This window comes from Salmo trutta, chromosome 1 (assembly GCF_901001165.1).
Source record: "Salmo trutta chromosome 1, fSalTru1.1, whole genome shotgun sequence".
Classification (NCBI taxonomy): Eukaryota; Metazoa; Chordata; class Actinopteri; order Salmoniformes; family Salmonidae; genus Salmo; species Salmo trutta.
The window spans coordinates 1,645,052-1,702,551 of record NC_042957.1 but is presented as its reverse complement, the minus strand read 5'-3'; the positions used below and the strand labels follow the sequence as shown (position 1 = coordinate 1,702,551).

The following is a 57,500-nucleotide window of genomic DNA, read 5'->3' as shown; positions in this document are numbered from 1 at the left end:
GATCAATGTGGAGCTATATACAGGAAGTACCAGATCAATGTGGAGCTATATACAGGAAGTACCAGATCAATGTGGAGCTATATACAGGAAGTACCAGATCAATGTGGAGCTATATACAGGGAAGTACCAGATCAATGTGGAGCTATATACAGGGAAGTACCAGATCAATGTGGAGCTAATACAGGAGTACCAGTACCAGATCAATGTGGAGCTATATACAGGGAGTACCAGATCAATGTGGAGCTATATACAGGAAGTACCAGATCAATGTGGAGCTATATACAGGAAGTACCAGATCAATGTGGAGCTATATACAGGGAGTACCAGTACCAGATCAATGTGGAGCTATATAGGGTAAGGTTATATCCTGCCTGTTTGGCCCTGTCCAGGGGGTATTGTCGGACGGGGCCACAGTGTCTCCCGTCCCCTCCTGTCTCAGCCTCCAGTATTTATGCTGCAGTAGTTTATGTGTCGGGGGGCTAGGGTCAGTCTGTTATATCTGGAGTATTCTCCTGTCTTATCCGGTGTCCTGTGTGAATTTAAGTATGCTCTCTCTAATTCTCTCTTTCTTTTTCTCTCCTTCTCTCTTTCTCTCTCTCTTTCTCTCTCTCTCTGTTTCTCTCTCTTTATCTCATTCTCTTCTCTCGGTGGACCTGAGCCCTAGGACCATGCCTCAGGACTACCTGGCATGATGACTCCTTGCTGTCCCCATTCCACCTGATGATGCTGCTGCTCCAGTTTCAACTTTTCTGCCTGCGGCTATGGAACCCTGTCCTGTTCACCGGACGTGCTACCTGTCCCGGACCTGCTGTTTGGACCCTCTCACTACCGCACCTGCTGTCTCTAACTCTGAATGATCCGCTATGAAAAGCCAACTGACATTTACTCCTGAGGTGCTGGCCTGTTGCACCCTCGACAACTACTATGATTATTATTATTTGACCCTGCTGGTCATTTATGAATGTTTGAACATCTAGGCCATGTTCTGTTATAATCTCCACCCGGCACAGCCAGAAGAGGACTGGCCACCCCTCATAGCCTGGTTCCTCTCTAGGTTTCTTCCTAGGTTCTGGCCTTTCTAGGGGAGTTTTTCCTAGCCACTGTGCTTCTTCACCTGCATTGCTTGCTGTTTGGGGTTTTAGGCTGGGTTTCTGTACAGCACTTTGAGATATCAGCTGATGTAAGAAGGGCTTTATAAAAAAAATGATTGATATACAGGAAGTACCAGATCAATGTGGAGCTATTTACAGGAAGTACCAGATCAATGTGGAGCTATATACAGGAAGTACCAGATCAATGTGGAGCTATATACAGGAAGTACCAGATCAATGTGGAGCTATTTACAGGAAGTACCAGATCAATGTGGAGCTATATACAGGGAGTACCAGATCAATGTGGAGCTATATACAGGGAGTACCAGATCAATGTGGAGCTATATACAGGGAGTACCAGATCAATGTGGAGCTATATACAGGAAGTACCAGATCAATGTGGAGCTATATACAGGGAGTACCAGTACCAGATCAATGTGGAGCTATATACAGGAAGTACCAGTACCAGATCAATGTGGAGCTATATACAGGGAGTACCAGATCAATGTGGAGCTATATACAGGGAGTACCAGATCAATGTGGAGCTATATACAGGAAGTACCAGGTCAATGTGGAGCTATATACAGGAAGTACCAGATCAATGTGGAGCTATATACAGGAAGTACCAGATCAATGTGGAGCTATATACAGGGAGTACCAGATCAATGTGGAGCTATATACAGGGAGTACCAGATCAATGTGGAGCTATATACAGGGAGTACCAGATCAATGTGGAGCTATATACAAGAAGTACCAGATCAATGTGGAGCTATATACAGGGAGTACCAGATCAATGTGGAGCTATATACAAGAAGTACCAGATCAATGTGGAGCTATATACAAGAAGTACCAGATCAATGTGGAGCTATATACAGGAAGTACCAGATCAATGTGGAGCTATATACAGGAAGTACCAGATCAATGTGGAGCTATATACAGGAAGTATCAGATCAATGTGGAACTATATATACAGGAAGTACCAGATCAATGTGGAGCTATATACAGGAAGTACCAGATCAATGTGGAACTATATATACAGGAAGTACCAGATCAATGTGGAGCTATATATACAGGAAATACCAGATCAATGTGGAGCTATATACAGGAAGTACCAGATCAATGTGGAGCTATATACAGGAAGTACCAGATCAATGTGGAACTATATACAGGAAGTACCAGATCAATGTGGAGCTATATACAGGGAGTACCAGATCAATGTGGAGCTATATACAGGGAGTACCAGATCAATGTGGAGCTATATACAGGAAGTACCAGATCAATGTGGAGCTATATACAGGAAGTACCAGATCAATGTGGAGCTATATACAGGGAGGTACCAGAGTCAATGTGGAGGCTATATACAGGGAGTACCAGATCAATGTGGAGCTATATACAGGAAGTACCAGATCAATGTGGAGCTATATACAGGAAGTACCAGATCAATGTGGAGCTATATACAGGGAGTACCAGATCACTGTGGAGCTATATACAGGGAGTACCAGTACCAGATCAATGTGGAGCTATATACAGGGCGTACCAGTACCAGGTCAATGTGGAGCTATATACAGGGAGTACCAGTACCAGGTCAATGTGGAGCTATATACAGGGAGTACCAGATCAATGTGGAGCTATATACAGGAAGTACCAGATCAATGTGGAGCTATATACAGGGAGTACCAGATCAATGTGGAGCTATATACAGGAAGTACCAGTACCAGATCAATGTGGAGCTATATACAGGGAGTACCAGATCAATGTGGAGCTATATACAGGAAGTACCAGATCAATGTGGAGCTATATACAGGGAGTACCAGATCACTGTGGAGCTATATACAGGGAGTACCAGTACCAGATCAATGTGGAGCTATATACAGGGAGTACCAGATCAATGTGGAGCTATATACAGGAAGTACCAGATCAATGTGGAGCTATATACAGGGAGTACCAGTACCAGATCAATGTGGAGCTATATACAGGGAGTACCAGTACCAGATCAATGTGGAGCTATATACAGGGAGTACCAGATCAATGTGGAGCTATATACAGGGAGTACCAGATCAATGTAGAGCTATATACAGGGAGTACCAGTACCAGATCAATGTGGAGCTATATACAGGGAGTACCAGATCAATGTGGAGCTATATACTGCAACACAAGAGTAAGTGTCAGTTGGCTTTTCATAGCCGATCTTTGAGAGTATCTCTACCGCTCCTGCTGTCTCTAGAGAGTTGAAAACAGCAGGTCTGGGATAGGTAGCACGTCCGGTGAACAGGTCAGGATTTCAGCAGGTCTGGGACAGGTTGCACGTCCAGTGAACAGGTCATGGTTCCATAGCCGAAGGCAGAACAGTTTAAACTGAAACAGCAGCACGGCCAGGTGGACTGGGGACAGCAAGGAGTCATCTCAGGCCAGGGAGTCCTGAGGCATGGTCCTAGGGCTCAGGTCCTCCGAGAGAGAGAGAGAGAAAGAAAGAAAGAGAGATTTAGAGAGAGCATATTTAAATTCACACAGGACACCGGATAAGACAAGAGGAATACTCCAGACATAACAGACTGACCCAGGCCCCACGACACATAAACTACTGCAGCATAAATACTGGAGGCTGAGACAGGAGGGGTCTGGAGACACTGTGGCCCCGTCCGATGAAACCCCCGGACAGGGCCAAACAGGCAGGATATAACCCCACCCACTTTACCAAAGCACAGCCCCCACACCACTGGAGGGATATCTCCAAACACCAACTTACCATCCTGAGACAAGGCCGAGTATAGCCCACAAAGATCTCAAGTACCAGATCAATGTGGAGCTATATACAGGAAGTACCAGATCAATGTGGAGCTATATACAGGGAGTACCAGATCAATGTGGAGCTATATACAGGGAGTACCAGATCAATGTGGAGCTATATACAGGAAGTACCAGTACCAGATCAATGTGGAGCTATATACAGGGAGTACCAGATCAATTTGGAGCTATATACAGGGAGTACCAGTACCAGATCAATGTGGAGCTATATACAGGGAGTACCAGATCAATGTGGAGCTATATACAGGGAGTACCAGATCAATGTGGAGCTATATACAGGAAGTACCAGATCAATGTGGAGCTATATACAGGGAGTACCAGATCAATGTGGAGCTATATACAGGAAGTACCAGTACCAGATCAATGTGGAGCTATATACAGGGAGTACCAGATCAATGTGGAGCTATATACAGGAAGTACCAGATCAATGTGGAGCTATATACAGGGAGTACCAGATCAATGTGGAGCTATATACAGGAAGTACCAGTACCAGATCAATGTGGAGCTATATACAGGGAGTACCAGATCAATGTGGAGCTATATACAGGGAGTACCAGTACCAGATCAATGTGGAGCTATATACAGGAAGTACCAGATCAATGTGGAGCTATATACAGGAAGTACCAGATCAATGTGGAGCTATATACAGGGCATACCAGATCAATGTGGAGCTATATACAGGGAGTACCAGATCAATGTGGAGCTATAAACAGGGAGTACCAGTACCAGATCAATGTGGAGCTATATACAGGAAGTACCAGATCAATGTGGAGCTATATACAGGAAGTACCAGATCAATGTGGAGCTATATACAGGAAGTACCAGATCAATGTGGAGCTATATACAGGGAGTACCAGTACCAGATCAATGTGGAGCTATATACAGGAAGTACCAGATCAATGTGGAGCTATATACAGGGAGTACCAGTACCAGATCAATGTGGAGCTATATACAGGGAGTACCAGTACCAGATTAATGTGGAGCTATATACAGGGAGTACCAGTACCAGATCAACGTGGAGCTATATACAGGAAGTACCAGATCAATGAGGAGCTATATACAGGAAGTACCAGATCAATGTGGAGCTATATACAGGAAGTACAATTACCAGATCAATGTGGAGCTATATACAGGGAATACCAGTACCAGATCAAGGTGTAGGGGTACAAGGTATTTGATGTAGATAAACTCAGAAAAAAAGAAACGGCCTTTTTTCAGGACCCTGTCTTTCAAAGATAATTCGTAAAAATCCAAATATCTTCACAGATCTTCATTGTAAAGGGTTTATACACTGTTTCCCATGCTTGTTCAATGAACCATAAACAATTCATGAACATGCACCTGTGGAACGGTCGTTAAGACACTAACAGCTTACAGACGGTAGGCAATTAAGTTCACAGTTATGAAAACTTAGGACACTAAAGAGGCCTTTCTACTGACTCTGAAAAACACCAAAAGAAAGATGCCCAGGGTCCCTGCTCATCAGCGTGAACATGCCTTAGGCATGCTGCAAGGAGGCATGAGGACTGCAGATGTGGCCAGGGCAATAAATTACAATGTCTTTTCTGTGAGACGCCTAAGTCAGCGCTACAGGGAGACAGGACGGACAGCTGATCATCCTCGCAGTGGCAGACCATGTGTAACAACACCTGCACAGGATCGGTACATCCGAACATCACACCTGCGGGACAGGTACAGGATGGCAACAACAACTGCCCGAGTTACACCAGGAATGCACAATCCCTCCATCAGTGCTCAGACTGTCCGCAATAGGCTGAGAGAGGCTGGACTGAGAGCTTGTAGGCCTGTTGTAAGGCAGGTCCTCACCAGACATCACCGGTAACAACCTCACCTATGGGCACAAACCCACCATCGCTGGACCAGACTGGACTGGCAAAAAGTGCTCTTCACTGACAAGTCACGGTTTTGTCTCACCAGGGGTGATGTTTGGATTCGCGTTTATTGTCAAAGGAATGAGCTTTACACCGAGGCCTGTACTCTGGAGCGGGATCGATTTGGAGGTGGAGGGTCCATCATGGTCTGGGGCGGTGTGTCACAGCATCATCGGACTGAGCTTGTTGTCATCGCAGGCAATCTCAACGCTGTGCGTTACAGGGAAGACATCCTCCTCCCTCATGTGGTACCCTTCCTGCCACCAGCCATACTGCTCGTTCTGTGCGTGATTTCCTGCAAGACAGGAATGTCAGTGTTCTGCCATGGCCAGTAAAGAGCCCGGATCTCAATCCCATTGAGAACATCTGGGACCTGTTGGATCGGAGGGTGAGGGCTAGGGCCATTCCCCCCCAGAAATGTCCGGGAACTTGCAAGTGCCTTGGTGGAAGAGTGGGGTAACATCTCACAGCAAGAACTGGCAAATCTGGTGCAGTCCATGAGGAGGAGATGCACTGCAGTACTTAATGCAGCTGGTGGCCACACCAGATACTGACTGTTACTTTTGATTTTGACCCCCCTTTGTTCAAGGACACATTATTCAATTTCTGTTAGTCACATGTCTGTGGAACTTGTTCAGTTTATGTCTCAGTTGTTGAATTTTGTTATGTTCATACAAATATTTACACATGTTAAGTTTGCTGAAAATAAACGCAGTTGACAGTGAGAGGAAGTTTCTTTTTTTGCTGAGTTAATGTACATGAGGGCAGAGTAAAGTGACTAGGCATCAGAATAGATAATAATAAGGTATTTGAGGAAGATATGTACATCAAATCAAATGTTATTGGTCACATACACATGGTTAGCAGATGTTAATGCGAGTGTAGCGTAATGCTTGTGCTTCTTGTTCCAACCGTTCAGTAATATCTAACAAGTAATCTAACAATTTCACAACAACTACCTTATACACACAAGTGTAAAGGAATGAATAAGAATATGTACATATAAATATATATGGATGAGTGATGGCCGAACGTCATAGGCAAGATGCAGTAGATGGTATAGAGTACAGTATATACATATGAGATGAGTAATGTAGGGTATGTAAACATTAAATAAAGTGGTATTGTTTAAAGTGACCGGTGATACATTTATTCCATCAATTTTTTTTATTATTAAAGTGGCTAGAGATTTGAGTCAGTATGTTGGCAGCAGTTAAATAGGGTCTAGTTTCCTGAATTTCCGCCTGACTGACGTCCGGATGATAAGCGTGCCCAAAGTAAACTGCCTGTTACTCAGGCCCAGAAGCCAGGATATGCATATAATTGGTAGCATTGGATAGAAGTTTCTAAAACTGTTAAAATAATGTCTGAGACTATAACAGAATTGATATGGCAAGTGAAAATCCGAAGAAAAACCAACCAGACATTTTTTTTTCTTAGGTCCCAGGCTCTTATAATGGAAACCTATTGTTCCTATGTAATTCCGGCTCCCAGATTGCAATTCCCATGGCTTCCACTAGATGTCAACAGTCTTTATTCAAGGTTTCAGGCTTGTTTCTTGAAAAACGAGCAAGAAATTTGAGTTTTAGTGAAAAGAGCACAGGAAAAATGTCAGGTTTTTGGTACGCGGTGAAGAGGGTGCGTGCCTACTAATTCTCTTTTCCTATTGAACATACTACATTGCGTATGAAATATTATAGTTTATTTACATTTTAGAGTACCAGAGGATTAGATAGAAACATCATTTGACTTGTTTGGATGAAGTTTAGCTGTAGCTTCTTGGACTCCTTTCTATGCATGTTGAGCGAGTGGATTACTGAAATCAACTTAACAGACTTTTATGTTGTTGTAGCTGGGACCCTTGGGATTGCAAACAGAGGAAGATTTTCAAAAGTAAGAGATTTATTTACTTGCCATACCAGGCGGTGATACAGCCCAACAGGGGCTGGGGGCGGCCCGTCAGGAAGTCCAGGACCCAGTTGCACAGGGCGGGGTCGAGACCCAGAGTCTCAAGCTTAATGACGAGTTTGGAGGGTACTATGGTGTAAAATTCGGAGCTGTAATCAATGAACAGCATTCTTACATAGGTAATCCTCTTGTAAAGATTGGTTAGGGCAGTGTGCAGTGTGATGGCGATTGCGTCGTCTGTGGACCTATTGGGGCGGTAAGCAAATTGGAGTGGGTTAAGGGTGTCAGGTAGGGTGGAGGTGATATGGTCCTTGACTAGTCTCACAAAGCCCTTCATGATGACGGAAGTGAGTGCTACAGGGAGATAGTTGTTTATCTCAGCTACCTTTTTGGGAACAGAAACAATGGTGGCCCTCTTGAAGCATGTGGGAACAGCAGACTGGGATAAGGATTGATTGAATATGTCTGTAAACACACCAGCCAGCTGGTCTGCGCATGCTCTGAGGACACGGCCGGAGATGCCGTCTGAGCCGGCAGCCTTGTGAGGATTAACACGTTTAAATGTTTTACTCACGTAGGCTACAGTGAAGGAGAGCCCGCAGGTTTTGGTAGCGGGCCGTGTTAGTGGCACTGTAGTGTCCTCAAAGCGAGCAAAGAAGTTGTTTAGTCTGTCTGGGAGCAAGACATCCTGGTCCGCGACGCGGCTGGTTTTCCTTTTATAGTCCGTGATTGACTGTAGACCCTGCCACATGCATCTCGTGTCTGAGCCGTTGAATTGCGACTCTACTTTGTCTCTATACAGACGTTTAGCTTGTTTGACTGCTAAATAAATTGATACTGAAAAACAGCTTCTATCTCAAGGCCATCAGACTGTTAAACAGCCATCACTAACACAGAGAGGCTGCTGCCAACATACTGACTCAAATCACTGGCCACTTTAATAAATGGATTTAATAAAGGTATCACCAGTCACTTTGAATAATGCCACTGTAATCATGTTTACATATCCTACAATACTCATCTCATATGTATATACTGTATTTTATACCATCTACTGCATCTTGATGTAATGTATCACTAGCCACTTTAAACAATGCCACTTTATATAATGTTTACATATCCTACATTACTCATCTCATATGTATATACTGTATTTTATACCATCTACTGCATCTTGCCTATGCCTCTCTGCCATCGCTCATCCATATATTTATATGTACATATTCTTATTCCATCCCTTTAGTGTGTATAAGGTAGTTGTTGGGGGAATTTGTTAGATGACTTGTTAGATATTACCGCACGGTCGGAACTAGAAGCACAAGCATTTCGCTACACTCGCATTAACACCTGCTAACCATGTGTATTGTGACCAATAACATTTGATTTGCTTTGATCAAAGTTAACCTTGTCTGTTCCGCCTAAGCAGATAAAACATTTTAGTGGACGATGGGCGTTCAAATCAAATCAAATCAAATCAAATTTATTTATATAGCCCTTCGTACATCAGCTGATATCTCAAAGTGCTGTACAGAAACCCAGCCTAAAACCCCAAACAGCAAGCAATGCATGTGAAAGAAGCACGGTGGCTAGGAAAAACTCCCTAGGAAAAACTCCCTAGAAAGGACAAAAATCTAGGAAGAAACCTAGAGAGGAACCAGGCTATGAGGGGTGGCCAGTCCTCTTCTGGCTGTGCCGGGTGGATATTATAACAGAACATGGTCAAGATGTTAAAATGTTCATAAATGACCAGCATGGTCAAATAATAATAATCATAGTAGTTGTCGAGGGTGCAACAAGCACGTCCGGTGAACAGGTCAGGGTTCCATAGCCGCAGGCAGAACAGTTGAAACTGGAGCAGCAGCATGGCCAGGTGGAATGGGGACAGCAAGGAGTCATCATGCCAGGTAGTCCTGAGGCATGGTCCTATGTTATGTGTATGAGGGCTCAGGTCCTCCGAGAGAAAGAAAGAAAGAGAGAAAGAGAGAATTAGAGAGAGCATATTTAAATTCACACAGGACACCGGATAAGACAAGAGAAATACTCCAGATGTAACAGACTGACCCTAGCCGCCCGACCCATAAACTACTGCAGCATAAATACTGGAGGCTGAGACAGGAGGGATCAGAAGACACTGTGGCCCCATCCGATGATACCCCCGGACAGGGCCAAACAGGCAGGATATAACCCCACCCACTTTGCCAAAGCACAGCCCCCACACCACTAGAGGGATGTCTCCAACCACCAACTTACCGTCCTAAGACAAGGCCGAGTATAGCCCACAAAGATCTCCGCCACGGCACAACCCAAGGTGGGGCGCCAACCCAGACAGGAAGACCACGTCAGTGAATCAACCCACTCAAGTGACGCACCCCTCCCATGGACGGCATGGAAGAACACCAGTAAGCCAGTGACTCAGCCCCTGTAATAGAGTTAGAGGCAGAGAATCCCAGTGGAGAGAGGGGAACCGGCAAGGCAGAGACAGCAAGGGCGGTTCGTTGCTCCAGCCTTTCCGTTCACCTTCACACTCCTGGGCCAGACTATACTTAATCATAGGACCTACTGAAGAGATAAGTCTTCAGTAAAGACTTAAAGGTTGAGACTGAGTCTACGTCTCTCACATGGGTAGGCAGACCATTCCATGGAATGGGAGAGTAATGCCCCACATTTTGTTGTGTTATAGCCTGAATTGAAAATTTTGTAAATACATTTTTTTTTTTTTCTCTCCCTCATCTACCCAAAATACCCTATAATGACAAAGTGAAAACATTGATTTTGTTAACAAATTTATTAGGAAATGAAATGCAGAAATATCTTATTTACATAAGTATTCAAAAACATGTTAGAATCACCTTTGGCAGTGATTACAGCTGTGAGTCTTTCTGGGTAAATCTCTAAGAGTGATTACAGCTGTGAGTCTTTCTGGGTAAATCTCTAAGAGTGATTACAGTCGTGAGTCTTTCTGGGTAAATCTCTAAGAGTGATTACAGTCGTGAGTCTTTCTGGGTAAGTCTCTAAGAGTGATTACAGTCGTGAGTCTTTCTGGGTAAATCTCTAAGAGTGATTACAGTCGTGAGTCTTTCTGGGTAAGTCTCTAAGAGTGATTACAGCTGTGAGTCTTTCTGGGTAAATCTCTAAGAGTGATTACAGTCGTGAGTCTTTCTGGGTAAATCTCTAAGAGTGATTACAGCCGTGAGTCTTTCTGGGTAAGTCTCTAAGAGTGATTACAGTTGTGAGTCTTTCTGGGTAAGTCTCTAAGAGTGATTACAGTCGTGAGTCTTTCTGGGTAAGTCTCTAAGAGTGATTACAGTCGTGAGTCTTTCTGGGTAAGTCTCTAAGGGTGATTACAGTCGTGAGTCTTTCTGGGTAAGTCTCTAAGAGTGATTACAGTCGTGAGTCTTTCTGGGTAAGTCTCTAAGAGTGATTACAGTCGTGAGTCTTTCTGGGTAAGTCTCTAAGAGTGATTACAGTCGTGAGTCTTTCTGGGTAAATCTCTAAGAGTGATTACAGTCGTGAGTCTTTCTGGGTAAGTCTCTAAGAGTGATTACAGTCGTGAGTCTTTCTGGGTAAGTCTCTAAGAGCTTTTCACACCTGGATTGTACGATGGTTGCATATTATTCTTTTAAAAAAATCCTCAAACTCTGTCAAGTTGGTTGTTGATCATTGCTAGACAATCATTTTGAAGTCTTGTCATAGATTTTCTAGTAGATTTAAGTCAAAACTGTAACTAGGCCACACAGGAACATTCAATGTCGTCTTGGTAAGCAACTCCAGTGTATATTTGGCCTTGTATTTTAGGTTATTGTCCTGCTGAAAGGTGAATTTGTCTCCCAGTGCCAGGTGGAAAGCAAACTTTTCCCTCAAGGATTTTGACTGTGCTTAGCTCTATTCCATTTATTTTTTATCCTGAAAAACTCCCCATTCCTTAATGAATACAATCATACACATAACATAATGCAGCCACCACTATGCTTGAAAATATCAAGATTGGTACTCGGTAATGTGTTGTGCTGGATTTGCCCCAAACAAAACTTTATATTCAGGACAAAATGTGAATTGCGTTGCCACATTTTTTGCAATATTACTTTAGTGCCTTGTTGCAAAAAGGATGCATGTTTTGGAATATTTTTATTCTGTACAGGCTTCCTTCTTTTGACGCTGTCATTTAGGTTAGTATTGTGGAGTAACTACAATGTTGTTGGTCCATCCTCAGTTCTCCCCTATCACAGCCATTAACCTCTGTAACTGTTTTAAAGTCACCATTGGCCTCATGGTGAAATCCCTGAGTGGTTTCCTTTCTCTCCAGCAACTGAGTTAGGAAGGATGCCTGTATACTTGTAGTGACTGGGAGTATTGCTACACCATTCAAAGTGTATTTGTTACCTGTTTCAGGAAGCTAGGCTTATGTCGCACGTCACTGCTACAGTCTTTTATTTGTATCAAAATGCATTTTTTGGGGGGGGGCAGAAATGCCTTCTGGAACATGCAAACTTTCATGTGCCTTAATAACAAACGTGTTTTCAATCTGTAAACATGAATAAAATAGTTAAATTACGAGCCTAGTTGGTTTAGCCACAGAAAAAAGTCAGGAACCTTCCCACTAACCATGATTGGCTGAGATAATGAATGGGCTGGATATGCCGGGAGATGAGTTTGGATTGGTCTGCCGTGTAGCACGCTTCTGTCTATAATGTGAGCTGCTCAGTACGTGTTGAAAATTCTTTCTACCGCGGCTGTTTTGAAAGATATAACGTTAGCCATCGAGAACTATGGTCATTGTGAACCCAGAGTGACTTGACACAACGCTAAACAAAAACAAAACGTAGTTAAATGGTTCCAGTCTGCCGCGAAGCGTTCGTCCATGTATACGAATCGAACAAAAAATTGTTTAGATATTCTGCGTTTCTAATTTTGTCAGAAAGTAATTAGCTTTAGCTAGCTACAGCTACGACGACCAGTTTATATTGGTGGTGAGTTGGGATTATGCCGGTTCATTGTGTTGCTAGCTAGCTAGCTAGCTACATGTCTAAACACGACTCCACTTCGCTAGATCGGGTGGTTATAGCGTTTCTTTCAAATGACAATTTAAATAATTGTGTCTGGGTAAGCTTCATCTAATAATGATAAATTAATTAATATTTTATTTTAAATATTAATATTAATATTGTATAATATAATATTATATATGTTTTATCTGGACACTTTCTGTTTTTGATATTGCTACTATGCAAATACACAAGTAACCTATTTCACTGTACCGTTTACACCTTCTGTATCCTGTGTTAGTTTTTATTTGATATAGTGTGTGTTTACCAGAAACAGTAATGTGAAGAACAACATGACCTGCACCAATGTCAGATTAGGATATAGACCAAAGATTAGATAAAGTGTATTTTTACCTGGAGATTTTTCCTTATTGGAGGCTACTACTTTTACCACTTTTAGTCTTGACATCTTTGGTCAAGACTAAAAACAGTCCCGTGTAGCTCAGTAGGTAGAGCATGGTGTTTGCAACGTCAGGGTTGTGGGTTCGATTCCCACGGGGGACCAGTACGGGGGGGAAAAAATTATGAAATGTATGCATTCACTACTGTAAGTCGCTCTGGATAAGAGCATCTGCTAAATGACTAAAATGTAATAAAATGTTTACTAAACTAATCACTCTGTTTAGTACATGGCCTCACAAATGAATCCTTAAAAAAGAGATGGGTGGGGCTAAAGCTTAAGAGGGTGTGAACGATGCTGAATGGGTGGAGACAAAGAAGGGCTCTCCTGTAGGTGTACAAAAATATTCAAGGAAGATTTTCTCAACAGTGAGGTTACAAGTTCATCAACTTTCAAAGCAGAATTACTTTCCCATTGTTCCTCAACTGTAGTGTCTGATATACCATTTTCTAGCTCTGAGTCTCTACTTTTATCCAATATAAAAAAAAAAACACAATTTCAAATTTTGCTAAATAAGACCGAATCGAGGTGGTGGGTCACCATGCTCAAGGGGATATTCAATGTCTGCTTTTATTTCTTTTTTACCCATCTACCAATAGGTGCCCTTCTATGCCAGGCTTTGGGAAACCTCCCTGGTCTTTATGGTTGAATCTATATTTGACATTCACTGCTTTGACTGAGGGACCTTGTATATATATATAACTTTATGTGTGGGGTACAGAGATGAGGTAGTCATTCAAAAATCATGTTAAAAACTATGAGTGAGTCCATGCAATTTATTATGTGTCTTGCTAAGAAAATCCCCCCTGCCCTTGAACTTATTTAGGCTTGTCATAACAAAGGGTAAAGTCTTATTGACTCAAAATATTTCAGCTTTTTCTTTTTAATATAAATATATATTTTCTATAAACATAATTCCACTTTGACATGATGGGGCATTGTGTGTAAGCCAGTGGAGAAAAAAAAGGCAATTTAATCAATTTTAAATTCATGCTGTAACACAACAAAATGTGGGAAAAAAATTCAAGGGGTGTGAATACTTTCTGAAGGCCCTGTAGACCGGTAGCTTATGTATAATGTTTGACAGTATGAGTAGCCGACAGTATTGCTGTGCGATAGGAGCACGACGTCATTGCCTATTTAATCTCAGAGACTATACCAAGGCAGGACATAGAAACCCAATAATCTATTGATAAGCAAAATAGTGAACCACAATTCGTCTATTGCATGCCATTCCCAAATGCCAATAGTTCCAAATTACATAGCAAATGAAGGGCATTATTGTCACCATAAAAGGTGAATGGAGGTTTCCTTCACACGCGCACAGTTTTTACAAAAGGTCTGATTTATAATGGGAAACATGCATATTTATGGCGTGTACCAAGTTTATAAATCTCAATAATTTTGTACGTACGCAGACTTTTGCGAATTTTTCGGGGCACCCCCCTGGTACAGAGGTCCTGGATGGCAGGGAGGTCGGCCCCAGTGATATACTGGGCTGTCGCACTTTGCGGTCGAGGGCGGGTGTGTTTGCCATACCAAGCGGTGATGGAGGCAGTCAAGATGCTCTCGATGGTGCAGCTGTAGAACGTTTTGAGAATCTAAGGGCCCATACCAAGTCTTTCCAGCCACCTGAGAGGGAAGAAGTGCTGGCGAGCCCTCTTCATGACTATGCGGGTGTGTGTGTGGAAGATTTTCAAGTCCTTAGTGATGTGGACGCCTAGGAACTTGAAGCTCTCGACCCACCACAACAGCCCCATCGATGTGGATGGGGGCGCGTCCTCTCCCCTCTTTCTCCTGTAGTCCACTATACGCTCCTTGACATTGAGGGAAAGCTTGTTGTCCATCGCCATTTTGGTCAACTTAGGACTTAGGATGTTACCCCGACTGAACAACATCCTAAATTGATATAGAGATGGTAGTGGAACATTGTGTATCATAAAGAAAGTATGCATATTTTGAAAGTTTTTTTTTCTTTCAGTCTTCTTGCCATTAATAGCTAGTTAGGGAGGAAAATGATGCCTTTGCAGCTCGAATGGAGTATGCTTTATGCACGAGCCGGTCCACGGAGGACACGGGTATATTACCAGGAATGCACATCAATTGTAGACGATACTGTAGATCTAGCGGCCATGCTCGGCTGCCTGGGCTAACGGAGAGAATCTTGTGTTGTCAGGGCTGTCTATCCCTCTCTAGATGGACAATATTCTGTATAAAGACGCGGATGACTCCAAAGAGGAATTGAATGCAAATTTATAATCCATTGATTAGAATGGAAAAATGTGTCTTCTCCCATTCACAACAACAATAAATCCACAGAAGTTGACAGGGTCAGCAGCAGTGGAGAGCTCCTGGATGGAGAGCTATTGTTGGGGGTTAGGTGCCTTGCTCAAGGGCACAATGGCAGCAGATGTTACTGTACATGGGATCAATGACCAGCAGCAGTTCCATTCCCATTTTTGTGTTGTCCTGCCCGGGGCTTAAACCAGCAACCTTCCAGCTGCTGGTCTGCCGCTAAACCTCTGTTTCTCAATCCTGGTCCCGGGGACCCAAAAGGGATGCACATTCCTGGTCCATTCTTCTTTTTGTCCTAACACTACACAGCTGATTCAAATGATCAATGTATCAAGTTTTGATGACTTGAATCAGCTGTGTAGTGTTATGGAAAAACCCAAAATGTGCCCCCCTTCGGGTTCCCAGGAACAGGAAACACTGCTCTAGACTACTACAGGACCTAGGAACAGGAACAGGAAACACTGCTCTAGACTACTACAGGACCTAGGAACAGGAAACACTGCTCTAGACTACTACAGGACCTAGGAACAGGAAACACTGCTCTAGACTACTACAGGACCTAGGAACAGGAAACACTGCTCTAGACTACTACAGGACCTAGGAACAGGAAACACTGCTCTAGACTACTACAGGACCTAGGAACAGGAACAGGAAACACTGCTCTAGACTACTACAGGACCTAGGAACAGGAAACACTGCTCTAGACTACTACAGGACCTAGGAACAGGAAACACTGCTCTAGACTACTACAGGACCTAGGAACAGGAAACACTGCTCTGGACTACTACAGGACCTAGGAACAGGAACAGGAAACACTGCTCTAGACTACTACAGGACCTAGGAACAGGAAACACTGCTCTAGACTACTTCAGGACCTAGGAACAGGAAACACTGCTCTAGACTACTACAGGACCTAGGAACAGGAAACACTGCTCTAGACTACTACAGGACCTAGGAACAGGAACAGGAAACACTGCTCTAGACTACTACAGGACCTAGGAACAGGAACAGGAAACACTGCTCTAAACTACTACAGGACCTAGGAACAGGAAACACTGCTCTAGGACTAGGACTACTACAGGACCCAGGACCAGGACCAGGAGACACTGCTCTAGGACTAGGACTACTACAGGACCAGGATCAGGAGACACTGCTCTAGGACTACTACAGGACCCAGGACCAGGAGACACTGCTCTAGGACTAGGACTACTACAGGACCCAGGACCAGGACCAGGAGACACTGCTCTAGCACTAGGACTTCTACAGGACCAGGACCAGGACCAGGAGACGCTGCTCTAGGACTAGGACTTCTACAGGACCAGGACCAGGACCAGGAGACACTGCTCTAGGACTAGGACTTCTACAGGACCAGGACCAGGACCAGGAGACACTGCTCTAGGACTAGGACTACTACAGGACCAGGATCAGGAGACACTGATCTAGGGCTAGGACTACTACAGGACCAGGATCAGGAGACACTGCTCTATGACTAGGACTACTACAGGACCAATGAATCCATGACTTCAATGGTTCAAGACCAGGAGGACACAAAACAGGATGACACAGAAATTGGTATGGAACTGAACTGGCAGTTAGAAGGCTCCCATCTATGTTGCCATCTCCTGCCGTTGTGCCCTTGAGCAAGGCAGTTAACCCCCCCACACAATTGCTCTCCACCCAGGGTTGCTCTACTGCAGGGTGTTGGGAAAATCAGAAGATACATTTCAGTTCTTAACCAATGGAAAATAAAGTATATTTTCTTTCCATGATCTTGTCACAAGATGAGTCTTTGCACATCTCTACACTCACACCAATGTACAAGTCTTCCGTGTAATGTACTACACTGTAAGTCTTCCATGTTTTGTTCGACACTGTAAGTCTTCTGTGTATTGTACTACACTGTTTATATGGCTACTATTTTATTGTGCTATGTAAAACTATCCTGTAATTTAAAAGCCAACTTAAATTGTTGGGCTCCCTGAGTGGGGCAGCGGTCTAAGGCACTGCATCTCAGTGCTAGAGGCGTCAATACAGGCCCTGGTTCGATTCCAGGCTTTATCACAACCGGCCATGATTGGGAGTCCGATAGGGCGGCGCACAATTGACCCAGTGTCGTCCGGGTTAGGGTTTGTCCGGTGTAGGTCGTCATTGTAAATCAGAATTTGTTCTTATCTGCCTTGCTTAATTAAATAAAGGTTAAATAAAATAAATATTTATATATAAAAAAAATGGACACTGTGAAAGACTACTGTCTATTACTATGCCAACTTTGAGTATTATTGTGAAAGATTGTGAGATTGTGAGAGACTAATATGTCGCATTATAACATGCTTACGTTGCCAACAAATGAGAGCCGAAATGAGACATTTGAACTTGAAATGGGTTAAATGGAATACTGACTGAAATCTGGACACGGGCAGGTCTATAACATCTCACATGTAGACTAATGTTGTCACGTCCTGACCAGTTAAAGGGGTTATTTGTCATTGTAGTTTGGTCAGGGCGTGGCAGGGGGGTGTTTATTTTGTGTGTTTCGGTCTTTTTAGTTTAGGTTCTATGTTTTCTATTTCTATGTGTATATCTAGTTTTCTATTTCTATGTTTGGGTTTTTGGCAATGACCTCCAATTAGAGGCAGCTGGTTGTAGTTGTCTCTAATTGTAGGCCATATTTAGTGGTGTTTGTTTCACTTGTGTTTTTGTGGGTGGTTATTTTCTGTATAGCCTGGGAGCCTTATGAAACTGTTATTGTCGTTTGTTTATTTTGTTTAAGTGTTTTCTTTAAATAAATTAAGAAGATGAGCACTTTACCCGCTGCACCTTGGTCCAATCCTTACGACGCCTGTGACAAATGTGATATAAATGTCTCATTCAGTGATTGATCCTTTTAACATAATAGCTGTCAGTAGTTCATCCAAGTGAAATATGACTCATTTCATTCTTATCGGAAAACATGGAATTTCTGTTTCACTGCTTTCAATCTGAAAATGTTTGAATATTTAGGCTGTTTTAGAACGTTTTCTCATGGTCCCGTGGAGAGGAGCAACATTGAAAGAGAAAGTTTTTCAGATGATTGATCAGTGACAACCTGCAGAGCCCCACCTGTTTAGCTAAAATATATATATATATATATATATATATATAGTACCAGTAAAAAAAAGTGGACACACCTACTCATTCAAAGGTTTTTCTTTATTGTTACTATTTTCTACATTTTAGAATAATAGTGAAGACATCAAAACTATGAAATATCACATATGGAATCATGTAGTAACCAAAAAACTGTTAAACAAATCAAAATAGATTTTAGATTTTAGATTCTTCAATGTAGCTGACCTTTACCTTGATGACAGCTTTGCTTTGCTGTGTTATTTCATAGTTTTGATGTCTTCAATATTATTATAGAAATAGTAAAAAATAACAAAAAACCCTTGAATGAGTAGGTGTGTCCAAACACGTTATTTTGTTATTAATACGTGTCACATATCAGTTTGCTAACAATGTAAACAAATAAATCTTTGAGTTACAGTAATAAAGCCGCATACAAACAACATTTTTCCCAGAATGACCGGTGCTCCACATTCCTGTTCAAGTGAGCCCAGCCCAACAAGGTCCAGAAATGTCTTGTATGTTGTTGCATAATGATGTAATGTGCCAGGGAGATATGTCGTAGCTAATAGCTAATGTAGCAAATAAAGTAAATACTAAGTGTATGTTTTGTGATAATCTGTTAGTAGCCCATGTTCCTCACCCTGATAATTCTGACTTGGTGGTGCACATGTAGCCTATAGCCTGTTTTAGAGAAATGTCATCATTGAATATTGTAAAAGCTTTCATTGTCTGCTTATATGCCCCTGTTATTTATCCTACGGTTCTGACTTGGTGTACAGGGAGAATACTGTAAGAATCACCCATGTTCTGAATTCTGTCACTGTACGTATCAATAGTGCTGAACAAATAGTTATATTGACTACGTCCGTCGTCGCTCGCTCATTAATGTCTCGATCGAAAATTCCGGAATGCCTCATATGCGCTTGTCGTCCCCTCATGCCATAGTTTGTACATCTCAATTGTCAGTAGAAACCACATTTGTTTAAGCAAGTAAGCCACCATATCAGCTATGTTTTTTTTAAAAAGGCAGTAAATGAGGCTGAATGAACTGTTTTGCCGTCAGACAAGGCTCCGCTGATAACCAGGTGTAGCAGTGGTAAGGATTCACCCCCATGGTGCTGAAAAGAAAGCTCTGCTGTTGGGACAGCTTTATGTAGGCCCTAACAGTTTGTGGGCACCGTTTATCACCATTATAGTACAATTACGATGTTGTTTAGTGTTGTGTTGTGTAGTGGCTTTGCTGGCATGCATCTAAAACATTTTTTTTTTTTTTAAGAGTTTGCCCCACCAAGATTTACATGCTAAAATCGCCACTTTGATTGACACATTTATTCTATAATTTAAGAAATGTATTCTTTGTGATTGACCGATTGATTTATTATGTATGATCACCAAGTTGTGAGTGAAGAGAAGCCTAGGTCTATTTGACAAGAGAAGTTGACTAAAATAGCCTATCAAATTTAGTAAATTATAATCAATTATAATTATAATCAATCAAATCAATCAAATGTATTTATAAAGCCTTTTTTTTTTATTTTTTTTTTTACATCAGCCGATGCCACAAAGCGCTGATACAGAAACCCAGCCTAAAACCTCAAGCAAATAAATATAAAAATTAGGCTTAAAAGTGTTTTTTTTTGTTTTTTTCCTACAACCCCTGTGAAAAAACAGTTGTCCCACTTCTCTGCCTGACATACAAGGAAGCTGTCATTAAAGGAAGCTGTCATACAAGGAAGCTGTCATTAAAGGAAGCTGTCATTAAAGCTACGGTGTCCGCTGTTCCCCCATTACTATCCAGGCCAAGTAGCCACGCATCCTCTGAAGTGTCTGGGCTGGCTAGCTCAGCCTCCGACTTCTCCATACAGGAGAAGCCATTGTTCTAAAGCATACTGGTCGCTGTACATTACTACCAGGGATAAACATTAGCCTGCTGAATAATGCATAGCAGAGATGGGGAGTGGACTTCCTGGGTGAGGCAGAGCAACACACGCTATAGGATACATGAGCAATGATCCATTTGAATGTCTCCTTGCGTGTGTGTGTGTGTGTGTGTGTGAGTGTGTGAGAGAGAGCAATGATCTCACACAATGATCTTTCAGACCAGAGCCGTTAAGTCGTATTACAACCTCCTGTTTATTAGAACAGAAAATCAACCAGGGAGAAAGTAGTCACAAACTCAAATACAAAAATATTATGGGACTCAAATCCAAAACCAATCAATGTATGAATATAGCTTTCCAACCAAACACCAGGAGACAGGAGGTGGTTTCAACCAGGCCGCCAGATGCCAACGGGTGTCCTTCTCTCCGTCTGTCTGTCTGTCTGTCTATCCATCTGGCTGTCTGTCTGTCCTTCTCTCCGTCCGTCTGTCTGGCTGTCTGTCCATCTGTCTGTCTATCCATCTGGCTGTCTGTCTGTCCTTCTCTCCATCCGTCTATCTGGTTGTCTGACCGTCCGTCCTTCTGGCTGTCTGTCCATCTGGCTGTCTATCTGTCCTTCTCTCCGTCCGTCTATCTGGTTGTCCGTCCGTCCGTCCGTCCGTCCGTCCGTCCGTCCGTCCGTCCGTCCGTCCGTCCGTCCGTCCGTCCGTCCGTCCGTCTGTCTGTCTGTCCATCTGGCTGTCTGTCTGTCCTTCTCTCCGTCCGTCTATCTGGTTGTCTGTCCGTCAGTCTGTCTGTCTGGTTGTCTGTCTGTCTGGTTGTCTGTCTGTCTGTCTGTCTGTCTGTCTGGTGAATGGATGTCTCCATGTGTTCATTCAGTCCCATGTTTTCTTAGGTAATGCTAGGAGCTAGGAGTAAAAAAATAAAACCGAGACTCCCCGGAGAAATCCAAAAAACATCTATCCTTCTCAGTCCCGCTTTCTTTCTCTCTTTCTCTCTTGCCGTAGTCTGCCGCAGCAGCAGCATGTGCCCTATGCAGAAAGAGAGATAAAGATAGAGAGAGAGATAAAGATAGAGAGAGACAGAGAGAGAGAGAGAGACAGAGAGAGACAGAGAGAGACAGAGAGAGACAGAGACAGAGAGAGAGACAGAGAGAAAGAGAGAGAGAGAGAAAGAGAGAGAGAGAGATAGAGAGAGAGACAGAGAGACAGAGAGAGAGACAGAGAGAGAGAGAGACAGAGAGAGAGAGAGAGAGAGAGAGAGAGAGAGAGAGAGAGACAAAGAGAGAGAGAGAAGAGCAGAGAGAGAGAGAGAGACAGAGAGAGAGAGAGAGAGACAGAGAGAGAGAGAGAGCAAAGAGAGAGAGAGAGATAGAGAGAGAGACAGAGAGACAGAGAGAGAGACAGAGAAAGCGCAGAGAGGTAGAGAGAGAGAGGTAGAGAGAGAGAGAGAGAGAGAGAGAGAGAGAGACAGAGAGAGAGAGAGAGAGAGAGAGAGAGAGAGAGAGACAGAGGAGAGAGAGACAGAGAGAGACAGAGAGAGAGACAGAGAGAGAGAGAGAGAGACAGAGAGAGAGAGCGTAGAGAATTCCGTTACCCTTAAAATAAGGAGTGATTGGAGTTGTGTGCTATGTGGCTTTTAAAGGTACAGGGTGACTTATCAGCGGTGGAGAGAAACCACTCTAACAAGCAAGAGCAGTTGTCAATGTCTACATGGAAATGGTTGAGTGTTATTTCCTATTCTTCTCTTGGCAGGATGATCATATCTGTCTCCTACAGTGTTAACAGAGTCACAGAGCAGCCGTCCTCGCTCTGCCCCGCAGTATGCAGACAGCCTCCATATACAACAAAGTCCTTCCTCTCTTTATCTCTCTCTCTCTCTTGCTGTGTGTGTGTGTGTGTGTGTGTGTGTGTGTGTGTGTGTGTGTGTGTGTGTGTGTGTGTGTGTGTGTGTGTGTGTGTGTGTGTGTGTGTGTGTGTGTGTGTGTGCGTGTAGAAGAAAGAGGAGAGGTATAGGCGATCATTTTAATTAGAATTCCAAAATCAATCACTCCTTCCCACCGTTGACCCCTAAAGACAACTCTTTGAGAAGTCCGCTGGCGTCCACCCTCCTCCTCTCTCGGATCATATCCTCGAGGCTACGGAACACCAGCGTGTGTACGTGTCCACCCCGAGTCCCGGCGCCAAAGTGCACTTTGAGAAAGTACTGTTGCTCCGCCGAGTGTACCTCGCCTCCCTTCTTGAACTCTCGCTTCCCGAAGCGGCACCAGGCGGCGAAACTCTCTGAGTTGGTCCAGCAGATCTCCCCGCTGTTCAGTCCGAGGTGCCCGGTGGCGTTCTGCACGACCAGGTCGGAGGGCAGCGGCCGGAACCGGTAACGGCTGTTCACTATCCGTCCATGCCGACCCCGTCCTATCTCAGTCAGGCTGTCCTTCCGTATCTCCCCCTCATGCAGGTGTATCACCTGGTCGTTGAGCTCGTACACAGCCCAGTGAGGTGCCTGTGACGTGGATACTAGCTCCACAAGGTCCCCTGGCTTGCACATGGAGAGCAAAGTTTTGGCGGTGTAAACGTTCAAGTCCTGGTTTTCGTGGAGCTTGGAGAAGATGCATTCCTGGGAGCAGAAGGCGGAGTACTCCAACTCGCTGACCGACCCGGGGCCCTCCTGGCTGGCGCAAGGGTAACTGCTTCCTCCTCCTCCTCCTCCTCCTCCATCCACCTGGAATCAAATTCATCAATCAATCAATCAAATCATCAATCAATCAAATCATCAATCAATCAAATCATCAATCAATCAATCAAATCATCAATCAATCAATCAAATCATCAATCAATCAAATCATCAATCAATCAATCAAATCATCAATCAATCAAATCATCAATCAATCAATCAAATCATCACTCAATCAAATCATCAATCAATCAAATCATCAATCAATCAATCAATCAAATCATCAATCAATCAAATTATCAATCAATCAAATCATCAATCAATCAATCAAATCATCAATCAATCAAATCATCAATCAATCAAATCATCAATCAATCAATCAAATCATCAATCAATCAAATCATCAATCAATCAAATCATCAATCAATCAATCAATCATCAATCAATCAATCAAATCATCAATCAATCAATCATCAATCAATCAATCAATCAAATCATCAATCAATCAAATCATCAATCAATCAATCAAATCATCAATCAATCAATCAAATCATCAATCAATCAAATCATCAATCATCAATCATCAATCAATCAATCAATCAATCAATCAATCAATCAATCAATCAAATCATCAATCAATCAATCAATCAAATCATCAATCAATCAATCATCAATCAATCAATCAAATCATCAATCAATCAATCAAATCATCAATCAATCAAATCATCAATCAATCAATCAAATCATCAATCAATCAAATCATCAATCAATCAAATCATCAATCAATCAAATGTATTTTCAATCAAATGTATTTTCAATCAAATGTATTTTCAATCAATCAAATGTATTTTAGAGATATCCAACCTAAAACCCCCAAGAGCAGGCAAATCGAATCAAAGTTTGTCATTCGTGATGGGTCATTCGCAAATGAACAGTTCTTTTTAAATCTTTTCGGTAAACGTCGGGAAGCGAATCACATCGGTGAAAGAGTCGTTCATTTGGCTCCCTGATTGGCTGCTATACTGCTTCTTTTTCTTTCTTTTTTTGCTCAAAAACAACCTGTTTCTGCAGATAAATTACACATGATTCTCTAAAACGGTAAATCCCTCAAAAACAACGTGTTTCTGCAGATAAATTACACATGATTCTCTAAAACGGTAAATCCCTCAAAAACAACCTGTTTCTGCAGATAAATTACACATGATTCTCTAAAACGGTAAATCCCTCAAAAACAACCTGTTTCTGCAGATAAATTACACATGATTCTCTAAAACGGTAAATCCCTCAAAAACAACGTGTTTCTGCAGATAAATTACACATGATTCTCTAAAACGGTAAATCCCTCAAAAACAACCTGTTTCTGCAGATAAATTACACATGATTCTCTAAAACGGTAAATCCCTCAAAAACAACCTGTTTCTGCAGATAAATTACACATGATTCTCTAAAACGGTAAATCCCTCAAAAACAACCTGTTTCTGCAGATAAATTACACATGATTCTCTAAAACGGTAAATCCCTCAAAAACAACCTGTTTCTGCAGATAAATTACACATGATTCTCTAAAACGGTAAATCCCTCAAAAACAACCTGTTTCTGCAGATAAATTACACATGATTCTCTAAAACGGTAAATCCCTCAAAAACAACGTGTTTCTGCAGATAAATTACACATGATTCTCCTAAGAGGGTGAGTCCTCACTGCAGAAACAATGCATAGTGGGAAGAGCTCGTCAATCCGGTCCGTGCTGATTTTTCAGTGCCTGAAAAAAAGGCACTTTTTTATTTTTATTTTTTACAATAATTTGGCCAGGTAAAAATGTATTTAAATGTGCATTTCATGATCTGACATAATGGTAGCATGAGTAGACCTACAAACTCAGGGTTACAAAACCCCTCAAGCTACCAACTGGGGTCAATTTGGAGGGAGGGGGACATGGAGGGGGGAGGGACATGGAGGGGGGGACATGGAGGGGGGAGGGTCATGGAGGGGGGGACATGGAGGGGGGGACATGGAGGGGGGGGGGACATGGAGGGGGGGGGGACATGGAGGGTGGAGTGTGGAGGGTAATAAGTACTGTATCAGTGATTTTGACCAGATAGACAGATCATCTGTAGAGATACAACTCCCCATGTCCTCTCATGAGATTGGACTTTTCTATACAACGTAACGGTATGACTGTATACAAAACCCCCAAATGACCTTATTTATGTGCATATAAAAACCTGCCAATGGTAAAGATGCTCCTCCATTGGGTTAAATACTTGATAGAACTGCAATACAGTACTCAGATACTGTCACGACCATCGGAAGGATTGGACCAAAATGCAGCGGGTACGTGAATGCTCAAATTAACTTTATTTAGAACACTACACAAAACAAGAAAACAAACGACAGCTAAACAGTTGTGCAGCAGTGCAAAAACAACTTCCCACAAAAGACAGGTGGAAAAAAGGGCTACCTAAGTATGACTCCCAATCAGCAACAACGATGTACAGCTGTCCCTGATTTGAGAGCCATACCAGACCAACACAAAGAAATACACAACATAGAAAGAACATAGAAATACAAAAACATAGAACCATACCCCAAAAAATCCCTGACAACACAAAACAAACACACCCCTGCCACGCCCTGACCAAACTACAATAACAAATAACCCCCTTTTACTGGTCAGGACGTGACAGATACACAGAGAGCTGTATTGGATATTGAGGAGAAATATACACAGGTGTGATGATGACCGAAGAGATTTGATGGTGAGGTATTCCAGATCAGGTGAACAAAAGGACTTGGTTCCTGTTCGTTATCACAATCACACCAAAGACTAGTTCACAATGAAACAAACCCCTCCACCGTTCATTTTCCCGGAGAGTTACGTATTATGATGTTAATACGGAGAACCCCGCTGGCTGTGTGGACAGGGACAATACACCCTGAGAGAGAGCCATGATTCTGTGAAAACAGAGTATGTTACAGTCCCCGATGTCTCTCTAGAAGGAGTTCTTCGCCCTGAGCTGGTCTACTTTATTGTTCAGGGGACTGAACATTAGCGAGTAATATACTCAGAAGTGGTGGATGGTGTGTACGCCTGCTGAGTTGGACTAAAAGCCCACTCTGTATTCCTCTTCTCCGTAGGCAGCGTCTTGGAGCTGAGTGGAAATGCCTTGGGGGGGGGGGGGGGGTACGAACAAAAGATCCATTTCAGGAAAGTTGAATTTCTGGTCAAAATGCTGGTGAGCGACCATCGACCGAATTTCAAAAAACATATTTTTGGCTGTAAGTAATAACGCAAGAAAGGTTCTTAACAATTAATGTAAGAAATAACACACAAAATAATACTTGAGTTTACTGAATTTATCGAGGTTATAGGCAATACATAACTAAATTATTATGGTGGGAGATTATAATACGGTTTTAAGTACCTCAATGGACCATAAAGGAAATACAAACTTTAACCCTCATGTATGAATATCAGGGACATATTATAACTAGCGTATATATGGAGACTTAAACATTGTGTATTTATTAGTACTGTGTTTTACTTGTAATTTTTTTTCTCTATTTTCTTCTTCTCTGGATTGTGGGAAGGGCTCATTAAGTAAACATTTCACTGAAGCATGTGACGAATAACAAGTTGATGTTATTTTGACAATGCTATTCCTCATATTTAAGTAGGTGAGGGCAGTGTGGAGTAAAATCGAGATTGCATCATCTATGGATCTGTTGGGCGTGGTCCACCTCTGGCCTGCTGGCCCCCCTACCTCTGAGGAAGCACAGTTCCCGCTCAGCCCAGTCAAAACTGTTCGCTGCTCTGGCACCCCAATGGTGGAACAAGCTCCCTCACGACGCCAGGACAGCGGAGTCAATCACCACCTTCCGGAGACACCTGAAACCCCCACCTCTTTAAGGAATACCTGGGATAGGATATAGTAAACCTTCTAACCCCCCCCCAAAAAAAAGATATAGATGTACTATTGTAAAGTGGTTGTTCCAATGGATATCATAAGGTGAATGCACCAATTTGTAAGTCGCTCTGGATAAGAGCGTCTGCTAAATGACGTAAATGTAAATGTATGGAGACTTAAACATGTATTTGGCTAAGGTGTATGTAAACGTGCTTTCACATGTACAGTTGAAGTCGGAAGTTTACATACACCTTAGCCAAGTACATTTAAACTCAGTTTTTCACAATTCATGACATTTAATCCTAGTAAAAAATTCCCTGTTTTAGCTCAGTTAGGATCACCACTTTATTTTAAGAATGTGAAATGTCAGAATAATAGTAGAGAGAATGATGAATTTCAGCTTTCATTTCTTTCATCACATTCCCAGAATTTTGGCCCATTCCTCCTGACAGAGCTGGTGTAACTGAGTGAGGTTTGTAGGCCTCCTTGCTCGCACACGCTTTTTCAGTTCTGCCCACAAATTTTCTATAGGATTGAGGTCAGGGCTTTGGCCACTCCAATACCTTGACTTTGTTGTCCTAAAGCCATTTTGCCACAACTTTGGAAGTATGCTTGGGGTCATTGTCCATTTGGAAGACCCATTTGCGATCAAGCTTTATCTTCCTGACTGATGTCTTGAGATGTTGCTTCAATATATCCACATAATTTTCCTGCTTCACGATGCCATCTATTTTGTGTAGTGCACCAGTCCCTCCTGCAGCAAAGCACCCCCACAACATGATGCTGCCACCCCCGTGCTTCACGGTTGGGATGTTGTTCTTCAGCTTGCAAGCCTCCCCCTTTTTCCTCCAAACATAACGATGGTCATTATGGCCAAACAGTTCTATTTTTGTTTCATCAGACCAGAGGACAGAGGACAAAAAGTACGATCTTTGTCCCCATGTGCAGTTGCAAACCGTAGTCTTGCTTTTTTATGGAGGTTTTGGAGCAGTGGCTTCTTCCTTGCTGAGCGGCCTTTCAGGTTATGTCGATATAGGACTCGTTTTACTGTGGATATAGATACTTTTGTACCTGTTTCCTCCAGCATCTTCACAAGGTCCTTTGCTGTTGTTCTGGGATTGATTTGCACTTTTCGCACCAAAGTACATTCATCTCTAGGAGACAGAACGCGTCTCCTTCCTGAGCGGTATGGCGGCTGCATGGTCCCATGGTGTTTATACTTGCATACTATTGTTTGTACAGATGAACTTGTTCCTTCAGGCATTTGGAAATTGCTCCCAAGGATGAACCAGACTTCTGGAGGTCTACATTTGTTTTCTTCTGAGGTCTTGGCTGATTTCTTTTGATTTTCCCAGAGACACTGAGTTTCAAGGTAGGCCTTGAAATACATCCACAGGTACACCTCCAATTGACTCAAATTGTGTCAATTAGCCTATTAGAAGCTTCTAAAGCCATGACATCATTTTCTGGAATTTTCCAAGCTGTTTAAATGCACAGTCAACTTAGTGTATGTAAACTTCTGACCCACTGGAATTGTGATACAGATCATTCTTAGTTAAATAATCTGTCTGTAAACAATTGTTGGAAAAATTACTTGTGTCACGAACAATTCCAGTGGGGATCGGCGTCCCATCAACCGGACAGTTTTAAATCATGCAGCCCCGTGTGTCACGATCGCAGATTTTAGAGAAACAACAAATGTCGGTACATAGAAGTGTCTTATATCGGCTGAAAGCTTAAATTCTTGTTAATATAACTGCACTGTCCAATTTACAGTAGCTATTACTGCGAACAAATGCCATGCTATTGCTTCAGGAGAGCTCCTAACAACAAAACACTTTTTTTCACCGTGATAGGTTTGATAAATTAACCTCTCAAGGTGAAATGTGTACTTACTGTACATTCTGAAATCTTGCTCTGATTTATCATCCAAAGGGTCCCAGAGATAACATGAAGTGTCGTTTTGTTAGATAAAATCCTTTTTCATATGCAAAAAAGGTCCATATAGCATGCACAATCGATTTTGTATTTCCACTCGTTCAATTTGCAAAGAAAGGAATCTGTGAAAATCTAACCCTAAACGTTTTTTCAACCAGTCAAATTACATTCCTATTTTTTTTTAATTTTTTTTTTATTTATCCGTTATTTTACCAGGTAAGTTGACTGAAAACACGTTCTCATTTGCAGCAACGACCTGGGGAATAGTTACAGGAGAGAGATCCTAGAACGTAACCAGACTTCACTATATCATTAGGAGTGTAGTATATCCTATAGGACACCAAATTTGGTCAGAGAGCGACGCCTTCATGGCACGCCGATGACGCGGGCGGTCTTCACTTGATTGACTGTAACTTTTTCAAATAAGCACCAATCGGGGTAGATAGCCAATGAGCTGGGCTTTACGGGAGTATGCGGAAAACCCGTATCTGTCTCAAAATGTTGCTGCTCACCTTGTGCGACAGCAAGCCTTTTCCTTTTGGCCAAAAATTACAAGAATAGGGAGAGTTATGAAGTTATGAAAACTGGGCGTTTTGCAAATGTTGAACTTATAATATGGCTACTAATACTGGAAAAGCTAAATCAAAGTCCAAGTATACAGATTTGACGATATTCTTGCAGTTAAAATGTAATGAAAATGTAAATGTCTTTTCCCAAATGTACCTGGGTGACTTCACACTAAATGTCACGTAGTTTGCTCATACTTCAAGTTATCAGTCTGAAATTTTGCACATACACTGCTGCCCTCGTGTGGACACCATCGGAATTAAAACCAGTGTGATGGCTAGATTTGGGACCTTTCTGTTGCATTTCAAAGATGGTGGTAGAAATAAAATAAAAACTGTTGTTTTTTTCTTTGTATTTTCTTATACCAGATTTATTGTGTTATATTCTCCTACATTCAATTCACATTTCCACAAACTTCAAAGTGTTTCCTTTCAAATGGTACCAAGAATATGCATATCCTTGCTTCAGGGCCTGAGCTACAGGCAGTTAGATTTTGGTATGTAATTTTAGGCGAAAATGTAAAAAAAAAATGGGGGCTATCTCTAATTAACAAGAAATTTGTGGAGTGGTTGAAAAACGAGTTTTAACTTAACTTCCGACTTCAACTGTATATACTGCATTCTTGTCATAATTAATCCTATATAACTACTGTCTATACACACCATCCTATATAACTACTGTCTATACTGTCTATACACACCATCCTATATAACTACTGTCTATACACACCATCCTATATAACTACTGTCCATACACACCATCCTATATAACTACTGTCTATACACACCATCCTATATAACTACTGTCTATACACACCATCCTATATAACTACTGTCTATACACACCATCCTATATAACTACTGTCTATACACACCATCCTATATAACTACTGTCTATACTGTCTATACACACCATCCTATATAACTACTGTCTATACACACCATCCTATATAACTACTGTCTATACTGTCTATACACACCATCCTATATAACTACTGTCTATACACACCATCCTATATAACTACTGTCTATACACACCATCCTATATAACTACTGTCTATACACACCATCCGATATAACTACTGTCTATACTGTCTATACACACCATCCTATATAACTACAGTCTATACACACCATCCTATATAACTACTGTCTATACACACCATCCTATATAACTACTGTCTATACACACCATCCTATATAACTACTGTCTATATACACCATCCTATATAACTACTGTCTATACTGTCTATACACACCATCCTATATAACTGCTGTCTATACACACCATCCTATATAACTACTGTCTATACTGTCTATATACACCATCCTATATAACTACTGTCTATACTGTCTATACACACCATCCTATATAACTACTGTCTATACACACCATCCTATATAACTACTGTCTATACACACCATCCTGTATAACTACTGTCTATACTGTCTATATACACATTCCTATATAACTACTGTCTATACTGTCTATACACACCATCCTATATAACTACTGTCTATACACACCATCCTATATAACTACTGTCTATATACACCATCCTATATAACTACTGTCTATACTGTCTGTACACACCATCCTATATAACTACTGTCTATACACACCATCCTATATAACTACTGTCTATGCACACCATCCTATATAACTACTGTCTATACACACCATCCTATATAACTACTGTCTATGCACATCATCCTATATAACTACTGTCTATACACACCATCCTATATAACTGCTGTCTATATACACCATCCTGTATAACTACTGTCTATACACACCATCCTATATAACCACTGTCTATACACACCATCCTATATAACTACTGTCTATACTGTCTATACACACCATCCTATATAACTACTGTCTATATACACCATCCTATATAACTACTGTCTATACTGTCTGTACACACCATCCTATATAACTACTGTCTATACACACCATCCTATATAACTACTGTCTATGCACACCATCCTATATAACTACTGTCTATACACACCATCCTATATAACTACTGTCTATGCACATCATCCTATATAACTACTGTCTATACACACCATCCTATATAACTACTGTCTATATACACCATCCTGTATAACTACTGTCTATACTGTCTATACACACCATCCTATATAACTCCTGTCTATATACAACATCCTATATAACTACTGTCTATACTGTCTATACACACCATCCTATATAACTACTGTCTATACACACCATCCTATATAACTACTGTCTATACTGTCTATATACACCATCCTGTATAACTACTGTCTATACTGTCTATACACACCATCCTATATAACTACTGTCTATACTGTCTATACACACCATCCTATATAACTACTGTCTATATACACCATCCTGTATAACTACTGTCTATACTATCTATACACACCATCCTATATAACTACTGTCTATATACACCATCCTATATAACTACTGTCTATACTGTCTATACACACCATCCTATATAACTACTGTCTATACACACCATCCTATATAACTACTGTCTATACTGTCTATATACACCATCCTGTATAACTACTGTCTATACTGTCTATACACACCATCCTATATAACTACTGTCTATACTGTCTATACACACCATCCTATATAACTACTGTCTATACTGTCTATATACACCATCCTGTATAACTACTGTCTATACTGTCTATACACACCATCCTATATAACTACTGTCCATACTGTCTATACACACCATCCTACATAACTACTGTCTATACACACCATCCTATATAACTACTGTCTATACTGTCTATACACACCATCCTGTATAACTACTGTCTATACACACCATCCTATATAACTACTGTCTATATACACCATCCTATATAACTACTGTCTATACTGTCTATACACACCATCCTGTATAACTACTGTCTATACTGTCTATACACACCATCCTATATAACTACTGTCCATACTGTCTATACACACCATCCTATATAACTACTGTCCATACAGTCTATACACACCATCCTATATAACTACTGTCTATACACACCATCCTATATAACTACTGTCTATACACACCATCCTATATAACTACTGTCTATACTGTCTATATACACCATCCTATATAACTACTGTCTATACTGTCTATACACACCATCCTATATAACTACTGTCTATACACACCATCCTATATAACTACTGTCTATACACACCATCCTATATAACTACTGTCTATACACACCATCCTATATAACTACTGTCTATGCACACCATCCTATATAACTACTGTCTATACACACCATCCTATATAACTACTGTCTATGCACACCATCCTATATAACTACTGTCTATACACACCATCCTATATAACTACTGTCTATGCACATCATCCTATATAACTACTGTCTATACACACCATCCTATATAACTACTGTCTATATACACCATCCTGTATAACTACTGTCTATACTGTCTATACACACCATCCTATATAACTACTGTCTATATACACCATCCTATATAACTACTGTCTATACTGTCTATACACACCATCCTATATAACTACTGTCTATACACACCATCCTATATAACTACTGTCTATACTGTCTATATACACCATCCTGTATAACTACTGTCTATACTGTCTATACACACCATCCTATATAACTACTGTCTATACTGTCTATACACACCATCCTATATAACTACTGTCTATATACACCATCCTGTATAACTACTGTCTATACTGTCTATACACACCATCCTATATAACTACTGTCTATACACACCATCCTATATAACTACTGTCTATACACACCATCCTGTATAACTACTGTCTATGCACACCATCCTATATAACTACTGTCTATACACACCATCCTATATAACTACTGTCTATGCACACCATCCTATATAACTACTGTCTATACACACCATCCTATATAACTACTGTCTATGCACATCATCCTATATAACTACTGTCTATACACACCATCCTATATAACTACTGTCTATATACACCATCCTGTATAACTACTGTCTATACTGTCTATACACACCATCCTATATAACTACTGTCTATATACACCATCCTATATAACTACTGTCTATACTGTCTATACACACCATCCTATATAACTACTGTCTATACACACCATCCTATATAACTACTGTCTATACTGTCTATATACACCATCCTGTATAACTACTGTCTATACTGTCTATACACACCATCCTATATAACTACTGTCTATACTGTCTATACACACCATCCTATATAACTACTGTCTATATACACCATCCTGTATAACTACTGTCTATACTGTCTATACACACCATCCTATATAACTACTGTCTATATACACCATCCTATATAACTACTGTCTATACTGTCTATAAACACCATCCTATTTAACTACTGTCTATACACACCATCCTATATAACTACTATCTATACTGTCTATATACACCATCCTGTATAACTACTGTCTATACTGTCTATACACACCATCCTGTATAACTACTGTCTATACTGTCTATACACACCATCCTATATAACTACTGTCCATACTGTCTATACACACCATCCTATATAACTACTGTCCATACTGTCTATACACACCATCCTATATAACTACTGTCTATACACACCATCCTATATAACTACTGTCTATACACACCATCCTATATAACTACTGTCTATACACACCATCCTATATAACTACTGTCCATACTGTCTATACACACCATCCTATATAACTACTGTCTATACACACCATCCTATATAACTACTGTCTATACACACCATCCTATATAACTACTGTCTATACACACCATCCTATATAACTACTGTCTATACACACCATCCTATATAACTACTGTCTATACACACCATCCTATATAACTACTGTCCATACTGTCTATACACACCATCCTATATAACTACTGTCTATACACACCATCCTATATAACTACTGTCTATACACACCATCCTATATAACTACTGTCTATACACACCATCCTATATAACTACTGTCCATACTGTCTATACACACCATTATGTACAAAACATTAGGAACACTTTAGTAATATTGAGTTGCACCCTCTTTGTCTCTCAGAACAGTCTCAATCTATCAGGGTCACGTGACTCTACAAGGTGTCAAAGCGTTTCCACAGGGAAGCTGGTCCCATGTTGACTCCAATGCTTCCCCACAGTTGTGTCAAGTTGGCTGGATGTCCTTTGGGTGGTGGACCATTCTTGATACACACAGGAAACTGTTGAGCGTGAAAAACCCAGCAGCGTTGCAGTTCTTGACACACTCAAAACGGTGTGCCTGGCACCTACTACCATACCCCGTTCAAAGGCTCTTAAATATTTTGTCTTGCCCCGTTCACCCTCTGAACGACACACATACACAATCCATGTCTCAATTGTCTCCAGGCTTAATAAACCTTCTTTAGGGCCCTGGCTCTGAGGTCTAAGGCGTCATTACAGACCCAGGTTCGATTTCAGGCTGTGTCACAGCCGGCCGTGAGCGGAAGACCCATGAGGCGGCGCACAATCGGGCCCAGCGTCGTCTCGGTTAGAGGAGGGTTTGGCCGGGCCGGGATTTCCTCGTCCCATCGCGCTCTAGCGACTCCTTGCTGGGGACGCCTGCAAGCTGGAATGGTGTTTCCTCCGACACGTCGGTGCGGCTGGCTTCCGGGTTAAGTGAGAAGTTAAGTCATTGGTAGTAGGTTCCAAGCATTACTCTCGATCTTCACCTCTCTTCCAGAGTCCGTAGGGGAGTTGCAGCGATGGGACAAGACTGTAACTACCAATTTGGATATCACGAAATTGGGGACAAAAAAAAGGTTTCAAAAGTACACAAAAAAAAAATATAATAATCACATTTAAAAAATCCTTCTTTAACCCGTCTCCTACCCTTCATCTACACTGATTAAAGTGGATTTAACAGGTGACATCAATACGGGAACATAGACTGACCAGGTGACATCAATACGGGAACATAGACTGACCAGGTGACATCAATACGGGAACATAGACTGACCAGGTGGTCATCAATACGGGAACATAGACTGACCAGGTGGTCATCAATACGGGAACATAGACTGACCAGGTGACATCAATACGGGAACATAGACTGACCAGGTGGTCATCAATACGGGAACATAGACTGACCAGGTGGTCATCAATACGGGAACATAGACTGACCAGGTGACATCAATACGGGAACATAGACTGACCAGGTGGTCATCAATACGGGAACATAGACTGACCAGGTGACATCAATACGGGAACATAGACTGACCAGGTGGTCATCAATACGGGAACATAGACTGACCAGGTGACATCAATACGGGAACATAGACTGACCAGGTGGTCATCAATACGGGAACATAGACTGACCAGGTGACATCAATAGGGGAACATAGACTGACCAGGTGGTCATCAATACGGGAACATAGACTGACCAGGTGACATCAATACGGGAACATAGACTGACCAGGTGGTCATCAATACGGGAACATAGACTGACCAGGTGACATCAATAGGGGAACATAGACTGACCAGGTGGTCATCAATACGGGAACATAGACTGACCAGGTAGTCATCAATACGGGAACATAGACTGACCAGGTAGTCATCAATACGGGAACATAGACTGACCAGGTGGTCATCAATACGGGAACATAGACTGACCAGGTGACATCAATACGGGAACATAGACTGACCAGGTGACATCAATACGGGAACATAGACTGACCAGGTGGTCATCAATACGGGAACATAGACTGACCAGGTGGTCATCAATACGGGAACATAGACTGACCAGGTGACATCAATACGGGAACATAGACTGACCAGGTGTCATCAATACGGGAACATAGACTGACCAGGTGGTCATCAATACGGGAACATAGACTGACCAGGTGACATCAATACGGGAACATAGACTGACCAGGTGGTCATCAATACGGGAACATAGACTGACCAAGTGAAAGCTATGTCATGGAAAGAACAGGTGTTCCTAATGTTTTGTAAACTCAGTGTATATTTATATTCCGGACTCTGACATTGCTCGTTCTCATATTTCTAAATGTTTTAATTCTATTCTTTTACTTTTAGATTTGTGTGTATTGTTAAGATACTACTGCACTGTTGGAGCTAGGAACACAAACATTTCTCTACACCCGCAAAAAAAACATCTGCAAAAAAATATGTGTGTACGTGACCAAATGAAATTTGATTTGATTCATTGGTGTGTGTGTTCTCTGAAAAGTTGTTCTTCTAGGTCAAATCTAATAAAATATTTGAATCCAGGTTGGTCTGGAGACGCAATATCAAGCTATAGATATCCTCAGAGGGTGGAAGGGGAACCAAGTATCAGGGATTTTGACAAGATAGACAGATCATCTGGAGAGAAGGAACACCTTTATTTCATCTGGAGAGAAGGAACACCTTTATTTTATCTGGAGAGAAGGAACACCTTTATTTTATCTGGAGAGAAGGAACACCTTTATTTTATTTGTACCTTTTATTTATTTATATATATATATTTTTTTTTTACTTTGCAAGTCAGTTAAGAACAAATTCTTATTTACAATGACGGCCTACCCCGGCCAAACCCTCTCCTAACCCAGATGACACTGGGCCAACTGTGCCGCCGCCCTATGGGATTCCCCATTTCACGGCCGGGTTGTGATACAGCCCGGGATCCAACCAGGGTCTGTAGTGACACCTCGAACACTGAGATGCAGTGCCTTATAGACCGCTGCGCCACTCGAGAGCTCGATTTGTCATACATAGATAACTTATGTACACGCCCATGGTTATAACTAGGTATGACTGTGTACAGCTAGGTATGACTGTGTATAACTAGGTATGACTGTGTACAGCTAGGTATGACTGTGTACAGCTAGGTATGACTGTGTATAACTAGGTATGACTGTGTATAACTAGGTATGACTGTATAAATCCCCTTAGATATATGCTTAGCTGCAGTCCGAACAGCTCCTACAAGTCTTTCAGCGGTAGGAATACTTGACAGAACTGTAGTATAGAAACCAGCTACCCTCTGAATTGACACATAGTGCTGTATTGTTGTGTATTCTCAGAAAAAAAAATAGGAAAATGTGGTATAAATTCCAGAATTGCTATAATATCCACCAATATTATATATATATATATATATATATATATATATATGTAACTTGTTATGATATTAAGTTGACATATCATTTGGTTTGAAGTGACTTGAAAGATGTGGACATGCTTTGTGAAAAATACTGCCATAACCTCCTACCACTCTGATTGTTTCACTAACAGTGATGCAAATGCTGGCTGTTGGGTAAATCAACAAAACTAAGCCATATTTTTGGTCAATGTCTCTCAGGATCAGTTTTTGAAGTGAATTTAATGCCTTTTTGTCAATAAAATGAAGTACATTTAAAATGTTGGTGTACATGCCCCTTTAAATTGCAGTAGTTTCTACCTCATGAATATTACAAAATTATTATTTACTTCAAAATTCTGAAAACAAAATTATACTAATAATCAAATGATGATAAATTATAGTATTATTTTTTACATTTTTTTTACAGAATATGTAAATTAATAAGATATACATAGATATTTTACTATAATTGTTTTTTTCCCCCTGAATAGTTTATTGTTATGGTCAAATTGACCCCAGTTGGTAATGAATGTGTCACAATATGTTGGTAGCTTGAGGGTTAAAGCGATACCATTATGTTTCCAACGTGGTCCCCGATAGAATACAACACAAAGATAGACAACAGTAAATGATATAGAAATAAGTTATATGCACCTCTTCCTCTTCGTCGGAGAAGAAGTAAGCTACGCCGACCCTTAGCTCCTCTTTCTCCGCTCCGGACGGATCGCCGGTCGGTAGCTCGCTGTAGCTGAGATGGGTGATACGGTCCAAGTGGTTGCCCATCAATGACGAGGCCCCGACAGAGGAGAGGCATGGAAATACGGTGTCTGGGGTAGGGAGGGAAGGAAGGAAAGAGAGTGGGGGGAGACAGGGGGGAGAGGAAGCGAGAGAGAGAGGAGAGAGTAGAGAGAGAGAGAGGGGAGAGTGGAAGGGGAGAGAGGGGAGAGGAGAGAGAGAGAAAGAGAGAGAGAGGAGAGAGAGAGAGAAAGAAGAGGAGAGAGAGAGAGAGGAGAGAGTAGAGAGAGAGAGAGGAGAGAGTAGAGAGAGAGAGAGGGGAGAGTGGAAGGGGAGAGAGGGGAGAGAGGGGATAGATATGTTACTGTGGGGAAAGAACAGTCAAAACCAAACCCACAATAGGCTCCACAACTCTGGTCGGCTAGCAGCTACACAGAAACACAGCGGTATCCTGTACATTCATGTAACAGTCAACAGACACATAGTGAGGTAAATGATCAACACACTCGAGTTATTGAGCCCAGTTCGCTTGAAATACGAGAAAGCAATCAATGATTTAGTCCGTCGTTCTCATCACATGCCTTTAGCTAATCATACCCTCTGGTGGACTGAATGATAAAATAGCAGCGCTGGATAGAGGGAGAGAGAGAGAGAGAGAGCAGCCAGGAAAATAGAAAGATAAAAACACAACAGAGAGAGAGAGACAGAGAGAGAGAGAGAGAGAGAGAGAGCAGCCAGGAAAAGAGGCAGATAAAAACACAACAGAGAGAGAGAGAGAGAGAGAGAGAGAGAGAGAGAGAGAGAGAGAGAGAGAGAGAGAGCAGCCAGGAAAAGAGGCAGATAAAAACACAACAGAGAGAGAGAGACAGAGAGAGAGAGAGAGACAGAGAGAGAGAGAGAGAGAGAGAGAGAGAGATGCAATCTCCAGTCTTCCACGGAGAAGAGAAGTGTGCTCCGACAGAATACTTCAGATGTAATATTATCCTTGACCAGTTTGGATGCACCATGGAGGGGGGGGAGGAAAAAAATAAAGGCTAATTTAGAGCCCATAATGCACCAGGGAAAAACACCGGAGTAATAGAAGCAGTTACCCAGGGAACGGTTATATATCCTGTTGTTCCATCAGTACCGCTAGTTCCACGGTCTTCTCCACTCCCTTCCTCTCCCTGTCTTTTCTATTTCTCCCTTCTCTCTCTCTCTCTCTCTCTCTCTCTCCTTCCCCTGTACACTCCCGCAGCCCTGTGCGCTTTACTAGTGTAGTCCGGGAACCTCACCTCTTTAAATACTCATCGGAGAGCTCCGCCTTTCAGCCGCAACATCTGCCCATGACGCAGCCCATTGGTCTTTAGGGGCACTTTCCCCCATTCCCAGCTCAGCCAATCAGAAAGGCCAATCCTCATGTCATTCAAGCCGGGCTCCAATAGCGTGGTCGCAGAGCACGGCGTGGTGATAGGGATTGGTTAAGAGTCCTACAACACTACAGGTTAACTACCCAAACGCAGCGACGGAGCGTCGTTTTCACCCGAAGCTCTATATACCTGTTTTTGCGTAAAAAGTGTAGCGGTCTTTACTATGGTGTGATATTGTTGTCGGAGGAATGAAGATTACGAGACAGACAGAGTTGTTATAGTTGCTGTTGTTGTTATATGGGGGGAGGAAGCCAGACAGAGGGCCTAAGAAACATGCTGCTACTATATTACCCTACTAACATGCTGCTACTATATTATATTACCCTGCTAACATGCTGCTAAAATATTATATTACCCTACTAACATGCTGCTACTATATTATATTACCCTGCTAACATGCTGCTACTATATTATATTACCCTGCTAACATGCTGCTACTATATTATATTACCCTGCTAACATGCTGCTACTATATTATATTACCCTGCTAACATGCTGCTACTATATTATATTACCCTGCTAACATGCTGCTACTATATTATATTACCATGCTAACATGCTGCTACTATATTATATTACCCTACTAACATGCTGCTAAAATATTATATTACCCTGCTAACATGCTGCTACTATATTACCCTGCTAACATGCTGCTACTATATTATATTACCCTGCTAACATGCTGCTACTATATTATATTACCCTGCTAACATGCTGCTACTATATTATATTACCCTGCTAACATGCTGCTACTATATTATATTACCCTACTAACATGCTGCTAAAATATTATATTACCCTGCTAACATGCTGCTACTATATTACCCTGCTAACATGCTGCTACTATATTATATTACCCTGCTAACATGCTGCTACTATATTATATTACCCTGCTAACATGCTGCTACTATATTATATTACCCTGCTAACATGCTGCTACTATATTATATTACCCTGCTAACATGCTGCTACTATATTATATTACCCTGCTAACATGCTGCTACTATATTTTATTACCCTGCTAACATGCTGCTAAAATATTATATTACCCTGCTAACATGCTGCTACTATATTACCCTGCTAACATGCTGCTACTATATTATATTACCCTGCTAACATGCTGCTACTATATTATATTACCCTGCTAACATGCTGCTACTATATTATATTACCCTGCTAACATGCTGCTACTATATTATTTTACCCTGCTAACATGCTGCTACTATATTATATTACCCTGCTAACATGCTGCTACTATATTATATTACCCTACTAACATGCTGCTACTATATTATATTACCCTGCTAACATGCTGCTACTATATCATATTTCCCTACTAACATTCTGCTACTATATTATATTACTCTACTAACAGGCTGCTACAATATTATATTACCCTGCTAACATGCTGCTACTATATTATATTACCCTACTAACATGCTGCTACTATATTATATTACCCTGCTAACATGCTGCTACTATATTATATTACCCTACTAACATGCTGCTGCTATATTATATTACCCTGCTAACATGCTGCTACTATATTATATTACCCTACTAACATGCTGCTACTATATTATATTACCCTACTAACATTCTGCTACTATATTATATTACTCTACTAACAGGCTGCTACTATATTATATTACCCTGCTAACATGCTGCTACTATATTATATTACCCTACTAACATGCTGCTACTATATTATATTACCCTGCTAACATGCTGCTACTATATTATATTACCCTACTAACATGCTGCTACTATATTATATTACCTTACTAACATGCTGCTACTATATTATATTACCCTACTAACATGCTGCTACTATATTATATTACCCTACTAACATGCTGCTACTATATTATATTACCCTACTAACATGCTGCTACTATATTACATTACCTTACTAACATGCTGCTACTATATTATATTACCCTACTAACATGCTGCTACTATATTATATTACCCTCCTAACATGCTGCTACTATATTATATTACCCTACTAACATTCTGCTACTATATTATATTACTCTACTAACAGGCTGCTACTATATTATATTACCCTGCTAACATGCTGCTACTATATTATATTACCCTACTAACATGCTGCTACTATATTATATTACCCTGCTAACATGCTGCTACTATATTATATTACCCTACTAACATGCTGCTACTATATTATATTACCTTACTAACATGCTGCTACTATATTATATTACCCTACTAACATGCTGCTACTATATTATATTACCCTACTAACATGCTGCTACTATATTATATTACCCTACTAACATGCTGCTACTATATTACATTACCTTACTAACATGCTGCTACTATATTATATTACCCTACTAACATGCTGCTACTATATTATATTACCCTCCTAACATGCTGCTACTATATTATATTACCCTACTAACATGCTGCTACTATATTATATTACCCTCCTAACATGCTGCTACTATATTATATTACCCTACTAACATGCTGCTACTATATTATATTACCCTACTAACATGCTGCTACTATATTATATTACCCTACTAACATGCTGCTACTATATTATATTACCCTGCTAACATGCTGCTACTATATTACCCTGCTAACATGCTGCTACTATATTATATTACCCTGCTAACATGCTGCTACTATATTATATTACCCTGCTAACATGCTGCTACTATATTATATTACCCTGCTAACATGCTGCTACTATATTATATTACCTTACTAACATGCTGCTTCTGTCACACTCTGATCTGTTTCACCTGTCTTTGTGCTTGTCTTCTCCCCTTTCCAGGTGTCTTCCATTTTCCTCATTATCCCCAGTGTATTTATACCTGTGTTCTCTGTTTGTCTGTTGCCAGTTCGTCTTGTTTTGCCAGGTCTTACCAGCATGTTTGCCCATCTCCCAGCGTTCTCAAGTTCTTTTCCCTTGTTTACCCGATTCTGACCATTCTGCCTGCCTTGTCCCTGAGCCTGCCTGTCGTTCTGTACCTGCCTGACTATGACCCGTTTACGAACCTCTACAATATTATATATCCTTGCTAACATGCTGCTTCAATAGGCTACAATCATACACCAAGGGACTTACTGTGTTAAATATGACCTGCAACATTACAATACAATTTAAAACAATACATTACAATACAATACAAAACAAAACAACACTGTACAATACAATACAATACAATATAAAACAATACAATACAATATAAAACAATACAATACATTACAGTACAAAACAGTACATTACACTATAAAACAATACAATACATTACAGTACAAAACAGTACATTACACTATAAAACAATACAATACAATATAATACAATACAATACAATATAAAACAATACAATACAATATAAAACAATACAATACAATATAAAACAATACAATACAATATAAAACAATACAATACATTACAGTACAAAACAGTACATTACACTATAAAACAATACAATACAATATAATACAATACAATACAATATAAAACAATACAATACAATATAAAACAATACAATACAATACAATACAATGCAATATTAAACAATATATTACAACACCATACAATACAAAACATTACAATACAATACAATACAATACAATACATTACAAAACAATACAAAACATTAAAATACAATACAAAATAATAAAAATACAAAACAATAAAATACATTACATACATCAGTTACTAAATAGATTAAGTAGGAATAGATGCTGTTATACAATGTATATATATTTTTTAAATGTAATATTGCCCAAAGGCTGCCTGTCCATCTGTGAAACAACACATTGAAATAATATTATATATTCTAGCAGTGTGTGTGCGTTTCCCAAGGAAACGGAAAAACACACAAACACACGGATGATACTTGATGGTGCGTGACATTGAAAAGGCTTCAGACATTTACTCTTATCCAGGGCTATAGGAAAAGGGAGTGCTGGATGGAGGGAGAGAGGTGAAGAGAGAGAGAACAGAAAGGTTTATTGGTTCCAAGTGGGGTGGTCAGCTTTCTCTCTCTCCCTCTATCCCCCTCTCTTTTTTATTTCGCTCTCTTTCTCTCTCTCTCTCTCTCTCTCTTTCTCTCTCTCCCCCTCTCTTTTTTATTTCGCTCTCTTTCTCTCGCTCTCTCTCTCTCTCTCTCTCTCTCTCTCTCTTTCTCTCTCTCCCCCTCTCTTTTTTATTTCGCTCTCTTTCTCTCGCTCGCTCTCTCTCTCTCTCTCTCTCTCTCCCTCTCCCTCTCTCCAACTCTCTATTTCTCTCTCCCTCTCTCTATCTTTTCTCGCTCCACCTCTCCAACTCTCTCTCTGTCTCTCACTCGCTCCCCCTCTCTCTTTTTTCTTTCTCTCCCCCAACTCTCTCTCTCTCTCTCTATATATATATATATATATATATATAAATATATATGGAACTGTCCATGGTGTTAAATCTGTTATATAAATCTATTAGGGTGACGCAGCTTTTTAAGGGTTGCTTAGCGTGTACCACTTCCTGATTTGGCCCATACCTGGCGTGAACATGGGACCTCTGCCTCAAACACAGGTGACCGCCCTCCTCAAGCCCTGGCGTGAACTTGGGACCTCTGCCTCAAACACAGGTGACCGCCCTCCTCAAGCCCTGGCGTGAACTTGGGACCTCTGCCTCAAACACAGGTGACCGCCCTCCTCAAGCCCTGGCGTGAACTTGGGACCTCTGCCTCAAACACAGGTGACCGCCCTCCTCAAGCCCTGGCGTGAACTTGGGACCTCTGCCTCACAAACACAGGTGACCGCCCTCCTCAAGCCCTGGCGTGAACTTGGGACCTCTGCCTCACAAACACAGGTGACCGCCCTCCTCAAGCCCTGGCGTGAACTTGGGACCTCTGCCTCACAAACACAGGTGACCGCCCTCCTCAAGCCCTGGCGTGAACTTGGGACTTCTGCCTCACAAACACAGGTGACCGCCCTCCTCAAGCCCTGGCGTGAACTTGGGACCTCTGCCTCAAACACAGCCCTCAAGTGTCTTAGCCAGTCGCACCACCTCAAGAGGAGTATCTGAATGTGTATTTATTATGGATCCCCATTAGTTCCTGCCAAGGCAGCAGCTACTCTTCCTGGGGTTTATTATGGATCCCCATTAGTTCCTGCCAAGGCAGCAGCTACTCTTCCTGGGGTTTATTATGGATCCCCATTAGTTCCTGCCAAGGCAGCAGCTACTCTTCCTGGGGTTTATTATGGATCCCCACTAGTTCCTGCCAAGGCAGCAGCTACTCTTCCTGGGGTTTAGTATGGATCCCCACTAGTTCCTGCCAAGGCAGCAGCTACTCTTCCTGGGGTTTATTATGGATCCCCATTAGTTCCTGCCAAGGCAGCAGCTACTCTTCCTGGGGTTTATTATGGATCCCCATTAGTTCCTGCCAAGGCAGCAGCTACTCTTCCTGGGGTTTATTATGGATCCCCATTAGTTCCTGCCAAGGCAGCAGCTACTCTTCCTGGGGTTTATTATGGATCCCCATTAGTTCCTGCCAAGGCAGCAGCTACTCTTCCTGGGGTTTATTATGGATCCCATTAGTTCCTGCCAAGGCAGCAGCTACTCTTCCTGGGGTTTATTATGGATCCCCACTAGTTCCTGCCAAGGCAGCAGCTACTCTTCCTGGGGTTTAGTATGGATCCCCATTAGTTCCTGCCAAGGCAGCAGCTACTCTTCCCGGGGTTTATTATGGATCCCCATTAGTTCCTGCCAAGGCAGCAGCTACTCTTCCTGGGGTTTATTATGGATCCCCATTAGTTCCTGCCAAGGCAGCAGCTACTCTTCCTGTGGTTTATTATGGATCCCCATTAGTTCCTGCCAAGGCAGCAGCTACTCTTCCTGGGGTTTATTATGGATCCCCATTAGTTCCTGCCAAGGCAGCAGCTACTCTTCCTGGGGTTTATTATGATCCCCATTAGTTCCTGCCAATGCAGCAGCTACTCTTCCTGGGGTTTATTATGGATCCCCATTAGTTCCTGCCAAGGCAGCAGCTACTCTTCCTGGGGTTTAGTATGGATCTCCATTAGTTCCTGCCAAGGCAGCAGCTACTCTTCCTGGGGTTTATTTTGGATCCCCATTAGTTCCTGCCAAGGCAGCAGCTACTCTTCCTGGGGTTTATTATGGATCCCCATTAGTTCCTGCCAAGGCAGCAGCTACTCTTCCTGGGGTTTATTATGGATCCCCATTAGTTCCTGCCAAGGCAGCAGCTACTCTTCCTGGGGTTTATTATGGATCCCCATTACTTCCTGCCAAGGCAGCAGCTACTCTTCCTGGGGTTTATTATGGATCCCCATTAGTTCCTGCCAAGGCAGCAGCTACTCTTCCTGGGGTTTATTATGATCCCCATTAGTTCCTGCCAAGGCAGCAGCTACTCTTCCTGGGGTTTATTATGGATCCCCATTAGTTCCTGCCAAGGCAGCAGCTACTCTTCCTGCGGTTTATTATGATCCCCATTAGTTCCTGCCAAGGCAGCAGCTACTCTTCCTGGGGTTTATTATGGATCCCCATTAGTTCCTGCCAAGGCAGCAGCTACTCTTCCTGGGGTTTATTATGGATCCCCATTAGTTCCTGCCAAGGCAGCAGCTACTCTTCCTGGGGTTTATTTTGGATCCCCATTAGTTCCTGCCAAGGCAGCAGCTACTCTTCCTGGGGTTTATTATGGATCCCCATTAGTTCCTGCCAAGGCAGCAGCTACTCTTCCTGGGGTTTATTATGGATCCCCATTAGTTCCTGCCAAGGCAGCAGCTACTCTTCCTGGGGTTTAGTATGGATCCCCATTAGTTCCTGCCAAGGCAGCAGCTACTCTTCCTGGGGTTTATTTTGGATCCCCATTAGTTCCTGCCAAGGCAGCAGCTACTCTTCCTGGGGTTTATTATGGATCCCCATTAGTTCCTGCCAAGGCAGCAGCTACTCTTCCTGTGGTTTATTAAGGATTCCCATTAGTTCCTGCCAAGGCAGCAGCTACTCTTCCTGTGGTTTATTATGGATCCCCATTAGTTCCTGCCAAGGCAGCAGCTACTCTTCCTGGGGTTTATTATGGATCCCCATTAGTTCCTGCCAAGGCAGCAGCTACTCTTCCTGGGGTTTATTATGGATCCCCATTAGTTCCTGCCAAGGCAGCAGCTACTCTTCCTGGGGTTTATTATGGATCCCCATTAGTTCCTGCCAAGGCAGCAGCTACTCTTCCTGGGGTTTATTATGGATCCCCATTAGTTCCTGCCAAGGCAGCAGCTACTCTTCCTGGGGTCCACCAAAAGTAAGGCAGTTATACATTACAGTCCGTTCATAACATATTAAATGGGTGCTCTCAGGCCTCTACTCCATTAACATCTACACTGCCGTTCAAAAGTTTAGGGTCACTTAGAAATGTCCTTGTTTTTGAAAGAAAAGCAACAAAAAAAATGTCCATTAAAATAACATCAGATTGATCATAAATACAGTGTAGACATTGTTAATGTTGTAAATGACTATTGAAGCTGGAAACAGGCTGTTTTTATATGGAATATATACATAGGCGTACAGAGGCCCATTATCAGCAACCATCACTTCTGTGTTCCAATGGCACGTTGTGTTAGCTAATCCAAGTTTATCATTTTAAAGGGCTAATTGATCATTAGAAAACCCTTTTGCGATTATGTTAGCACAGCTGAAAACTGTTGTCCTGATTTAAGAAGCAATAAAACTGTCCTTCTTTAGACTAGTTGAGTATCTGGAGCATCAGCATTTGTGGGTTCGATTACAGGCTCAAAATGTCCAGAAACAAAGAACTTTCTTCTGAAACTCGTCAGCCTATTCTTGTTCTGAGAAACGAAGGCTATTCCATGAGAGAAATTGCCAAGAAACTGAAGATCTCGTTACAACGCCGTGTACTACTCCAAATGAAATCAAATAAAATTTTAATGACACGTGCTTCCATTTGTTGAGGCAGATTTCTGTAACGGAGACGCAGGGAGTCAGGAAGCAGGTGCAGTTGGTGAGTTTAATAATAACGAACACAGAGAGACTCGTCTGGACAGGAAAAGAAGACCCATTACTACCTGATGAGTGAACTTAACGATGTCGTCTTCGTCCTTGGGTTCGGAGAAACAGGAGTCTCATAAAATATCTGTGTTCAAGTTGCAGGTGGTCCAGTTTGAATCTGTTATACTTTTTTTTTTTTGCTCCGTAAAGTAATCTACCAAGATGTGTACAGCCATCATGTCTATTTCAGGTCTTCTCACTCATTGATGGAGACAGGTCTCTGTTATCGTGACATGCAGTACTTTGGGGTGGACACCCACCTGTCTCTGTCATCATGACATGCAGCACATTGGGGTGGACACCCCCACCTGTCTCCATCAATGAGAGAAGACTTGAAATAGACAAGATGTCAGCAAAAACCCTTTGGGTAAATCCCATTATCTGGTGTAACAGTCTGTAACTACAGTTCTCTACACTTGTGTGTCTGTACACCTGAGACAATCTCCGTCACACTGAACTGACCTACACTTGATACCATTTTTTTGTATGTTACTTTTACCGTATAACATTGTTATTGAATTCTAGTTCTCCTGAGTTAGCATGAAATAAGGTACACTTCCATGTATTTTAGATTTGGACTAATGAACATTCTGTGGATATCTGAATGTCTAGCCTTTGTTTGATGCTACAGAGCCCTGTACAGATTATATACATATATTATGTGAATCCATAAAGGCCAGACAAATTTCAAAGATTGATAGAAAAACATCCATATTTATTTTATGGTGGTTCTGCATGAGGGCTCTCAAACCCTGTTCCTGGAGAGAAACCCTCCTGGAGGGTTTTAACTCCAACCCTGTTCCTGGAGAGATACCCTCCTGTAGGTTTTAACTCCAACCCTGTTCCTGGAGAGATACCCTCCTGGAGGGTTTTAACTCCAACCCTGTTCCTGGAGAGATACCCTCCTGTAGGTTTTAACTCCAACCATGTTCCCAGAGACACCCTCCTGGAGGGTTTTAACTCCAACCATGTTCGTGGAGAGATACCCTCCTGTAGGTTTTAACTCCAACCATGTTCCCAGAGAGATACCCTCCTGGAGGGTTTTAACTCCAACCCTGTTCCTGGAGAGATACCCTCCTGTAGGTTTTAACTCCAACCATGTTCCTGGAGAGATACCCTCCTGGAGGGTTTTAACTCCAACCCTGTTCCTGGAGAGATACCCTCCTGTAGGTTTTAACTCCAACCCTGTTCCTGGAGAGATACCCTCCTGTAGGTTTTAACTCCAACCCTGTTCCTGGAGAGATACCCTCCTGGAGGTTTTAACTCCAACCCTGTTCCCAGAGAGTAACCCTCCTGGAGGGTTTTAACTCCAACCCTAATCTAAAAAAATATCAGAATTAGTCTGTCTGTGTAAACATGGTCCTTTATCTGACTTCGGTGCAATGGCAATGGTGAGCTGGGGAAACTGAGTCTCTTTGTGCTCATGGCTAATGGGCTTGTTCTGTCTACGGTGAACGTCCAGCTAGATAAGACTCTCCCTAAAGTGGTGTAGGGTTTCTTAACCACCAACTGTTTGGACCTCTCGCAGAAGATTTGCTGGTTCTGCACGTCTCCTGGAACGATATGGTTGTGGTGTCGGCATTCTACACTTTTTAGTGGAAGGGGCGTTTGGGCATCACACGTCTTTGTTGGTAATGATATTTTGGTCTCCCGATTGGCGAGGCGGGTCTAAGGCACTGCATCTCAGCGCAAGAGGGCGTCACTGCAATCCCTGGTTCGAAATCCAGGCTGCGTCACATCTGGCCGTGATTCGGGAGTCCCGTAGGGCGGCGGCACAATTGACCTGGTGTAGGCCATCAGTGTAAATAAGAATTTGTTCTTAACTGACTTGTCTAGTTAAATAAAAGGTCAAAAAGAATTACAGTATCGACAGAATTGGACCGGCTAGCGTAATGCTTAGGGAATTTGGAAGCTGCTTTTTGAGAGAGAAGATCAGTCAACAAAGTGAATCGACTGGGGGGGGGGGGGCTAAAGAAGGTGTGAAAAGTCTTAGGAAGGAAGTTCTTACACAATATGAATTGTTGTGTATGGGAGACAGCACCTCAACGACTCTAATAAACAACAATACATTTACTGTCTAAGCACAACCCCACACCTCTTCCTCATCTCAAAGTACTGTCTATAACCCCCTCTTCCTCATCTCAAAGAACTGTCTATAACCCCTCTTCCTCATCTCAAAGTACTGTCTATAACCCCCCTCTTCCTCATCTCAAAGTACTGTCTATAACCCCCCCTCTTCCTCATCTCAAAGTACTGTCTATAACCCCTCTTCCTCATCTCAAAGTACTGTCTATAACCCCCCTCTTCCTCATCTCAAAGTACTGTCTATAACCCCCCTCTTCCTCATCTCAAAGTACTGTCTATAACCCCTCTTCCTCATCTCAAAGTACTGTCTGTAACCCCCTCTTCCTCATCTCAAAGTACTGTCTATAACCCCCTCTTCCTCATCTCAAAGTACTGTCTATAACCCCCCTCTTCCTCATCTCAAAGTACTGTCTATAACCCCCCCTTCCTCATCTCAAAGTACTGTCTATAACCCCCCCTCTTCCTCATCTCAAAGTACTGTCTGTAACCCCCCCTCTTCCTCATCTCAAAGTACTGTCTGTACCCCCCTCTTCCTCATCTCAAAGTACTGTCTATAACCCCCTCTTCCTCATCTCAAAGTACTGTCTATAACCCCCCTCTTCCTCATCTCAAAGTACTGTCTATAACCCCTCTTCCTCATCTCAAAGTACTGTCTATAACCCCCTCTTCCTCATCTCAAAGTACTGTCTATAACCCCCTCTTCCTCATCTCAAAGTACTGTCTGTAACCCCCCTCTTCCTCATCTCAAAGTACTGTCTATAACCCCCCTCTTCCTCATCTCAAAGTACTGTCTGTAACCCCCCTCTTCCTCATCTCAAAGTACTGTCTGTAACCCCCCTCTTCCTCATCTCAAAGTACTGTCTGTAACCCCTCTTCCTCATCTCAAAGTACTGTCTGTAACCCCCTCTTCCTCATCTCAAAGTACTGTCTATAACCCCCCTCTTCCTCATCTCAAAGTACTGTCTATAACCCCCCCCTTCCTCATCTCAAAGTACTGTCTATAACCCCCCCTCTTCCTCATCTCAAAGTACTGTCTGTAAACCCCCCTCTTCCTCATCTCAAAGTACTGTCTATAACCCCCCTCTTCCTCATCTCAAAGTACTGTCTATAACCCCTCTTCCTCATCTCAAAGTACTGTCTGTAACCCCCCTCTTCCTCATCTCAAAGTACTGTCTATAACCCCCCTCTTCCTCATCTCAAAGTACTGTCTGTACCCCCCTCTTCCTCATCTCAAAGTACTGTCTATAACCCCCCCTCTTCCTCATCTCAAAGTACTGTCTATAACCCCCCCTTCCTCATCTCAAAGTACTGTCTATAAACCCCCCCTCTTCCTCATCTCAAAGTACTGTCTATAACCCCTCTTCCTCATCTCAAAGTACTGTCTATAACCCCCTCTTCCTCATCTCAAAGTACTGTCTATAACCCCCTCTTCCTCATCTCAAAGTACTGTCTGTAACCCCCCTCTTCCTCATCTCAAAGTACTGTCTATAACCCCTCTTCCTCATCTCAAAGTACTGTCTATAACCCCCCTCTTCCTCATCTCAAAGTACTGTCTATAACCCCCCTCTTCCTCATCTCAAAGTACTGTCTGTAAACCCCCTCTTCCTCATCTCATAGTACTGTCTATAACCCCCCCTCTTCCTCATCTCAAAGTACTGTCTATAACCCCCCCCTTCCTCATCTCAAAGTACTGTCTATAACCCCCCCTCATCCTCATCTCAAAGTACTGTCTGTAACCCCCCCCTCATCCTCATCTCAAAGTACTGTCTGTAACCCCCCCTCTTCCTCATCTCAAAGTACTGTCTGTACCCCCCTCTTCCTCATCTCAAAGTACTGTCTATAAACCCCCCCCTTCCTCATCTCAAAGTACTGTCTGTAACCCCCCCTCTTCCTCATCTCAAAGTACTGTCTGTACCCCCCTCTTCCTCATCTCAAAGTACTGTCTATAAACCCCCCCATCCTCATCTCAAAGTACTGTCTATAACCCCCCTCTTCCTCATCTCAAAGTACTGTCTATACCCCCCATCCTCATCTCAAAGTACTGTCTATAACCCCCCCTCTTCCTCATCTCAAAGTACTGTCTGTAACCCCTCTTCCTCATCTCAAAGTACTGTCTATACCCCCCATCCTCATCTCAAAGTACTGTCTGTAACCCCTCTTCCTCATCTCAAAGTACTGTCTATACCCCCCATCCTCATCTCAAAGTACTGTCTGTAACCCCCCATCCTCATCTCAAAGTACTGTCTGTAACCCCCCATCCTCATCTCAAAGTACTGTCTGTAACCCCCCCTCTTCCTCATCTCAAAGTACTGTCTGTAACCCCCCCTCTTCCTCATCTAAAAGTGCTGTCTTTAAACCCCCTCTTCCTCATCTCAAAGTACTGTCTATAAACCCCCCCCTCATCTCAAAGTACTGTCTGTAACCCCCCCTCTTCCTCATCTCAAAGTACTGTCTATAAACCCCCCCTCATCTCAAAGTACTGTCTGTAACCCCCCTCTTCCTCATCTCAAAGTACTGTCTGTAACCCCCCCTCTTCCTCATCTAAAAGTGCTGTCTTTAAACCCCCTCTTCCTCATCTCAAAGTACTGTCTATAAACCCCCCCCTCATCTCAAAGTACTGTCTGTAACCCCCCCCTCTTCCTCATCTCAAAGTACTGTCTATAAACCCCCCCTCATCTCAAAGTACTGTCTATAACCCCCCTCTTCCTCATCTCAAAGTACTGCCGATAACCCCCCTCTTCCTCATCTGAAAATACTGTCTATAACCCCCCCCTTCCTCATCTCAAAGTACTGTCTATAAACCCCCCTCTTCCTCATCTCAAAGTACTGTCTATAACCCCCCCTCTTCCTCATCTCAAAGTACTGTCTATAACCCCCCTCTTCCTCATCTCAAAGTACTGTCTATAAACCCCCCCTCATCTCAAAGTACTGTCTGTAAACCCCTCTTCCTCATCTCATAGTACTGTCTGTAAACCCCCTCTTCCTCATCTCAAAGTACTGTCTATAACCCCTCTTCCTCATCTCAAAGTACTGTCTATAACCCCCCTCTTCCTCATCTCAAAGTACTGTCTATAACCCCCCCTCTTCCTCATCTCAAAGTACTGTCTGTAACCCCCCTCTTCCTCATCTCAAAGTACTGTCTATAACCCCCCCTTCCTCATCTCATAGTACTGTCTATAACCCCCCTCTTCCTCATCTCAAAGTACTGTCTATAACCCCCCTCTTCCTCATCTCAAAGTACTGTCTATAACCCCTCTTCCTCATCTCAAAGTACTGTCTGTAACCCCCTCTTCCTCATCTCAAAGTACTGTCTATAACCCCCCTCTTCCTCATCTCAAAGTACTGTCTATAACCCCCCTTTCCTCATCTCAAAGTACTGTCTGTAAACCCCCCCTTCCTCATCTCAAAGTACTGTCTATAACCCCCCTCTTCCTCATCTCAAAGTACTGTCTATAACCCCCCTCTTCCTCATCTCAAAGTACTGTCTATAACCCCCCCTCTTCCTCATCTCATAGTACTGTCTATAACCCCCCTTCCTCATCTCAAAGTACTGTCTATAACCCCCCTCTTCCTCATCTCAAAGTACTGTCTATAACCCCCCTCTTCCTCATCTCAAAGTACTGTATGTAAACCCCCCCAGCCCATTGACTTTGACAAATCATTCAATAGCAGCTCTTCGCATGGGGAATATTGTAGACATTTATTTATATTGTGTTTTGAGAATCTGCAGAGAGAAGAATGAGGTGGTTGTGTACATTTTACTGTTGTAGTCTTGATTTTATACCTTTCAGTGTTCCTTTGCTGCTGTTTTTTTTTTGTTTTTTTGGTCCAACAGTCTCGTTGCCCTCCATAACAGCAAGGTGTGTCCGTTCCCTCATGCGTGTGTAAGCAAAAGGCAGTCGCTTTGGGGTATTATTCAGCATGGCACGGTGGAAGGACTCCAGACAACATGATTTTTACAAAAGAGAAAAGGTAAAAAGAGAAGAGTGGTTGTCACGTCCTGACCAGTAAAAGGGGTTATTTGTTATTGTAGTTTGGTCAGGGCGTGGCAGGGGGGTGTTTGTTTTGTGTGTTTCGGTGTTTTTTGGTTTAGGTTCTATGTTTTCTATTTCTATGTTTATATCTAGTTTTCTATTTCTATGTTTTTTTTTTTGGCAATGACCTCCAATTAGAGGCAGCTGGTTGTCGTTGTCTCTAATTGGAGGCCATATTTAGTGGTGTTTGTTTCACTTGTGTTTTGGTGGGTGGTTATTTTCTGTATAGCCTGGGAGCCTTATGGAACTGTCATTGTCGTTTGTTTATTTTGTTTAAGTGTTTTCTTTAAATAAATTAAGAAGATGAGCACTTTACCCGCTGCGCCTTGGTCCAATCCTTACGACGCCCATGACAGTGGTAGCATACAAACACGACCCAATTCATGTTTATACCACGCTGACTGTAAATTGAGCTATTTTAGCCGCCGGCTTGTAAATATTTGGAAGCACATGCTGGTGGAATCAGATTCTGTATCGCCTACAACACAATACACAATTGAACCTCCCCACTAATTGTATTGATCTCTATTAGACTGGCTAGCTAACAGTGATGGGTTTAGGATACTGTCCTTCACCCAGTTCAATGTAACAGTGATGGGTTTAGGATACTGTCCTTCACCCAGTTCAATGTAACAGTGATGGGTTTAGGATACTGTCCTTCATATTCACCCAGTTCAATGTAACAGTGATGGGTTTAGGATACTGTCCTTCATATTCACCCAGTTCAATGTAACAGTGATGGGTTTAGGATACTGCATGATACTCTAATGTTCCCTGTACCCATCATGAGGTTGCTACAACCTAGCTTATGAATGAAAGTTTACAATGTAGGTGCATAGATCGAGAGAAAAATCAAGGTGACAAACAATGACACATTCAATACCGCCGTGTACGCTCTTGCCTGCATCTGGCTGATCTAGGGTGTGATCATTAGTCCAAAACATTTGCAAACAAGAGTTTCGATTGGACAAATTCAGGTATGTTTATCCCCATTTAATTCTGTTTGTTTCTGTTTAATAAAACGTTGTTTTTTTCAACAGAAACGGCAGAATGAATACACCCCTGATCACACGCAAACACAGAACTAGCAGCCGCATACAAACAGCATGATCACTTTGCTCGTTGTATATATAATTCCTTGTCACATCTACGTGCTCTCCTCCTCTCACCTTTTCCTTTCCCTTGTGGCACTTCAGTGCACAACACAACAGCTGTCTATGAACAGGCAAAGAAACCTTTCCAAGCCAAACCTTCATACCATAACCGCTAACCACTACAACACGGCCTACATCGTTGTCCCCATATTAGCTAATGTCATAGTCAACATAGCTACTAGAAGTAACGCGTCAGTAAACTCGCTACAATCATGCAGTACAGTGTAGTCAGCAGCAAGCAGTTTAGCAGTTACACCGTCGGGCCCCGGTGGCAATAAATTAATAAAACCAAAAGCTTACCTTGACTTGGAAGAGTTCCAGTGTTGGATAGCCAGCTAGCTAACATAGCATCCCTCTCTGATTGAACCGGCTAAACTAGCTAGCTGCATTAGCTAAATAAGTGAAAGTGAAACAAATACAACTAAATAAATCTCTCTCTCTCTCTCTCTCTCTCCCTCCCTCTCTCTCTCTCTCTCTCTCTCTCTGTCTCTCTCTGTCTCTCTCTCTCTCTTTGTCTCTCTCTCTTTGTCTTTCTCTCTCTCTGTCTCTCTGTCTCTCTCTCTCTCTCTCTGTCTCTCTCTGTCTCTCTGTCTCTCTGTCTCTCTCTCTCTGTCTCTCTCTCTCTGTCTCTCTCTCTCTGTCTCTCTCTCTCTCTCTCTTGCTTCTCCTTCATTTTTGAAAAATTAATTTGTTCAAAGCTGTTCAACTATTGTCTTTCTCTGTCTTTGAGTCAACTGCTCACCACGTTTTATGTACTGCATTGCTAGCTAGCTGTAGCTTATACTTTCAGTACTAGATTCATTCTCTGATCCTTTGATTGGGTAGACAACATGTCAGTTCATGCCACAAGAGCTCTGATAGGTTGGAGGACGTCCTCCGGAAGTTGTCATAATTACTGTGTAGGTCTATGGAAGGGGTGAGAACCATGAGCCTCCTAGATTTTGTATTGAAGTCAATGTACCCAGAGGAGGACGGAAGCTAGCTGTCCTCCAGCTACACCATGGTGCTACCCTACAGGGTGCTGCCGAGTCTACCGTACTGTGTTTTAATAAATTATTTGCTAACGTGAATATATTTAGGATAGTTTTATCTAACAAATAAGATGTTTAACTGTTTAACCATTTTTATTTTAATGAAATGCACTGAGGAGGATGATCCTACCCTTCCTCCTCTGCTAGCTAAGTGTACCTAACATGAACATTTTAATATTGTTAGCTAACTAGCGTCACTAAATTCTGCTACAAGACCATGGTGCTTGCCTACGGAGCTGTGAGGGGAACTGCACCTCCGTACCTTAAGGCTCTGATCAGGCAGTACACCCAAACAAGGGCACTGCGTTCATCCACCTCTGGCCTGCTCGCCTCCCTACCTCTGCGGAAGCACAGTTCCCGCTCAGCCCAGACAAAACTGTTCGCTGCTCTGGCACCCCAATGGTGGAACAAGCTCCCTCACGACGCCAGGACAGCGGAGTCAATCACCACCTTCTGTAGACACCTGAAACCCCACCTCTTTAAGGAATACCTGGGATAGGATAAAGTAATCCTTCTAACCCCCCCCCCCTTAAAAGATTTAGATGCACTATTGTAAAGTGGTTGTTCCACTGGATATCATAAGGTGAATGCACCAATTTGTAAGTCGCTCTGGATAAGAGCGTCTGCTAAATGATGTAAATGTAAATGTAAATTGGCAGCAAAATTGCTAGCCAGCTGAGACTGGATGAGAACCAACTAACCAATTATAGACGATTTATACACATTCATCATCGCTACACAAACAGAGTGAGTTAGTTATATCGACAATTGTAATTTTAATAACAGAGTGTTTTCTAGATAAGGGTTCAATAGATGGCTACCAGTCTTTATTTGGTAATATTAGCTAGCTTACGTTAGCTAACATCAGTCAAAGATAGAATGAACAAATAAACATGTTTACTTTGCTGAAGGTAGCTAACAGTATAGTAGTGACGACCATGACATAGGCGAAATTGACTGACAGTGTGAATAACAAAAGGTAGCTAATATGATTTAGCTGGTGGCTTTTCACAGTTCAATACAAGACTGTAACGTTAGCTAGCTAGCTAGCTAAATTACCCAGCTAGGGTAACAAGCTAGCTAACTCTAATTGAGAATCTTCCGTTTAGTTGTGAAGGGGGTAGTGTACAGAGGAAGGGGGTAGTGTACAGAGGAAGGGAGTAGGGCACAGAGGAAGGGGATAGTGTACAGAGGAAGCGGGTAGGGCACAGAGGAAGGGGGTAGTGTACAGAGGAAGGGGGTAGGGCACAGAGGAAGGGGGTAGGGCACAGAGGAAGGGGGTAGGGCACAGAGGAAGGGGGTAGTGTACAGAGGAAGGGAGTAGTGTACA

The 57,500-nt window shown here is 42.1% G+C and overlaps 1 protein-coding gene across 1 annotated transcript; it reads right to left on the bottom strand.

The window, feature by feature from the left end:
- Positions 1 to 22,168: 22,168 nt before the first annotated feature.
- On the bottom strand, positions 22,169 to 39,652 carry LOC115147436 (protein LRATD1-like). Its single transcript, XM_029689712.1, has 3 exons — positions 39,508 to 39,652; positions 38,336 to 38,508; positions 22,169 to 23,139 (listed from the first exon to the last, which is right to left on the bottom strand). The coding sequence occupies exons 2-3, from the start codon at positions 38,462 to 38,464 to the stop codon at positions 22,468 to 22,470; spliced, it is 801 nt and encodes a 266-aa protein (XP_029545572.1). The 5' UTR covers positions 38,465 to 38,508; positions 39,508 to 39,652; the 3' UTR covers positions 22,169 to 22,467.
- Between the last annotated feature and the right edge of the window lie 17,848 nt (positions 39,653 to 57,500).

Excerpts from the sequence above, each read along its gene's own strand:
- LOC115147436 (XM_029689712.1), bottom strand. The coding sequence starts at position 38,464 with ATGGGCAACCACTTGGACCGTATCACCCATCTCAGCTACAGCGAGCTA. Across the intron at positions 23,140-38,335 it reads TCTCCGACGAAGAGGAAGAG|GTGGATGGAGGAGGAGGAGG; the intron begins GTGCATATAACT and ends ATTTGATTCCAG.